Genomic DNA, 72,089 nt, shown 5'->3' with positions numbered 1-72,089 from the left:
CAAGTCTTTTCAGAACTCTACTATGATGCAACAGATGAGTTAGAAGAACACTCAGCTACCTCAGAGGATTTGGGGTCATAAAAAGAACATGTGAGAGCTAAGCTACTCTTGAAAGGAGGGGAGGAAAAGTTTTTTGACTTTTCTAACCAAAAATTGAGAAGAAAAAAATGGTATAGACAAAAAAGAGACACCAGAAATGTGAAAACAAGACCTATGCCATCAGCCTCCAGTAGAACATAGTTCCTAATGCAGATAGATACACATGACTGTGTCAAGCACAAAATCACTGGCAAGATATCTTTCATACTAAAATCCAGAAATGTCAAAAACATTGAGAAAAACAAGGAAGGATACTCAAGCAAAGCCCAAACAAACAAGACAAGGAGCCAACCATGACACGAGTTGAGCAGAAAAAGAAATATCAAGAGTTGAAAAAAGCTCTAAAGTAGATATAGATAACCAAAATGGAAACCACAGAAGAGGATGGTAAAGATGTAATGAGTGTTCCATTCCATTACAAAAAAATATACTCTCCAAGACCAAAAAATCATAGTAGAACAACCTATTAGAGAACGACAAAAACAAGACGAGTCCTACGAAGGGCATGAAAACGCAAAAAAGATAGATTTGGCTAAACCAGGAGAAGAACCTAGGCCTGCCTACATTGCAAATGACCTAACAGAAGAAAAAGAAGAGCTTTTACTAAGATTTCTAAAAGAATATCGAGATATCTTCGTTGGGTCTTACAAGGATCTCAAGGGTGTTGATCCAGAAATCTGTCAACATACCATACCCATGAGAGATGATGCAAAACCAAGTAGACAAAGGCCATACACATACAATGAAACATTTGACAGGAAGATCAAAGAAGAGATTGAAAAACTAAAGGAAGCCAAATTCATTTATGAGTTTGAACACACAGATTGGGTGTCTCCAATTGTGGTAGTACCCAAGAAGAATGGAAAATTACGAGTGTGTGTCAATCTTAAAAAAGTGAATGAAGCTACCATTAGAGACAACTTTCCTCTTCCAATCAGTGAGCATGTGTTAGAACGAGTTGCGGAAAAAGAAGCTTACAACTTCTTAGATGGATTTTTGGAATACAATCAACCTTTGGTTGACCTAAACGATCAACATAAGACTACTTTTGCAATGGAATGGGGTATTTTTGCCTATCGGGTTATGCCTTTTGGGTTAACTAATGCTCCTGCCACATTTCAAAGATTGATGAGTCATGCTTTTAAATAATATCTAAGGAAATTCTTGGAAGTATACATGGATGGATCTATGCATACATTCATCAATCCGGGCTGATTATTTTGAACACCTCAAAAAGGTATTCAAAAAATGTAGACTTTATAGGATTTGCTTAAATCTTGAAAAGTTCACATTCATGGGTAGACAAGGAAAAATTCTTGGACACATAGTGTCTAAAAATGGCATAGCTACTCATATGGATAATATTCGTATCATTGTTGATCTCCCTAGACCAACAACAGTCAAGGGGATTCAAGACTTCATGGGACATTGTGGATATTATAGACGGTTCATTTACATGTACGCTATAATTGCAAAACCCATGTATAGCTTGATTACACACTTTGAGTGGACTAAAGCTTGTGAAAAATCCTTCATGAAGCTTAAGCAAGCTCTCACTTCAGCTCCAATATTGAAAGCACCAGATTGGAATAAGATATTCCACATACATGTAGATGCTTCCAATTTTGCCATAGGATGTATACTAGCTCAACCAGGAGACGAGAAAATTGATTTTCCTATTTCTTCTACTAGCCGACAGTTGAACATGGCGAAAAAGAATTATACCACCACTGAAAGAGAAGGATTAGGGATTATCTATGCTGTAAAAAAGTATAGACATTACCTATTAGCAAACAAATTTGTGTTCTTCCTGGACCACCAATCCTTATTGTACTTGGTCAACAAGCCATACAACACAGGAAGAATAGTGAGATGGTTCATCATTTTTCTGGAATTTGATTTCACTGTGGTTGTAAAAAAGGGCACTACTCATCAAAGAGCACATCATTTGTCAAGGATTGTTTCAGGATAACCTCCTAAAGGAGTAGAGGATGATCTACCAGATACATATCTGTTCTCCGTGGAAAGGATACCTCGATGGTTGAAAAATATTGTATCATTGATGACCATAGCTCAAGTGGATTTGCAAATACCACTTCCTATTACAATCACATTAATTGAGCAATCGACTATGTATCAACTACTAGCTTGTAGGCTATACAAAAGAAACCGAGATGGAATATTGCTCTCATGCATTAATCTTGAAGAGAAAAACCAATACCTAAGTCAAGCACATGTTACCATAGTGGGACTTCACTTTACAAAAGACCAAACTATGCAAAGGATCTTGAAACTTGGAGTATTTTGGCCAACTATGAGGAGTGATGTTCGCTCTTTTGTAAATGATTGTCCTCAATGTCAAAAACAAACACCCATATCTCACGTAACATTTTTTCAAATGTCACATGTTCCTAAGTGGAGTAACTATCTAGTTACTTACTTATCTAGCCAAACATTTCCTGAGGATATGAGTAAACGCCGTCAAAGAGCAATTGAAACTCAAGCAAGAGGCTATGATCTTATTGGAAACCAATTGTATTGGAGAGGTAAGGATCAACATTTGTGTCATTGTGCAAATGAAGACGAATATATTCCAAATATAGAACAAGCACATGCTGGATTAGCTGGACGTCACTTTTCTAGTGAGACCACCGCAAGAGAAATCTTGATGGCAGGCATATGGTGGCCAACACTTTTTGCAAATGCCAAAGAATATGTTCGAAGATGTGATGCTTGTCAACATGAGCAAAAATGCCAACAAGAGTAGATAGCATGCCCATGATGGGGGCTAGAGCTTTTACAAAATGGGGTATAGGCTTTGTTGGGCCAATACATCCACCTGCTTATAGAACCCAAGCTCAATATATTATTGTAGCTACGGACTATTTGACTAAATGGGTCGAAGCTAAAGCAACTCAAAAGAATGATTCCAGAACCACTGCGGCATTCTTATATGAGTATATGTTCACAAGATGTGGATTTCCAATAGAAATTTTCAGTAATATGGGAATTCATTTCCTCAATGAGGTAATCGAGAATCTGCTTAATGAATTTATGGTCATCCATAACAAGTCAACTCCCTATCACCCACAAGCAAATGGAAAAGTTGAGCATACAAATAAGGTTCTTAGCTCGGTGTTAACTAAAGTGGTTAGTTCAGGAAGGACAGACTGGGAAATGAATCTCCATGATGCTCTATGGGCTTATTGAGTTTCATTCAAAATAGCTTTAAATGCTACACCCTTTAACCTTGTTTATGGTCTTGATGCCATACTGCCAATAGAATTTCTATTGCCGACACTAAGGGTAGCAAAGAATCTTGAGTGGACTGGACATGAATTGTCAGAAAGACTTGAAGATTTAGAGAAGCTAGATGAGCAAAGGCTAATTGCTGTAGCTCACATCTATGTACAAAAATGGAAACAAAAATAGTTTTTTGATTCCCATATCATTACAAAAATCTTCAAGAGAGGGGACTCAGTTTTAGTATATTCCCTTAAGCAACACATTCTCAAGTTTAAGAAAAAGAGAAACAGGCCATTTATCATTGAATATGTATCTCCAAGTGAAGCAGTTAAGTTGTCCACCCTATATGGTGAACCAATGGCTAATTGGATTAGCGGGTGTCGTTTAAAGGAGTACAATTTGTCTCTAACCAATGAATTGCTAGAAAGAATGAATGCAGCCAAGCAAAGGAAGATAAAACGGTAGTAGGTAATTGATGAATCCCAGGAAGAAGCTCGACTTTAGGTGCTCAAAAGGAAAGCTGCTCTCAAGAATCAACAAATACCTATTCCCATCAACACACTGGAAATAGATGACCGACAATGGGAATTGCTGAAAATGGACCTTCGCAGCAAAGTACAGCTTAACAACCATAGCACGATTGCGTTGGTCGATCAGGAGCTTGAGTAAATACAATTAGTTATTCCACGTACAAGGAAGCAACAAGTCAGTCTTTAACAGCAGGAATAGCGAAATAAAAGGATGCAACAAGAACCCAACACCAACACTGGGAGTAGTCAACTTGAATGTGATAGTACATGGATGTTCATGCCCTCATAAGTTTGTATGCTTACCAGATGAACACACGAATGAGACGATGATTCTTGGAATCCTTGGATGCGAACATACAAAGCAGTACCAGATTGGGATACAAATCAGCTCAAGCTATCACCTAAAGGCGGGCAACTCATTGTTCCAATTGCACCAAGCAAGGAGAAATGGAAAAACAATTATCAGCAAAGCAAACCACGAAGTAATCAATCTTCTCCATCCTCTTGACAAGAAAATGCTACGAGTAGCATGCAAGGAGTCACGAAAATTTGGGTACAGAAAGCACTGCTTAAGTACAAACCAATTCAAATCTGGGTGCCCAAAACATCATCAACAAAACCAAAGACGGTTCCAAGAGCCAAAACACAGAGACGCACTTCTCCGAGAAGGGAACCTAATACGAAATGGATTTGGAAGAAAAAGGAGCACTTACCCTCCCCGCAAACTGCAAAACCAATCAAGCAATGGAGAGTTAAGTCTTAGAAACCTCAACCACACCATTCTGACCAAGGCAAACCAAGATATCAATGGCGAGTAAAAGCTCAGCACTAGTCATTATTGCTACCAAAAGCTAAGGAAATCAGTGTGCTACAGAATCCTGACGGTACAATCAAGCAAAGAGCACACAGGCTACAAGATTTTCTCTTTGGAAGACAGCATCAGAAAGCCTCGACATCAGAAACCCTTGAGTTAATTACTCAAGACCCAACTCTTGCACAGCGTAATGGTTTGAATTGCATTGATCTTCAAAGCATGGTAGAGACAACCAAGCCTATGCATAGACATGTCAACCCATGCACACAGTCGTCCCGGAGTACGCCATCTAGGAGGGGTGGAAGAGTACTAAGTAATTAAAGGCAATGTTTGAAGAGGGAGGAAAAATTTTGATGTTAACGTGTGATTTTTTGCAAAATTACCTAATAATGCCCTTATAAATTATCAACATGAAAATTTAACTGATAATATCTCCCTGATGAGTGTAAATAGTGTATATACTATCAAAAAATCATCAAAAAATAGTCCTTTTTTATTATTTTTCTTGATATTGAGACTTAAAAATGGAGAATTCCAACAAAAAACAATAAAGCTGTGTTTTTCAATGGATTTTCTTAATTATTGGACATGGTGGTGATTAGAAAGACAAAATAGACAAGCATAAAAAATTTCAATCAAATCGGAAGATAGAAGCGGGAAGCTTAGATTAGGCGGCCAGACCTACTTTTGCAGAATTCTTACAAAATGAGCTACAGGAATCCAATTGGGGAAAATTTTGAGTCTAACATAGATTTCATGACCTAGCAGGACTAACAGGGGAATCTGGAAAAAATTTGGTTCGAAAAGTCCGTTTTCAGCGCCGTCTTACACGAGACATAAGGGGTAAGTTCTTTACTCATCAATGATCCATTTTGTATGGCCGGTAGCTAGTCTAAACCCCTAGAAAAAACCCTAGAATCCGAGCAATCCACGAAGACTTGCGACCAAAAATCGACCATAGCAGATGGTTAGCTCAACCAAATTGGATGAGATTTGAATTCTAGCATGCCCCAACATATTAGAACACTTCTATAGCTACATTTGACCATTTGGCAAAGGTCAAGGGGGTCCCAAGTAGAAAAGCTAGGTTTTTTGTAGATGCCAGAATTGGGTTCTAACTCCACAGACAGCTTACATACGAGGTCTATACACAATGTATATGATTGGTTTCGTGAAATTAATCAAGCAGACCCTCGAAAAGCAGAAAAAGGCTCGAAGGCTACAAAGCGTCAAATTCGACATACGGGGTCAAACTGACTCCAAATGGGCCAAAATTGGATGAGTTGCTTCATGACTATGTTGCGGACAAGTCCATAGCCTTAAAGGTGACTAACCAACTCAACAGGCAGTGTAGTCACAAAAATCAAAGATTTCAGAGTGGACAAATCACAAAGTGATGCCGGCAAGACCAAACCTTACCAAATTCAAATTAGGGCTTGTTTTAGGTGTATAGAATGTGTTTAGGTCAAGAATTTAAAGTTTTGCAAGAAAAATGTGACTGTTGTAAATAATCCCGATTATTTACTTTTGTACTATTTTTGCTTGGAAGTTTCATCATCACATCACCTATCACTTGTACACACCTAACACATGCCAAAATTCAAGTATGAGCCAAAATGATCACATGTAACTTGGAAAATTGCCACAAAACACAAAGAAGTCTTTGCAAGCCAACAAATTCTGAGTTATGAGCCACATTTCTTGATCCAAATCACCTCATATCACAAACACAGGGTCTATACAATGCCTAGAACCAAATTGTACCCAAAAAAGTTTATTTTGGTAGAAAAGTTAATAATTGCGATTATTTACTTTTTGGCCAAAAATGGTAGGAATTTGTAATTTTGCCATCATACATTCAAAGTACATGATGTGCTAAGCCCACTAGCCAAGTTTGAATAAATTTGGAGCTCAAAATCTCAAAATCTCTTTACATCTACTGTTTCAAAGACTTAAAGCCTAAATCTGGCACCATTTTCATCCTATGCATTCAAATGAGCCCATATCTCACTCAGAGTATCTATTTGGTATATACTTCAAGTCTGTAATGACAAATTTGCAAAAAGTTGAAAAAATTACTCAGCTGTAAATAATCGTGATTATTTACTTTTGTTGCAATTTTTCGTTTGGACTTTATAATTTTATTCCTTACATGTTTTTATGCATCTATTCATGTTCAAATATTGATTTGAAGCAAATTGGACTCAACTTGTCAGCATTTTAGACTGAAGGACATTTCAGAGAAAGTCTCCCAAATTTACTAACTTTGACACTCTATTTACTCAACAGGAACCATTCAAGTAGTAGAGAAGGCCAAGAATAAGCTCAACCAAAAATAAAAGTTGCAAGAGCTACCATCATACCAACTAGACCCCGACTCAGTCAAAACTGCCAAAGCAACCTATCTTTCAAGAGAACAGCTTGAAGAGCATAACACCACAGTGTTCACAAAGATTAAAGAGAAAGGAAGGACATCAGGTAGAGCTGCAACTTCTATCAAAAGAAGTGTATGATGTCGCTGCAAAGCCCGAGACCAAAGAAGCCAACCGAAGGCTAGGACTCAAAGATTTCTATGAACAAGAGCCGTGTGGAGTGGACTTCCAAAAGGCTTATGAGCTTTTGTCCACAATCAAAGAAGATGTTACCACTCAGATCTCTGACCCACAAGGGAATAAGGTTGAAGTAGTGATTACCAAGGATATAGTGGAAGAAGCACTCAGACTGCCAAAACAGAAGGAATGACAATGAGGGCAAGAGATAGAAAGATGGCAGGTACTTTCACCAAGGAAACCGTCGCTGCGACATTTGCCGACCTCATCCACAAACAGGTGGAAGAGCTCGCAAGGTTGTACCATTAGCATTTCCACTTCCTTGCCAAAAGACCGCCAAGGTATACAACACCAAATCATGTGGTTTCCACAACCTTTACGCAAGTCCTCAAATCAACCACCATGCAACCAATTGACCATGCACAGTATGTTTTTTCCACATTGAAAGGGACAAAGAAAGAAGGGAAAATCACATATCTGGATGCACCAGAGGTTTTGACCAAGATTGTGTACCATGCTATCGGGCATGGCCGACAACTTTCCGCCTGTCCTCCCAGATCAAAACACTTAGATAGTGTTAGCACAATAGATCATATAAGTCGGATGAAGAGTCTGTTGAAAGCTCGCCAGAAAGACACAGTAGTGAAAGCTCAAATAACGAGGAAAGGAGAGCTCAAATTGAAGAAATGAAGAGAAACGCCGTGGTAGCACACCAGGGGGAACCTGTACAAAATCAAGCTATATTTGAAAGAGAGATGCAATCTTACAAACGCAGCCTCCAAGCACAAGGCAAGGACCTAGCAAAGTGGGTACCCATTGAGCTGAAAGAACCAAGAACCAAGAATCATACCAGGAAGCAGGCTGAAGATCCCATGTAATCCCTGGAAAATATGTATCAAGAAGCACAAGCCTTGAAGCCGAAGGAAGCCCAACAAGCGGCGAGAGAAAGAGGCGACAGAACAACAAAAGCAAGCAGAGGAAACAACTAAACAAGGAGCAGCACAACATGATCAGGGTGAGGTGTCTCCCCATCCTTCTTCACCCATTTTTGAACAGCATGATCACCCCATGCTGAGTCCACCACCTTCACCAGCAGATGAAGCCAAAGAACCTGAGCCCACCAAGGAGACAGAGCCTGAACAAAGAGAGACGTCTGAATCTACACAAGAGCAGCAAAAAGAGCACGAGAAGCCAGAAAGGGCAGCAAGTCCTTCTCCAGCAGAAGACAACACAAAGTTTGAGCAACACAAAGAACAGGAGGCAAAGGAAACACCCTCTACCTCAACACAGCAAGAGAAGGTCGAGGCATCCACGAAGCCTTAGGATGACAAAATGGTAGGAGATCGTCCACAGCCACAAAGGCAACAGCAACCAGCCGCCATGACTCCGCCAAAGGACACATAAGAATCTACAGAAACATCAAGTCAGCTGGCATGAACGAGGATTGGCAATTAAACAACGAAGTGATCCTGCAAGTTAATGAGTATGCTAAGCAAATGCATGACATGACTGAACGACTTCGCTCAGCAGCACTTAGCCGTAGCACAAGGGCCAAAAATTTAGAAATGGTGATTGACGCACTCCAAGGGGAGTTAGATGATTGACTAAACATCATTACCGATCTACAAAGGCAAGTGCAGGAGTTGAAAGCGGAAGCTGAACAACATCAGCTCGCAAGAGATAAACAGCAGAAAGAAATGGAGGATCTTGGTGATTTGCTTACAAAATTGCTAGATGCATGCAAAGCAAAAGATGAATAGGTGACAAAAGTCACAAACAAACTTCTAACTACAACCTTGTCAGTTCAGAAGATTGAGGTTCAATTAGATGTAGCAAATGCCCTACAGTACTCAGAGCAAAGAATAAATGATCATGCAATTTTTCTGCGGAAAATCAGAGAAAATCCCGCAGTGGCCTCGATCAAAGGCACAGACGAGGTCTACAAGGCATTAGAGAAGAAGAATAAAGACCTCAAGCTGGAGCTTAAATTGGAGCACTTTCAGCGTAGAGAACTGGCTTAAATGCGGGTTCAAAGAGAAGACAAGCTGCTGAAAGAAATAATAGAACTTAAAAGAGTCAACCAGCTATTGAGAGAGGGACGGCCAAAAATGAGAGATGGAGATCCCCTCAGTTACTTTCACTGAGATGGAGACACAGCCAGTTAAAGAGCCAAGTGGTAAGGAGGAGTTTCAAGTACACATACTGAAACAGACACAGTTCCAATGGTCCAGCTCTCAAAGGCTAAGGAAGATGCACTGAAGGAAAAAATTACACAAGAGGTAGATGAGAAATGGAAGGCAGCAATCGGGGATTGGGAGCTGAGAGTTCTTGACTCCGTGAACGTTACACAACTCACTTCCAATCAAATCAATGTGCAATGGCACCAACAATCCCTACCCTATCCTTTGATTAAAGTGGAGCTGCTACAAGTTAAAGAAAGGCTTTACACCGACATGCAAGTCAAGGACGCAGATCAAGTCCACCCGAAGTGGAGGCTAAGCTGGTTAAACAAGAATCCGAAGTACTTGATTCTGTTTACAAGAGCATCTGCGTCCTTGAAGAAGGATCCTACTCTCTGTCCTCTACCAAGATTAAGGACTTGGCAAGCACACAAGGCACTAGTAAAGAAGAGGCTAACTTGGTTGAATTACCCCAGATTGCCTGCTCCAACAAATGGACCGCCGACGAAAGAGTACATGGTGAAAACCCTAACGGGCGCCATGTCCTTCTTCAGCAGTCTACCAAATTTATCATGTGCAATGTTATACAAAATCTGTCGAATGCTGCTCACTTGAGTCGAAGTATTTCATGAGTCAGAGCAAGCAGGAACCTCGTGGATGTCATTCCTTGAAAGTAACAAAGGGTTGTACTATGATCTCAGTGGGCAACCTTCCGAAGAAGTTCTCTATGGCTTCTACGCCAGATGAATGTTTTTACCTTCTCATAATATGTTGGCGTTTGAGGAAGCGTTCTACACAGGGTTCTTCACTTGGCGAGCGAAAATATTTGGGCCAGTGATCAGCAACCTGACATCACGCTTTGTAGGCTACTCAGCAGTGGAGCTGAAAAACAAAGTCACCATGCAGTTCTTGCAAGTGCCAGATAAAGAGAGGAAGATCAGATACCAAAAGGCACTAAATGCATTTAAAGACCACCTTGCCAGTCGTCAACCCAAAGACTACTTCAGCCCATACAGTTGTGTCAAGGGACGACACAGGCGAGGAGAGGGGGAATGTTAGCAACAAGCTAACACAAATACCATGAATACCATTTTTTGGAGATCTCATTGTAAAACACTTATTATTTTTTATAAATCAAGAATATTGTAACTCCTATTTTTTGGATAAACCTTGTAATTGATGAGGCGGGGCTACAAGCTTCCAGATTGTATCAACTTGTTATTACCTATCTTTAGTTAGAGCTCCCAAATTTTTAGTTTTGACCACCAAAAGCCTTGGCTTAGGTATAAAAGCCAATTTTTGTAAGTTATTTGTAAGTTTTGGATAATGAAATACATAGCGTGAGCTAACGGCGCTCACTTCTCTCCTTCTTGCGCTTCCTACTCCCTCCCCGGTTGTCACATTGCAGCCGTGTTTTTTGCATTGCAACCGCAGGTAAGATCTCTACGCATTGACATAAACACATGACAGTATTTCGTAGCTTATGGCGTCATCGAGCAGCCTAATTTCATCATAAGTAGGAATTTACACTTCAAAACCAAAAACTAAGCATAGGCAGGGTATTGGGCATCATTGCTAATAAGCATTTAGGTGCATTCTGGGTCGAAAACAACTAGGTCAAAATTCCACCGCTATTAATGATTGCGATTTTAGCACTTGAGCTACAGTGGGGTTTGAGAATAATCATGTGTGTTTAGGTCATATAAACATGTCCTAGAAGTTCCGTTACATTTGGATGTCATTTGATGCTGTAACGGATGTGATTTGTTTGTCGAAGAGCGATTGGCTTTTGGTGATTTCAATCACTTGAGTGTAGCTTGAGTTAGATGCGAGTTGTTATAGTTGTTTTTCGAGAGATTGACATATGCACTAGTCAAGTCAAGTTTGTCTCATAGATTGACAATTTAATCGTGGTTCTCGCTAAAACTGCAATAAGATAGGATAGTGAGGTTAGACACGCGTCCCACAGCAACCATGATAATATGTCATTATGTACATACCTGAAGTATCGACAAAAGCTATTTCAAACAAGCCGACTCCAGAAAGAGCACAGTTGAAAGCAGATGAAGGAGCAAAGTTTCCAAGTTCAATGTCAAATGTTCAACAAACGCAAGATCAAGACAAGAATAGAGATAAGGAAGAAGATCGACTATCTCCTATGACAATCAAATTCAGCATATGTGGAGAAACAGGACTCAAAATGCGGAGAAACGGGACTCAAAATCACATGTCAAGCAGTAATAGATCCAAAATCATCAAAGAATCTAATGTTTTATGGAACATGGATAATGATGGGAAAGCCACCAATCAACGAGCTAGAGGACATGGTGTACACAAGTTCTAAAACAGCAATTCCTAGCTTTGGCATGGCAGAAGCCGTACTCAAGTTGAGTACTGAGGAGTACAAGGATACTTTCCACATAATTGAATCCCATCAAATCAAAGAGAGTCTGATCCTAACAGAAAGTTGGAGGAACATCTTCTTTTGACAACAATCAAAAGCTTCAACAAAGATAACGGTAAGATTCCATGAAGCTTCTTAAATCCATGCAAAGAAGAAATCGTCAACCATCACAGAAAAGGGTAAAGAAAAGGTAAACACTGAACTATATCAACCTTGCAAGACAACTTTACCTTCAACGAGCCTCCATCAAACTTCCCATGAAGCCTCTACATCAAGAGCCAAACAATTGACAATGCATTGGAAACCAAAACAAAAAGTCTATCAACCAAAGTTTCCATCACAAAAAAGAATCAAGAGGAAGACAAAGACAATCAGCCAAGTGTTAGTATCCAAAGAGCACATCCATGTCAAAGACCCAGTTTGGATACATCAAACACCAGTTCAACCTCAACAACATAAAGTGATGGGGTGGGTAGCATCAAACGAGTCAATCAATGCTCAGGGCTACTTCCAAGGAAACGCTAATTTTTGGGCCAAAAAGCCTAAAGTAACAGCCTGGATCTACTCACCTCAAGAAAGGAGTTCTAGAAGGATAAAATAGAGCAATCAACAAAAGACCATTACCTCACACAAGAGAAGGAACAACAACAAATTGCAGAAAAGAGGATCTTCCAAACAAGCAACACGACAAATATGGGTGCCAAAGTCAGACTTCAACAAAGCTACATTACACAAATAGGTGCAACATTGAATGATTCCAGTCAAGATACTCAAAGCTCAAGGATTTTATGAAGGTAACACTCAAATATGGTTATCAAAAATTGTAGCTCAATCTGGAACAACCAAGAGAAATCATGCAGCACAAGCTTTTACCCAAAGTAAAGCAATGATAACCAACAGCCAACAGAAGCCAAATGCAACCAAGGCTGCTACAATCTACAGATGGATACCTCATCATCAACTACAGAATCAGGGCTTCTACAATGGAAATCATCAAATCTAGCTACCGAAGCCTAGTGTCCATCAAGTCATCAAGCAAAAGGAGCAAATGCAAAAGACGGTCACACAAGGACCAAAGACAAGGTGGGTTCCAAAATTGCTGGTTGAAACTCATTCACAAGGAACCCACACCTATCAACAACCACTTCTCATGGGAGATAAAGCAAAGGCTCCATCAGTCTCTACAGCAGTTGAAGAACTTGTTTCACAAAGTAGTGACAACATACAACAAGCAAGTCAAAAGGAGCCAAAATATGTCAACCTACTCGACAAAATGGTGGCATCCAAAGACCAACATAATGGAAGAGGCCTAAATTTCTAGAACTATGGAACTGGGTTTCTGGCCTTGAACAGGTAAGTCCAAGTTGCCATTAAAAATGCATGGCATAAAATTCAAAGTCGGGCAGCTAAGCCACTAAATGAGCAAGGCGCTAGTCCCAAACCTTCATGTAATATTATAGGTGGTCTAAGCGTCTTAGTTATTTTAGGTACTGCTCAAGCTGGAAGAGTTGAGCATAATTATGTTGTGTCACTCATGCTAATATAGGTGAGCATAAGAGTCAAAGTCCAAAAGACACTCACACACTCATCATAGTGAGGTATGAGTGGAGAAGCTTCTACATCCTGGAAACATGGAAGCTATTGCGATATCCTTTGCTGTCACATGTGCTACATTTGTTCCTTGAAGCACCAACCAACTCCATCTTCCGTACTGCATGCTTTTGTTTGACAAGTTTCGCATAAGCATATAGAATGTCCCATAATTGGCACTTGCATTATGCACTCTTCCTTTGTTTCTCCCAAGCACTCACCTTGAATGACATGTACTTCAAGTGAAACTACTCAACTCCAATACGAGCGTATACCAAAGGAATTTTTCCCCACCCGGTTTTTTTCCTTTGGTCATCTAGGTTTTAGACCCTAATCTAGAAACACAACATCTTCTTGTATATATTCCTTCTACATCAGCAATAAAGAAATTGCTACTTAAATCAATTGACAGCAACAACTTGGAGCTACATCCGTAGATCAAAACACACATCAAGATCACCTTTTATCTCCAAGGTTGATGGCAAAGCTCCATCAAAAAATGGCACATTAACAACTAGTCTACAACAACAAGCAATGAAAACTTCAGCAAGCAAGCTATCCACAACAACCATACGTAGCTCACATAGTGCTTCAACATTGGATACCTATTGCAGAGAACTCAAATTGTAGTGGACCTTAAAAGCAAATACATCATAAAGTCCACACCACAAAGAGGATCAGTTCTACAAGCTTAAACACATCAACAGCCATCTTTACGGCGGCTAAGATTGGCAACAAAGAGGAGAATAAAGGAACAAGAAGAAAAGTTGCTTTGAAAATCAAGAATCAAATCACATATGAACAACATGGCAGATATGAATCACTCAAGGAAGGCAAGAGCTTCATCAACGCCAAAGCACTTCCCAAGCTGAAGACCAACCTTAAGGACAAAGCTGAAGGCAACCCAATGGCAAGAATCCACAAGGTCGTGTCAAGGGACGACACGAGCTAGGAAGGGGAATGTTTGAGGATTAACCAAACGGGCGCCCACCTGGCCAAACACGTAGCCAGACACCACATTTGTAGTCTATTATTTTGTCGAGCTAGTGTAGTGATACTCTGTGTAAATCCTGATTCTAGAGTAGCAGGTCGATTCCCAGAGTTGTATGTCATGATAATTGTAAAGGTTCGTGTGAGCCGGCCACTAGCCATTTAGAATGCCCTAGGTATAAATGTTAATAACCTTAATGTGAAACAAGGCTTATCTTTAGAGAAGAAAGAGCTCTAGTGTACGTAAGATCAAGAGACTACAATACTCCAACTTGTAATCATCGCAGGTAATGATTGGGTAATCCATTTTTAGTTTTGGAACTTGCATTGTGTTCCTCTCTCTTTGCTCTTTCATTTAAGTGTAAGCATTGTCAGTTTTATTGTGGTTTGCGACTACGCATATGTGAGTCTTAATTGCATATTTGAGTGCTTAAATCATTGTTTTTAGTCGTTTTGACCATAGGAGAGTGTTCCTAGACCATAGGGTGACCTTTCTGGATAGTTCAGCTGCAATTTTCAAGGAATTTTTATGGATCGTGATTTTGGTACCTTGTTGGATTACGACCAGACTTGGTAGGATAGTTCCCTAAGTATCCTAAACCTCCTCCTACAGTTTTGTTGCATTTTGAGTGCGTTCGAGTGTCGAAATGGCGTGATGACCTAGAGCTATGAGAAAGGACATAGGCAAATTTCCCTGATCATTGAGTGTTGGTTTGCTTATAGAGTGTTGTGTTTGCTTGTTAAGGTTCACTTCTTGAGATTGACGATCTCAAAGAGTCTCCATGTCCCATCCGAGTCACTTCCTTGAGTATTGACATTATGTTAGTGTCAGATCACTATGCTACAGACATCCATCGCGGTGACCCACTAACAGTGTGCTTTGATAGAAGATATAATAAATGTGGATCACTAAAGGCCTTGGACACCCAAAAAATGCACATTTTTAATCTTAGGTATATAGGGCAGTGTGTACATGGAATTAGGGTTCTCAGTCTCATTTGTTGAGAGCACCTCTAGTGAGAGGTCATGTGGTGTGTGTCTATGGAGTCCTTAAGCTTCTTCATGCTCATGTGACTTGCTTAATAATAATCAATGCTCTTAATTCTCATTTGCTCTACCTCTTTCAATCTATATTGATTATCTCTGATGCCTTGGTTAATTGCTCTCTAACCTTGTGTGATTTCCCTCTATTCTTTGTATGTGCATGTAGATTTGATTGGATCATGGATGCTTGAAAGATCTATGTGTATGCGCTTGTGATTAGTGTGAGCATGATGGGATTAGTGATGTTGTACATCAATAGAATCATTAGTGTGTGTGATTGAGTTGATCTAGGTGAGGAGAAGTAAAATTGAAGATTTCAAATCTTGTGGCTTAGCTCCTCCATAGGCCAAGCTCACCTCATAGAGTTAATCATCTGTGGTGTCTTGATTAGCTCACTAATCATGTGTGATTGTTTCTATGCCCTAACCGGGTATCTCATCACTCAGGATTGACATTTATATGTTGGTCATTGGAGCTATGCTACAATGGGAACCCCCAATACAGTAGTGTTGTAGCATAGCTCCACTGACCAACATATAAATATCAATCCAAAGTGATGAGCTACCTGGATAGGGCATGGAAATACTCACACATGATTGGTGAGCTAATCAAGGTAGCACAAATGGTTAAGACTATGAAGCAAGCTTGGCCTATGGAGGAGCTAAGCCACAAGATTGGAAATACTTCTCCTCACCTAAATCAACTCAATCACACTCTGACGATTCCAATGATGCACAACATCACTAATCCCCAAGTGCACATACATAGATCTAGCAAGAATCCATGATCCAACCAAATCTACATGCACACACAAAGAATAGAGGGCAATCACACAAGATTAGAGATCATTTAACCACTAATTTGTTAAGATCTAGTTAATCAAGGCATCAAAGATAATCAATAGAGAGTAAAAGAGACATAGTGAATGAGAATTAAGTATTAATCAACTCACATGAGCATGAAGAAGCTCAAGGACTCCATAGTCACACACCACATGAGCTCTCACTAGAGGTGCTCTCAACAAATGAGGTTGAGAAACCTTATTCCATCTACACTCTACTTTATATACTTGAGGTTAAGAATCTACATTGTCTGAGCACTTAAGACCTTTAAAGCTCCACATTTATTATATCTTCTACTTAGGCACACTATCTAACATCCCCATAAAATATCACAATTATTACGATACGTTTGAAATAAATCAAGAAAGTACATTACACGACCATATTGGCAAAGTGTGAAACTCCAATCTTTATTGCTTCATTGTAGCTGCCCTTAATGTATAGTTGTTAGGCTTGGGCCTTTAGCAAAACTCTATTAACTAATGTCAGCTCAATTAAAAATCACTCCCAATCTCTTTCATGTTGCTTCTTGATTTCCCTCACATGCTCTCTAATATGAGGGACTACAACACTTTCAATCATCTCTGCCTCGTTGTAAAGGCTCCATCTCCTGAACACATAACCACAAAGACAATTTGTGAAATATTTATGTTCAAATTGATCCATTTTATTCACAATGGACTGAAGAGCTTTGGTTGCTAACATCTCCCTTGTTTATGTAGCTTGTTGTTGTTGCATAAACATAGCAAAATCTTGAAACATGGATCCATAGCATGTAGGGTTTATATTGGAACCTTTGAAAAAGATTTTGAACCCTCACCCTAGCTTGCTTTGCATCGGGTTCACCAAGTTTGTCAAGAATATGTGGTGCAGCTAAGAAAGCGTTGGGCCTCTGACTGTGAGGGTTTGTAAGAAGATCGAGAAAAAATCAAATGATTTTAAGCGAAAGACACTTAAAATGAACAAAACTCTAGCCATGAAAGCTTCACTCTAGCAAAAAATCCAAATCAACTCAAAACTCTTGTGTGTGTGGTAATTTCATGTAGCATCAACCCCAATTACACAAATACATTGCTTGTTCTCCTTGTGGTAAACCCTTAGGCTTCCTCCTTCAATTCTTCATTGAGTCCATTTCAAGCTTGAGTATTTCCATACACAAGCCACACACCTTTTTGAAGAGTTAAACCCCTAAATGGAAGCCTCACATACTCAAATACAAGGTAGGAACAACATGGGACCACACCAGCACATAAGAGAAATTTTACATGTATCCCTTCTCAAAGAGGCTTGAAGTGCTAATATTCTTCTTCAAACAATATCCCCCATTTCTTAGAGTCAATATACCATGAGTGCCATAAATTGGGATTTTTTTTACTGTTTTATGGCCTTTATGGCCATTGTTTCCCAAAAATGATACATTTTTGCCATAAAAAGACCCGAACAAGTTGCAAAAAATCCCTAAATATGTAGAAAATTTCCCATAAGCTTAATTTACATGATGAAACTCATTTTTACACTTCGGATAACCTCCAATCACATCATTGATGGCCACGCATGTCAGTTGTTGTTGCTACTTTAGGATGTTCGTCCTACATCGACCTTTCTTGATGAAATGAAGGTGCAACCATGATGCACTTGCAATATGTAAACCTCTAAACAAAAGTAAGAGTGTTTTATTGTGATAAAACACACAACAGTGCCACATCCAAGGTCTTGCCTCCCCGATAAGATATGTACATGAATGCAATCGTGGAAACCATTTTCACACATATAATATTATATACATTGTAGTAGTTTGTCCCACATATCAAAAGGCATAAGAAGTGAGGTGAAATTTGTGATTTCACATTGTAAACATGCCACATTACAATAATACAACAATGCAATTTTCTCATTGTGACTTGCATAAAGACCATCCATAGTATCCCAAGCCTGTTTTGTTGATTTTGTTGAGTGAATGTGAGGAGTAATAATGTGCTTCACAGATAATTCAATCAATGCATGAGATTGTGTATCTCTACCACCCCAAGAATATTTCTCATCTATAGGAAAAACATTTCTAGCAGTAACAGATCTACTAGAACCTACAACATCCTCAATAGTGCATGTGTCCACATAAGACAAATATACATATCCACATAAGGAAAATGTACATCACTACTTTGCACAGCATTCGAGACGCCCTTTGACACAAGAACATGTATCATCATATAAGCCCACATTGGGTAGCCTTATTCCTATAAAAAAGGGCTTTGTTATGAACTTGTCTTAGAAATTTGAAAAAGTTGACTCTTTTTTATTGATAAAACTTAGCATGCTACTATCAAGCGATAAAGGGTTTACATAATTGGCTGACTCACTTGATGCTCTATGGGAATCTGTATATTGAGGGGGTAGAGTTGTATACAAGAGGACATGTATGCTAAGAGAGATCTACTTACTCGCTTTGGAAACTTGATCCTAGACTATTTATTGTGTCCTTTGATACCTTGAGAAAGAAAGAATAGAATTTTATAAGATACCTATTACAAAATTGATTAATCTATTGCAAAAAATTACATCTAGAACATTAGCTAGTCAAATATTAAGTACAAGATGGATCACAACAGCCACGTTCTTTGGCATTTGTATTACTTCAAGGCTAGTAGAATATGTTGTCTTATTTAAATGGATGTAGGTGAGAATTCTATTGTTGCTTATGGTAGCTACAATCTGCCTTTAACGATGAAGACCTTTTTCATCCCTAGTCTTTTGTATATCCTAATGTATATGCAGATGAGAATTCTATTGTTGCTATGGTCGCTACAATCTTCTTTCTTACAATGAAGACATATCTCATCCTTAGTCTTTTGTATATCCTAATGTATAGGATCTCTGGAATGAATATGCATTCTAACAGTATTGCATGGAAACAATCTTGTGCAAATATTTTCATAAATGCTTGAGCCACTACTTTTGATCACGGTAATATTGGTTTCTAACCTTCTAAAAGCATTTTCAAACTTAAATCGGCCACTTAAGCCTTTGGGGGGGGGGGGGGGGGGGGGGGGGGGGGGGGAAGAACAAGTGAAATTCATTAAGTGGTAATGGACCAATCCGTCAAGGCTTGGGACCAAAATGGGAAAAGTCTATAAAATAGCAAGGGTAATTGTTAACTAGTTATCTCAGTCATAGGTACAGGTCAAGGATAAATGTATCTCAAGCAGCTTTGATCAAAGGTACGAGACAAAGAACTGACCGAGAGCAATTATAGGAGTCTAAAAATAGAAAGTGATTGTACTAATCTCAAGTTATTAGAATGACTCTTTAGACTCCAACTATGAAGTTTGAGAAGCCTTAGGGTGAAATTCTAACTTGCCACAAATTGTCTAAATTTAGCAGGTTTGGGAGCAGCTTGGCGGCACCTCCAAAGCACTATGTTAAGGTTTTTCACAGGAGGTGAAAGTGTTAAATCCCAAAGGGTGATTTTTTACCAAATTTTATCCTAATTTAGATGGTCCTAAATTAGCAGGTAGGTTGTAGCCCCAGGTCATCTTCATAAGCCTCCAAGGCTTGTGCAAAGATCTTACACCCGAGCTAATCAATAAAAAGGTAAGTTTATGGTTTTTATTAAATAAAACAAAAAATCTAAAGAATAAGGTTAGATCAGCCCTTCTTCATTTAGTAAGTTGACTCTAGTCTTCGTTTACTAAGATTGACTAGGCCACATATCCAAAGTAGCACACACTTGCATTAAGTGAACTTAATAAGTGTGTGTGGTGTCTCCAATTTCCAAGAAGAGTCCAAATCTACAAGGGGGAAATTTCTTCATTCATAGCAAGCTAGGACAAGTGTGTGTCATGGTGGAGTTGCATTATGAGGTGTTCCCACCTCATTAGTCAAGTGTAAAGCATTCTAATTCAAGACTAGTTGCACAAGCATATAAGGAGGGGCTTGTGGGGTTTTTTTGCTCTTTTTAATCCTCTCACACACTCTCTCTCAAGTGCACAAGTTCGCAAATCAAGCTCTCACTCTCTCCCCCTCTCTCATGGTAGCTCTAGAGACGGACTCTATGCTCAAGCTCTTGGCTATGGATGCAAATCCAAGCCAAAGAAAGTTTCTTCTTCTTCATGTCTACTATTCTATTATGCTCAAGCTCTTGGCTCATGGATGAAAATCCAAGACAACGGAAGTTTCTTCTTATCCATCTCTACTATTCTATTGTGCTAATCCATGCTAAGAGTTTGACCATGAGCAAGCGTATACAAAGAATCCATTCTCTTGCTTGAAAATTACTTGTTTTCTCCCCATTGAGCTGTCTAGGGTTTGGAAAGAAGGGTTATACCATGGAATCTCAAAGAACACCATCTTCTTAATTCAAACAAGGCTCCATAAAAGTACAAACATGTATTGTAACAAAGCTCTATTTTTTAGAGGATTATAATACAAGTCTTTTTGGAGGGGAGACCAACAAAGAGAAAATCCGGTCCTCATCAAGTCATCAACTTAATTGGGTATTCTCTTTGAATTATTTTCATGATTATAGTATTTTTAATGTGTGATTGTGCAAATAAATCAGCATGACACAACCTATATTCTCCTTGCTATCTTTCTCTTAAGGAAAACCCTCTCCTTTCATGGTTAAATTTTGTTGAATCTAAAAGTAAGTATTAGATTCTATGACATCGGTATCAGAGCTGAGGTTTCTCTTTCTTGCCTAAGAAGAGAGGTCCTTGAGTAATCTATGAAAGGTTGGAGTTGTTCATTGCAATAGGGTAAGTGGGAGTGGGATTTATCGACTTGGTTTGTATGCCTGTTTACAGGGTACAGGGGACACCATCGCGGTCTATGGTCTTAATAATGGAGTCTTGCGGGACTTGTCCATGGCTTATTATTGAGCTACTAGTCATCCCCCAATAGAAACTAGTGCCAACATTGCACTTTTAAACCCACTCCACTACTCTTTACAACTAACAATATTCTAAACCATGGGTGTAGTACAGTGCTAATTTTCAAGGGATAAGAAGAGTAGTAGCCAAAGTTTTGGAATTTCCAAAGAAAGAGTTAGCATACACATATAAGGAAATTTAAACATAGCCCAACATAATCAAGAGAATATAATTAATATTGACAACTTAGATTTGGCTCATGGTAACATTTGATGATGGTTGCAAAGTTGTCGACTACCTTGTTGACAGGTTGCAAGAAGCAATGGGAAACCCTATTTTGCAAGATGAGGTTCAAAGCCAAATTCAAGCCCTTCAAGCTCAAATTCCCTCGTGCCCAAGAAGAGAAAATTCCAATGAGGCCTCCTAGTGGGACCCCCAAAAGAGAAATCTTTTTGGGTAATGAAGAGGAGATATTGGAAGGACCTCCAAGGAAAACTATTAGAGAAGAAGAAGTGCACCCAAGACTTTCAAGGGAGAGGTATGAAAGTGACACTCCACCTACCTCTGAAAGTGATGCTACCCCAAGAAGACGGCAAGCACGGCAGTCACCTACTCCTCCCAAAAAGAAGAGGAAGTCATCAAGTACGTCCTCCCATGCTAATTCAAAGAAGGGAGAAAGAAATCCAAACAAGAGTAAATGAACAAAGTAGTCAACATCTTTGCCTTCTTCCTCCTCTTCCTCTTCATCATCATCATCGCCATTTTTTGACATAGAGGACAACGACTTGCCACCCAAGAGAGAGAAGAGAAGGGGTAAACAAAGGAGCTATGCAGCATGGAAGAGGTCACTTAAGTTGAAGAAATTGAAAATTTAAGTGAAGAAATTGAAAGAGGGAGGAAAGAACATCGGCTTTCTTACCTATGATGGAACTTTCGGAGCAAATGACAAAGTATTGGCCATTATCCAACAATTTGATGTAGATTTAGAAGATTAAGATTTCTCGGAATCTTCAAAGCTCAATAATGTTTTATGCATTTTCAAAAGTGAGCCCGTCAATGATGGGCAAGTCTACATAGTCAAGGTGAAAGCAATTTATTGCAAGTGATGCCAAAGACAAAGTCCTCATGGAATGGTGAATCTTGAAGATGGCCCCATATGAGTCTATCCAAAAGTATGTGGATTAGTTTTGGATGGTACATCTCAATGCCACTATCTAAAAAAAAGATAGACATTGTGGAAAAAGAGCAAAAATTTTGTGTTGGCTCTCTGAGGAGACAAGTGAGTATGTCAACTCACAAAGACATAAAACTATTACAAAGTTCATACATCATACTATCCTTGCTTCGAGGATTCATTTTCAACAAGGGACAAAGAAGGGCTCAATGCCAACAGAAGCCAAGGATTCAACAGAGTCAACGAGAAGAAGAATGTGACACGAAATTCTCCCAAGGCGAACAACAACAAAGGAAAGCCAAGGATTCAACTGAGTCAAAGGGGAAGAAGAATGTGACAAGGAATTATCCCAAGGCAAACAACAACAACAACAACAAAGGAAAGGCAAAATAAAAGGGCTAAAAATGTAAAAATAAACTTTCCCTTGAAGAGTTTTAACAGTATCGTAAAGATTACAAGTGTTTCAAGTGTGGAGATCAAGGTCATGTCTTCCCGTGCATATCCCAAGAGAAATGAGCGTAATGACCCTCCTAGAGCCACCATGGTGGAAGCTCTAAAAGAGGAAGGCCATTGCAAAGGAGCACTACTTATGCTTGGAGAAAAGTAAGAGAGCATGATGCTTTCATATTTTTTGACCCTGGCTCTACTCACAAAGTCATTTTTGTTGATCTAGCTTCCAAGCTAGGAATTCATCACTTTGAGATGGGAGATGTGGTACAAGCAAATGGAGCTTTCAAAGGGCAAGAGGTATCAACCACTTCATGATTGGGAAGTTAAGGCTCCATGTGCAAAGTTATGTGAAAGAAAAATTCTTCATCTCTCCACTCAAGCATGAAGATGTTATCGTAGGGGCGACATGGTTTGATCGCATGGCTACCACCATGAAGTATCTTGAGAGGAAAATCCTCTTTTCCTATTGAGCAAGGAGGTTGTGCTTGATGTCAATGGTGCAAGCATCACTATACCTCTTATACAAACTCAAACTTTAGACAAAGTAATGAAAATATCTCTTCTTGTTCCATGATTTTTGTCAAGGAGTCTAAGAAAGATACATGTGTTCCTAATGAAATTAAAGATGAAACTAAAGAGGAGTTAGAACTTTCTAGATTTCTAAATGAGTTTCAAGATGTGTTTATGGATGAGATTCCCAAGGAGCTACCTCCCAAAAGGGGACAAGATGATCATTCCATAGAACTTCTTTGAGCTTGTGGAAAATGGTTGGGCCTAGTCCATCTCCATTTTGTTCACCCCTTCTACTAGTACAAAATAAATATAGTTCTTATAGAATGTGAGTGGACTGTCTAGCACTTAATTAATAACCATAAAGACTAGATTTCATGTTCCCATGATAGAACATCGAAGCCTTGTTTGAATCAAGAAGAGGTAATTCTTCAAGATTCCATGGTATAAACCTCCTTCTCAAACCCTAAACACCCCAGCAAAAAGAAAGGAAATGAGGGGAAAGAGGAAGATGAAGGTGAAAATAAGTATTTTTCAAGCAAGAGAATGGACTCTTTGCATACGCTTGCTCATGGGAAAACTCTTAGGACTTAGCATAATAGAATAGTAGAGATGGAGAAGGAGAAACTTTTATTGGCTTGGATTTGCATCCATATCCAAGAGCTTGAGCATAGAGTCTGTCTCTAGAGCTCCCATGAGAGAGAGAGAGAGAGAGGGAGAGAGGGAGCTTTCTTTTCTAACTTGGGCACTTGAGAGAGTGTGTGAGAGGAGCAAGAAGACCCAAAAATCCCCACAAGCCCCTCCTTATATGATTGTGTAACGATGTAACTAGTCTTGAATTAGAATGCTTCACACTTGACCAATGAGGTGGGAACACCTCATACTGCAACTCAAGCATGCTATGCATAAAGAACTCACCCCTTTGTAGATTTGGACTCTTCTTGGCAAGTGAAGACACCACACACGCTCACACAACTTGTTAAGTTCACTTGATGCACGTGTGTGCTAGGTTGGACATATGGCCTAGTCAAGCTTAGTAAACAAAGACTAGAATCAACTTACTAGATGAGGAAGGATTGATTTAACCTTAGTCTTTAGCATTTCCCTTTCATTTAATAAAAATCATAAACTTATCTCTTTATTGAATTGCAGGCTTATGAAGCTGAGACCCGAGGCTATTATCTACCTGCTAATTTAGAACCTATTAAATTAGAATAAACTTTGATAAAAATAAAACTCATCCTTTGGACTTTAACACTTTCACCTCCTGTGAAAAACCTTAGCATAGTGCTTTGGAGGTGCCACCAAGCTACTCTCAAAACCTGCTAAATTTAGACAATTTGTGGCAAGTTAGAATTTCACCCTAAGGCTTTCCAAACATCATACTTGGGCTATAAAGAGTTATTCTAATGACTTGAGCTTAGCACAATCACTTTCTATTTTTAGACTCCTATAATTGCTCTCGGTCATCTCCTTTGTTTTGTACCTTTGATCAAGGCTGCCAGAGATACATTTATCCTTCCTTGTGACGTATACCTATGAGTGAGACAACTAGTTAGCAATTACCCTTTCTCTTTTATGGAAACTTTCCCTTTTGGTCCCAAGCCTTGACCGGTTGGTCCATTAGCACTTAATCAATTTCTTTCCCCCCCAAGACTTAAGTGACCAATTTAAGTTGGAAAATATTTTTAGAATGTTAGAAATTTATGACATTACCTCTTCCTTGAAATCATAGTTGTCCTTGACTATGGGGTAGGGAAAAGAATGTTGTATCTAGTCCCGTTGCTTTACAATAGAGGATCCCTTTTTACCCATCGACATTCTTCCATAGTGGTGAGATTGATTCACTTGGTGCTTGGAAGGCTTCGTTGTTGTAAGCATGTATTTACTTAGCCCGAATCATCTTTCATAGTAGATTGGCAAGGTCTACCAGATGCTTAAGAGACTAAGCATCTGCAAGCTTGATTTATGGTATACATACAAAACTTATGAACATTTGAAAAATCTTAGAGTCAAAACAAAGCAAAATTCTTTATAAAATATACTTTGTTCATACCCTAATTCTTACCTTTGACAAGACTCATTGTAAGTATTGACAAGGTTTATATTATCCTTTAGCTGGATGTCTTGCATCCACCTTGCATCTTCAAAAAAATATTCTTAAATTTGACAAGATATTGTTGGATAGTCTTACCACTTCTTAAAACCTTGTCTTCATGTCGTAGAATGCTCTTTGATTGCAAAGTCTCTTCCTAACTGAGGAACTTAGGTGGCTCCTCGATCACTGGTTCTTTAGGTGGCTCATCCTTATAAGGTTTCAAGAGGTTCACATGAAAGGCATTATGAATGAGCCAGGTACTTGATAACCTTAACTTGTAAGATGTTTCATTGATAGGCTTAAGAATTTGAAATGGGTTATAATATATTTTTGCTAACTTAGCATAATATTTATGGTGGCCCGTTGGGCGTCCCTGTGTTCCCTTGCCTGTAGTGTGACTTTACCCAATCATTTTCTTTGAAGGTCAAGACTCGTGTATGCTTATCAGCAGCAACCTTTTTCTTTTGTTGCAGGATGGATATAACTTCTTTGATATTTTGAATCAATTCTTTAAGATCCCTATTGTACTCATTAGCAAAAAATATGTTCTCAAGTGTCTTAGACTATCAATGGGATCTTGGGTCCTCCTTCAATTACTTTGAAGGGTGTCTTTTCCTGAAGAAGTATGTAAAGTGTTATTGTACGCATACTCTTCTAAGGATAAATACTTTTTCCATTGATCTCTTTGATGCACTTCCATTACAAAGTCTTTAAGTAGGCCAAAGAGAAATTCAACTTAGTACCCTAATTCTCAAAAATACCCTTCCAGGTGTGTGTTAATAGTCTTTTTGACCGGTATGAAATGCGCTTGCTTGCTTAACCGGTCTACTATTGTCCATATTTCCATATTCCCGTGTATGAACTTGGGTAATCCAAAGATGAAATCCATGGATATACTTTCCCATGGGGAATCAGGTATAGGCAGTGATTGAAGCAAGCCACGCTGCTCCTCTCTATTATATTGTCTTTTGACATATAATGCATTTGGCAACCTACACCGCTATGTCTGTCTTAATTGTCGGCCATTCAAAGTACATCTCTACTCCCTTGAGAGTAGCTTGAATACCTCTATGCCCTGCATAAGGTGGAACATGAGATTCGTACGTAATCTTTTCACGTAAATTATGTGTAACGCAAAGTCTATTGCCATAGAGAAGATAACCACCTTGCACGCTGTATGGTTCCTCTTTCTTCCCTAGCGGCAATAGCTGGCATAACATCTTTGAAGTTTGGATCTATAGTGTACTCATCTACCATAGATGAAAGATCATTGTAACTAGCTATTGATACAAAATTCACTTTTGGCCTTCGTAAAAGTGCATCAACCACTTGGTTGTGCTTACCATCTATATGAGCAATATGAAAATTAAAGTGTGAGGGAGTTTACCCACCTCATTTGCTTATCACCACTTTAGTTTGCGTCAAAAAGTATTTAGACTTTGATGACCTATGCACAAAATAAATGGAGTGCTTAGGAGATAATGTTTCCAAGCATCTTAGGCATGTAAGATTGCTAAAATCTCTTTTTCATATATGCCTAGCTTCTTTTCTTGTTCATCTAGCCTCCTACTTTTTTATGCTATGGCATGCCCTTTTTGAAGCAAAACAGCTTCAAGACATTCTCCACAAGCATCACACTAGACCTCACGAGGCTTTGAAAGGTCTGGTAATATTAGAATGGGTTGAGAGGTAAGATTTGCCTTTAAATTTTCAAAAGCTTCATTCCCTTTCACAGACTATACGAGTTTATGCCTAGATTCTTTTCTTGGTCATCCAACCTCCTACTTTTGTATGTTATGGCATGCCCTTCTTGAAGAAAAACAACTTCAAGGCATTGTCCACAAGCATCACAGTGGACCTCAACAAGCTTTGAAAGGTCTAGTAATATTAGAACAAGTTGAGAGATAAGCTTTGCCTTTAAATTTTCAAAAGCTTCATTCTCTTTTGCAAACTATACAAATTCAACATTTGTTTTGGTCAAACCATACAATGGGCCTGATATGAATGAGAATTTTTCTATGAAATGTCTATAGTATGCACACATTTCCATAAAGCTTCTCAATTCATGTAGATTCGTTGGTATAGGCCATTCATTGGTGTAGGCCATTCTTTTTAGTCAAACCATACAATGAGCCTGCTATAATTGAAAAAAAATCTATAAAGAGTCTATAATATGTACACATTCCTTAAAGATTCTCAATTTGTGTAGATTCGTTCTTTTATTACCTCCAACTTTGTAGGGTCCATTTGGATCCCAACTTGAGAGATAATATGACTTAAATGTTGAATCTCTTTCAAGAAAAACTCACTTTTCTTTTTATTAATATAAATCTCATTTGTCTCTCAAAACTTAAAATATTACCTGAAGATATTGCTTATGCTCCTCAATAGTCTTTTAAGTAGATGATAATTTCATCGAAGAACACTTCCATGAAGCTTTGATGAGGTCTAAAGAGCCTTTCCATCATTCAATTAATGGTAGCCGGCACATTGGTAAGTCCAAAAGGGAGTACAAAGAATTCACATAGGCCAAAAGTTATTCGAAAGGTCTTCTTATGAATTTCTACAGGCACTATCCTTATCTGGTGACAAACACTTTTGAGATCTATTCTACTAAAGTAGATATACCCTTGCAGCTTATCAAATAGTAAGAGCACAAACATGTATTGTAACATATCTCTCTTTTGAGAGGATTATAATACAAGTCCTTTTGAAGGGGGAACCGGCTCCAAACAAATTTCTGGTCCTCATCGAGTTGTCAATCTTAATTGGGTATTCTCTTTGAATTATATACATGATTAGAATGTTTTTAATGTGTGGTTGTGTAAAGAAATCAGCCATGCACAACCTATATTCTCCTTGCTATTTTTCTCTTAAGGTAAACTCTCTCCCTTCATCATTAAAATCCGTTGAACCTAAAAGTAAGTATTAGATTCTCCAACAATATTAAAACAACACACGGACACACATTTTTGTTTTAATTAGTTGATTTGTTTTTACCATTGACTTACTTTAATTTTACTTAATATATGTTTCTATAATATTTATGGATAGTCCACAAATATGGGATACTAACCCTTAAGTAAAGGTTGGTTGTAAACTATGGGATACTAACCCTTGAGTACAGGTTGGTTGTAAACAACCAATCATACTTTTTCTTAAGTCATACTTTTAGTAATATGGGATACTAACCTTTGAGTATACCTTGGTTGTAAACATCCATTCATACTTTTACTTCTTTTACTGCCCAAATGCTAACTCATGGGACCTCCCGTGGAAATTACTTGCTTTTAATGTTATATGAGTTCCCCAAATTGGTGAATTCGTAAAATCCATTGTACTTCAATACTCAAGGTGTACCTTAACAAATCCTCTATATCATGCACAATTGGAGCTTTAAACCCCTTTACACAATTTGAGGATTGAAATAAAACTACTGGTCTTTCTTTATAAATTTGTAATGTTTTCTCAAAATTGAATCAAAATTCCCCTCTTATAAGTGTTAACCTCTAATACATATGTACTATAATATACCCCCCCCCCCCCCCCCGGGCTTGGATACCTACACCCATTTAATAATGTGCTTTGTATGGGATAGGTACCATGCCTCCTCTCAAATTGGTCTTTTACGCATGGTGGTGCAAGGTGTGCATTCATAAATCTACCTCTATGTGCATTTACCCTTTCCTTTTTCTTGTGTGATACTCTTACATGATTGCACATGCAATGGGATTGAACAATACTTTTTCTAAAAATGATTAAGAAAGTTTAAGTGATCAACATGTAAAGAAGTAGCTTCCATATCCACAATTTTCATGATTGCTTTGTGGGATAAAAGCAATAGCCAACCATTGAACTATAGATCACAACCTCTTACTCTCACCCTCTCTCAAACGTTCAAAGACACACACCAACCCCTTTCCTTCCTTCTCAAGTAATACAAAAAAAACTATCTCGACGCTGTGAGGGAAAATCCCTTATCTTCAAAAAAGAAATGGGAGGAATAGAGGTTCCTCTAGCTAAGAGGGTACAATGTCCACAATGGCACAAATAGATGTGGGCGTTGGGAATTGGGGTTTGGGGGAGGGGGCTAAGAGACGAGGAGGGGGATATCAGCGGGCTTTTTGTGTTCAAAAATGAGAATGAATGAGAGAGAGAGAGAGAGAGAGAGAGAGAGCGCACAAAGGTACTTGGAGGACTATGCAAGGTAACCAATATTTGGGCTAATATTTCTGCAAGCTTTGATCTATTTTACCAAACTCAATGTCTAGAAAAACTAAGTTTTGAGGGATTTTCATCATGCTAGAAATTGCTTTGCGGTATGAAAAATTTTATAAGTTGAAACCTTTTGTGGTATGAAAAGTTGCAACCATCTTTACGCTTTCATTAAAAAGCTAGCTCACCATCGTGATGGGTTTTCTAGAAATGATGCGGGCCACCTTAGGGAATTTTAGAGGCTTTCAAACGTTCTATAACTACCAAATGTAAATAAATTATACATGTAAATAGAGTACATAAGCACTGTGCAAGTGTCACTATGCAAGTGACGGCTATGTGGGATATATAGTTCTACTGTTTGTCTTCATATAGATGTGAGCACTCGAAAAAAAAAATCAGAGTAACTTAAAAACATGAAGAAAATTAAAGTTTTTCAACCAAGCGGGTAGTGATAGACATCTAGCTTGCTTGATGAGATTTACATAAAAATACGCAATTTTAGGAGAATATACAAGATTTTGGGTCAAAACTTGTGACTTGCATTCATGGATTCTATCTTGATTAAAAGAAGTGTTGAATTATGTGCTTTTGAAGATGATATGAAGCCCATTGGTGTACATATCTTGATATGTCACCACATATGTTTTGTTTGGTGGGTTGCTCTTCTTCCAAGCTGCCATGTTGCTCTTCTTCCAAGCTGCCGTGATGAACAAGGAACCCTTTATGAGGAGGTTATGCATAAAAATTAAGAGCCTATTGAAAAATCTTCGCATGAGATTTTAACAGGCTTTATGTTCTTGATTTTGAAATGATGGCAAAGCTAGATAGACTATGTTTAACCATCTCATGGGATGAAATACGATGTTACTATGTGATCAACATGTGCATATCAAAAAGAGAATAATGTGTGTTGGGGTAAGCCTACTTGTGACCTATAATTGGTGCCTAACTATGAGGGTTCCCTATATCGGTTAGTTTGGAGGACCCTAACACCATAAGGTTTTGGAGTCTAGAAATGCTTCGGACATTTGAAAGGTTTGGTGAACCATAATTGAACTCATGCCCAATTCTCTTTAATGTTTGCAACTAGTTATATGCTTAAGTTAACAAAATTTAGCACGCTTAATCCAAATAGCTCAAAGTATCTGATTTTTTAACTACCCACCCACCCTCAAAAGGAATCTTTCAATAAGATTGGGTACATGATTATATGTTATGAGATACCATATCCTATAGAACTCTTCATTATTTACCACAAACCATTCAATCTTGGAAGTTCACAAATCAAGTTATCAGTAGGCTCGAATTTGTCAAAATAAACATGATGCTCTAACCTCACTCTCAAAGGTATCCAATTACATGACTCCAATAGCCCTGGGGGCGAGAGACAGAGAGAGGAAGGCGCGCGGGGGGGGGGGGGGGGGGGGGGGGGGGGGGGGGGGGGGGGGGGGGGGGTAGATAATTGAGATTATGAGACTCAAACAAGGAACATTTGGAGTCTACAAAAACTCTCTTCTTCACCACATAACAATAAATTAACAATAGAGCTCTCAGAGAGCTTCAAGACACAGCCTTGAAGAGGAAATTTTGGCCGACGCAAAAGAAGCAAAAGTTAAATTTTCAATTTATGGGGGGGAGAGTCCACATTGCAACGGATCCACTTATTGCACTAATCTATGTTCCAAAATCATTGGTAGATTGTTTGGTGCTTGAGGTATTTAATCTACTCTTATAAAATTAAGCTTCCACAAGTGTCTAATAAACCATGTAGACCTTTCCAATGGATATTAGCATGCTAGACTATTCAATGCTTCGAAAATATGAACTTGCCATTGAGGGGGGGGGGGGGGGGGGGGCAAGAAAAGAGCGAGAACAAGAGAATTTCAAGTCATAGGTACAATTCCAAGAAGCATCAAAGATCTTTCTAACAACCCTCGAACTCGTCGTCGGTACAGTCCCAAGAGGCATCAAAGATCTCTCCAACAAGCCTCGAACTCCAGACCTATCCTTACGAGAGAGAGAGAGAGAGAGAGAGAGAGAGAGATTCGACATATCAAACTTTTACCCTCAGTTAGTTCTTGCCCCATGGTAGCCACCACAGCTGCACCAAGTGTCAAGACGACTACCCACGCACCCTTCAACTAGATATATGACCTAACTACAGAGGACATAGCCAGTATCGGGGCAGCCACTAGACATTACCTGGGCCGGACACTCATTGGACGCATGGTCGACCTCTCCCCTTCATGCGACACAGTTCGAGAGTGGCTTCAGTCTGCCATCGATGGCTCCAAAGGCAACATCTTAGAGCTCATCATGTTGGGTCGTGGCATCTTTCAAGTGCAGCTTTTAGACGACCATTGCGCCAAGTCTCTCTACAGCCGCTCTGCTATTGTTGAAGGGACTAGGTTGTTGGTTTTAGAGCAATGGACACCAAACTTCGACGTTCAAGAGTTTGGCCGTGAACAACAAATCCCTCGTTTTTCGGTTCTCTCTCTCCTTTCCATCACTCTCTATCCATCTTTCAAGTTGTGTTACTCGTATAGCCGTTAGGAGGGGCCTGGTTATACCAAGTTCACTTGCTACAAAGATTGGCACGCCTGGTATAACTAGTGAACCTGGTTCACTAGCTACAAAGATCGGCACTTGGAGACACACATTTCCCAAACACAGTATGACTTCGTGATCCCACCACAAAGCAAGTACATATACAGAGGTTGGTGGTTACCGATCGCCTAGACCACTGTCTCAAGTGCCATCAGATTGGGCACATGGTGAGAGAATCCTTGAGCCATACGTCCCTCACCTCAAGGCGTAGCAAAGGGTTGGCAGAAGACCCGTCATCGCCATACCTTTTGGTTGGCACAACCTCCAACAACACCCAACCCACCACTTTGATAGCCGATAGTCTCCCTGATTTTCAATTACTCAATCGATTCAGCCACTACATATCATACCCTCTACATTGCGGCATCCGCCCAAGGCTACCTCACATTTGGCTATGGAGAGTGACATCCCACCTCTGCCATCTACACCAACCCCTTCCACCCCCACCCACTGACACTGCAGCACCATCACCCACCCTCACCCATGGCACTCCATCCTCTCCACCTCTACTGTGAGCCCCACCACCCCTCATGTTCCTCAATCCTTCATAGCCTCTCCATCGCCAGCTAAACATGGGCAAAGGTTTCACTGATGGATTTTGTTGTTCACCACATTTTGTAGGCTATCCAGAATTGGCCACAGGCTGCATTTCATCATGCATCACTACAGACAAACTAGCACAGAGCATAGGAGCTATCTAGTGGCTACATACAAAGGACTACTACTATTTACCATTGGTTTTGCATGTGGACCATACTACCTTGATCCCTCACACATGCAAGTATGGTCAAAGTAAGCAGTAGTCTCCTCACTCCGATACTCTTCTAGCTACTTTGGTTATTGGTTTACAAATGCTCGCTCCTTTGACCCAAGACAGCTCCTACAACCACTGTCACATGATGAGGATGCACTTCCATTAGCTCTTGTTCCACGAATTCGACCAGGGATCAAGAGAGCTTGACGTTGATCGTCAATCTTGTAGCCATGACATGGTTGATGTATGCCTTTGAGGTTTTAAATTCATCATTGGTTGACACATGGATTTACATATTGTCACTTGGAATGTCAATGGCTTGCATCAAACTGGCATCAATAGTCCCAAACAAAATTTGTTTCGTAGAGATTTGCGCCTTCATGTAGATCAAGATGTGGATATACTTCTTGTGGAGGAGTACAAGTTATGTACAGATAGTTATCGTAGATGTAGCAAGTTGTTACCTTGGCATTCTCATATATTTGGGGAAACTACTATTGGCGAGTAGTATTCTAGCAGAGGTATATGCATTTCTGTGGGACCCCATTGGCACCATTGTGTACATGACCATGATACTTCGATACATGAGAGAGCGATGTGGATTACGCTAGAGCGTGATGATACTTTGGTTGGTGTGATGTGCATCTATGTCCCCACTTCCACTCAAGAGAGTTTTCGTAGCAGATTGTAAATGCACTACCTACTTTGAATTTGTCGGTTGTTGGCGATGATTTTAACAATGTAGAGACCTCTAAGGACTGGCGAGCCATTCAACCCACATCTTTCCCATATGTAGCTTGGAACACATTCCTTTCTGTAGTTTGTTGTACAAATGCCTGGCATATTTCATCTATGGCTCTCACTCCAGAACCTCTACATTTTTCGTGGGGTTTCAGAAGAAAGACAGATCGTCTACTAGAACGACTAGATAAATTTTATATGGGCACCTAGGCCACATCTCATGGTGGGAAAATTACAATTTGGTTGCCATATGTTCTCTGATCATGCCCCAATTTCTTTGAATTTGAGACTTCCTCTATGCCTAGACAAGGATCGCAGATACCTAACTTGTTGTTAGAGAATGCTTCATTGTCTTAGTTGATTCAGGATGTTTGAACACACACTAGTTATGCAGATCCCTTGTCCAATCTGTTTACATGCATCACTACGTCATCCAAGGCTTGCAGATAGACATCTTTCAAGCGGTGATGAGGCCTGATCCACAGGGAGCGTGAGTTGCACAACCATTCAAGTTGCACCAGCCAGTAGCTCGAGGTGTTATTAGGAGATGAGTTCCTGGGTGAGCGAGGTTGACACACTTAGTAACATTCAGACTGACCAATCCGAATTCGCCTATCACGCTTCAGTCTCGACATGGATATCCAAAACGGATAGGATGAATAAGGATTTCTTTGCACAATTCTGGGAGCATCTCATGGTACCTCTTGTCTTGGAGAGGATGGGTTAACTAGACAGTTCTTTTTGCAATTTTGGGATGCACTCAGCCACGTTATGCTTTCAATTTACAACACATATTTGACATAGGAGAGATGTCTGCCTCTTAAGTGCTTGGGACTTATTTCTCTTATAATGAAAGGTGGAGATATATCATCCCTCCAATAGTGGAGGCCAATCACTCCCATGTATTTCGTGTATAAGATCTTTGCTCACACGATCAGAATGCGCTTCAAACCCTTTATGCATGATCTCATCCATACTTTATAAACAAGGTTTGTGCACGCCAAAGTATTTTGGATAAGATCTTCACTTTCTATAAGGCAATCAAGTGGACTCATAAATCAGCCTATAGCGTTCATGCTTCTTGATTTTGAGAAGGCCAGTGTCGAGGAGGTACTCAGGCAGCCACTTGTATGGAATGCATATGTGACAAATTTAGAAGGCCATCAGCTAGGTGAGAGGACTCATATTGATTGGGCTAGATGAAATGATGGGCCAACAGGTGTAAAAGCAGGCTCTTTACACCGTTGGTCAAATGCTTCCCTAGTTGGGGCACACATTATTGGAGCTACCTACGGGATCCGCATCAAGGATGGTGGGTGTACATCGATCCTCACTCACCGATTGTTGCTCAGTAGGGGACACTAGTTTTAAGCATTGCTGAGACAGGCCATCATGGACGTCACATCAGATTGGAGTTTCAAACCTCACCCTGATCACCAGTTGGCTGCCCTTGGTAGCCTATTAGAGTGGTAGGCTTTTTCCAAAAGAAATCATGTGTTGACCCTATTTTCACAATTGAGGAGAGGGACAAACCCCTTGTTTAGTTGGATTGGGATCATGTGAGTGGCAATAGCCGTCATTGAGCAATGATAGAGCACCTTATCCTTTTTTGAGTACATTGTCTCCCTTGGAAGAAGGCTACTTTTGCATACCCGATACCCACCTCACCGTCCATGCCAATCAAAGGTATGGCAGGACCAACGCAACCTCCCACCTTTCCAACGACAGTTTTGGTCATGCAAATGGAACCTCCAAATCAGCCACAGGATATATTTTTTCATGTGGATGATAGCACATGAAAGATTGCATGTTGGCACTTCGTGGGGAGTAGCTAGTCATGATCTGACTCGTCAAAGATGTACTTCAAAGCCTGAGCGTTGAGACATTGTGTCTGGGTTTGTCTAAGCCAGTGTGGATGGCAGTTTGTTAGTTGTTGACTAGAATAGGCATCCATGACTGGTTTGCGACGTCGTGGTTAGTTGGATGGCTTTTGCAATTTACAGGGTCACCCCTCTTTTTTCAAGGATTGCCGACATATCTGCTCTTCCTGCTTATTCTCGTAGGATATAGACCGGGCACTCTACAAATGATCCCAGATACAGGTCACCAGTTGGTAGAAATACCAACGAGACAATGTTTTCACCACGATATGCAGGTCCACGTCTTGGACCATGTGGAAGACTCCATGTGCCCACATTCTAAGCTCACAATCCTCCCTTACATCCACCATTTTGGCAGCCATTTGGACAGAGCAGCTGCATACTCCAAGGCAGGAGAGCAGCGTCGATGCGTCTTTCTTTACACATGGGCGAGGTCATCAGTTCCTTTCCATCTGGATCATGCCCACATCACGTGGCATTATGCACTCCCACATTGGTTCATTTTATTCATCATATAGACCACCTTGATGTATACATAGCTTATACATCGTTACCTCAATTTTGTACTTCCTCTGGGTGATGGACCATTGAGCATCTCCTTATGTACACAAAATACAGCCCCTGTTCTCGCGTGCACAGAGAGAGAGAGAGAGAGAGAGAGAGAGAGAGAGAGAGAGAGAGAGAGAGAGAGAGCATGTGTGTGAGGTCAGCACAATCATTGCAACAGTTATTACTAAAAGGAGCACAAATGAGAGCAGCTAAAAGAAGCACAATGAGAGGGAAAAAAGTACGAAAGGGCGGCCAACTTGAGACGAGCTATCTCAGCACCAAGTTGCCACAGACAAGCCCCGCAGAGAAGACAGGATAGGAGTACACACACACTAGCCAAGAGAGGTGTCCATCTGTAGCTAAATTTTGGTACTACATTGCCTTACATGACTTCATCGTCTCGTAAGAAGCACACACTTTCCATATCAAGTCCTTTAATGTACAGCTAGATGAATCCAGGAAATGGCCAAATTCACATGTAAACGGAAGTGCAAGCTATAGACTCATGGTAGTTGTCAACAAGACAATATAACAATCAGCTGTGTTGCAACTCAGCCAGCTCTCAATCACAGGTTCAAACTTCACAACAGAAAGGGGAGCTAGGCCTTACCCACCCTGCCTTCCTCTCAATCGTATTCAGGCTAACCAGAACTCAAGCAGTGCGATCACAAAAGAAAATCAGTCCTTGCAAGGGAACAACTCTGCTCAAGCGATGTCTCCATCGCAAGTTAATTACACGGCCGAGCTTTTTTTTCATGACAGATGCTAGGCTAATCCAAAAAATCAGTCTTGTTGACAAGACCATACTGAGATCCCAAGAAGTGACCATAGATCATGAGCTCTCCCTGACCTTCTTGACAACATATGAATGACAGTCAATGGGACCCACTCCAGCTCCGCGAGGCCATAACCTATCACTCGAGATTATGTGTTAGGCAGTGTTTAGACTTCCAGGAACAAGGGCTCCCCGCAAGAGGTTTCTGCCTAGGTGGCATAAAGCCATTTGCTTAAGAGAGAAGCTACAGTATCCGGACCTGCCACCCAGGACTGTCTTAGTCGCTCTCTATCAGCCACAAAGCATGCATTAAATCCTTTCAAGTAAAATTGTGAGACACAACAGTGCCAGCAGCCAGCATGCCTTGAATCCTTTCAAGTAAAATTAATAGAAACAAGCTGCTCACTGTTGTGTGTGGGGGGTAGGGGGTGGCGAGGATGAAGTGGATGGAGTCTCCTTTGGGATATCCTGTTGGAGAGGATTGAATCAATTCCCTGTAGGAACCCAATGCTGTGATGTGAGTGAACAAACATCACAACATCGGATTCTTCACTCACATTCAAGGGGAGCAAAGAAAATAACCTCCCAACCAAATCTGCAGAATCTTCCATGTCTACCTCTTGCGCCAACGTGTGCGAGGCAGAGATAAAATCTTCACTGGAAATTACATCCTCCATTTGAGCCCCAAGGTTTGGAATTTCATGATCCTCCCCTTCATTCTGCAGCTCTGTCAAACAGTCACTTTCATACCCATACACCTCCACAAAGTCAGGAAGGTGAGAGCGCAAATATTCTGCAGTAGCTTCTTTTGATTGAAGAAAAGATGCCTTTCCGTTGAGAAAGAAGATGAGTTTCATGTACGAAACAGAGATGAGATTCCCAACTTCAAAAGCACCTGCAATGGAGGGCAAGGCCATTTCTCCAACTTCTTCACACTTAGAAAAAAGATAACGTACCCTTTGAGTTAGCCTATCCGCTAAGAGCTTAATAGAATCAGCAAAGGCCATTTGCACGTTGGTTGACAAATAAAGATAACTCTCAAGCTGTTGCAGAAGTTCCGTGCGATTTGGACGGACTCCTTGACTAACCTTGGGAATGCATAACAGCTTCAAGCCCGAGGCGTAGGCGGAACTACCCCGGGAGTTGCAAACATTAGATAAACTTCCTTTGAAGGATCGTTTCTCAAACGCTCCCTAATCTCCTGGTGAGGCAATTTCGAAGGTGACTCCTCAAGTCAAAGCCAGAGACTTGTTCAGCGATATGTGCCATGCTGAAAGAGTATCAGGAGAGGCAACCGTGGGATGCAAACGGCAAGACTTACAGAAAGACAACAAGAAGCTCACAGCAGGGCAAAAGAAAGGCGAGCGTATTTTAACCTAAAAGTTAACTTGTGCTCCAAGCGAATAAGAGTGCGTTTACATAGACAAGTGCTTTTCAAACTTAAAAGACTCTCTCTCTCTCTCTCTCTCTCTCTCTCTCTCTCTCTCTGTGTGTGATATAATTGACATAAGAAAATAAGAAGGAAGTACTACATTAAAATAATAGAGGGGTACTTGTAAAACAAATACAGTCAAAACAATTCTTTGTCTCTGTCTCTCTCTGTTGTCACAGAATTGTTTTGACTGTATTTGTTTTACAAGTACCCCTCTATTATTTTAATGTAGTACTTCCTTCTTATTTTCTTATGTCAATTATATCCGAGAGAGAGAGAGAGAGAGAGAGAGAGAGAGAGAGTCTTTTGAGTTTGAAAAGCACTTGCCTTTGTAAACGCATTCTTATTCGCTTGGAGCACAAGTTAACTTTTAGGTTAAAATACGCTCGCCTTTCTTTTGCCCTGCTGTGAGCTTCTTGTTGTCTTTCTATAAGTCTTGTCGTTTGCATCCCACGGTTACCTCTCCTGATACTCTTTCAGCATGGCACATATCGCTGAACAAGTCTCTAGCTTTGACTTTGAGGAGTCACCTTCGAAATTGCCTCACCAGGAGATTAGGGAGCGTCTGAGAAACAATCCTTCAAATGAAGTTTATCTAATGTTTGCAACTCCCGGGGCAGTTCAGCCTACGCCTCGGGCTTGAAGCTGTTATGCATTCCCAAGGTTGGTCAAGGAGTCCGTCCAAATCGCACGGAACTTCTGCAACAGCTTGAGAGTTATCTTTATTTGTCAACCAACGTGCAAATGGCCTCTGCTGATTCTATTAAGCTCTTAGCGGATAGGCTAACTCAAAGGGTACGTTATCTTTTTTCTAAGTGTGAAGAAATTGGAGAAATGGCCTTGCCCTCCATTCCAGGTGCTTTTGAAGTTGGGAATCTTGTCTCTATTTCGTGCAAGAAACTCATCTTCTTTCTCAACAGAAAGGCATCTTTTCTTCAATCAAAAGAAGCTACTGCAGAATATTTGCGCTCTCACCTTCCCGACTTTGTGAAGGAGGTGTATGGGTATGAAAGTGACTGTTTGACAGAGCTGCAGAATGAAGGGGAGGATCATGAAATTCCAAACCTTGGGGCTCAAATGGAGGATGTAATTTTCCAGTGAAGATTTTATCTCTGCCTCGCACACGTTGGCGCAAGAGGTAGACATGGAAGATTTTGCAGATTTGGTTGGGAGGTTATTTTCTTTGCTCCCCTTGAATGGGAGTGAAGAATCCGATGTTGTGATGTTTGTGAAGTTGTGACCCGCGGGTGCTCGCTCTCAGACTCTGTGTCCAGATGCTCTGAGAAGTGAGCCCCCTTAGGTCACTTATAAAGGTTTTACAAGGGTTGTTAAAAGCAAAGCCCCAAAAGCATTAAACTTCAAAAGCAATGTCTCCCAAAAGCTAGCGCTGCCAAAAGCAGCCAGCGGAAATCGCGGAATTTCGTACAGTTTTGCCATGTCAGCATGCTCTTCGCTTCTTATTAATGGCACCTAGGCCCCTCGGCAAAGGTCCATAAGTTGGACATGCCACGTCAACAGTTTGTGACAGTGGGGGAGTGTGTTAGTGTGTGTGGGGTTTTGGAGGGGGGGGGGGGGGGGGGGGGGGGGGGGGGGGGGGGAGATGAAGTGGATGGAGTCTCCTTTGGGACATCCTGTTGAAGAGGAATGAATCGCGCGAGCACCCCCGGGCCGGTTGTACTTTGCTCAAAGATTAATATAAAAAGAAATACTAAAAGGGGCGCCAGTCTTTGGGGCCAATATCTCTTGGCACGGAACTACGCTGGGCCGTGTCGACTCTCTTTTGATTGTGAAGTGTTTTGAAGTGAATCTATGGTGTGTCGCAGTAGAATCTTGATTTGGGGTGTCCAAGTTTGTTACAATGGTATCAGAGCACGGTCGATTTCTCTTCTACCGGGAGATCCGATCCCTTATTTCGCGACACTTCTGGATTCCGAAAAGAATCAATCGACTTCTTCTGCATCTGCTAATGCGGGAGGAGACCATGCAGAAGATTCAAACGAATTAAAAGAGAAAGAGTACGGGCCGCCTCGGCCTACTCAGTATGAACTTCAAGAGATGCAATGTCGACAACAGGTTGACGAGTACACGAAGCAAATGATTAAATTTGCAAAGGATCCTCAGAAACCTCCTTCTTTGAGAATGTTTACAGAGCATGAACTTCAAGAGGTGGTTCAGAGTCAGATCAGTCAGCTTTTGGACGCGAAAAATCAATCCAATAAGCAAGTGAAAAAGCGCAAGAAGGGGACTGACTACCCTAGTTATTTGGGCCGTCAATCTTCTTTTGCATCTGCAAGAAAGCAGAAGAAGCATGTACGCTTTGAAGGACTACCCAGTTGTTCTTCTTCTTCTTTTTCTTCTGACAATTCTTCTAGCTCTTCTGACTCGAGCGAGGAGGACAGAAAGGGCAAAAAGCGAAGCAAAAAGCAAAGCTTTAGGAATGGCAAGAAAAAGGCAAAGAAACCAAGATTCCGCCCAATTTCTAATAGCTCTACAAAGGAGTCATCCTCTCACAGTTCGAACTCCAATGACCATATGTTTTATGCAAAGAAGAAGCACTTTTACAAAGCCAAGCAATATGACTTCCTCGAAGACGAGAGCAAGAAAGCAAAAGAATTTAAAGGTGGATAGTCGATAAAATTTGAATCCTTTTCTGGGTTCCGAGATGCTCCGAGGGCTTTGGCCTTCATCCAGCCGTTTGACATAGCCTTCTTTGGAGGGCACTACTCAGAGGACTCCAAGATTACGAGGGCTGCATCTTTTATCAAAGGAAATGCTCGAACATGGTGGTTCACTCTTCTTCTGAGAAAAGAAGCTCCAGTCAAGCGGTTGATATTCAAAAGGCTCTTTATTTCTTCTTGGCCGACCCGTGAGTACGAACGGGATATAAGAACCGCTTGGAACCATCTTCGGATGACCAAGGGAGATTCTTTGGACGCTTATAGCGAGAGATTTTGGGACTCTTTTCTACTAACCTCTTCATTTAAGAAGGTCACCTTCAAGGAAAAAAATGAGTGGTTTTGCTGCGGAATCCCTACAAAGATCCGAGACTATTGCCTGGAACAAAAGTCAAATTCTATCCAAGAATTAATGGGTCATGCGAAACGGGGTTTCTTGATACATTCGGGAACTTTGCCCCACTGATGAGATTCTGACTCAGAGAACCAGACAGACCTCCAACAATGAAAGTAGAAAGAAAAAGAGTTCCCAAGAAAAGAAGGATAAGAATGCAAGATCCCGACTGACTCTTCGAGAAAGAGCAAACTATATCAGAGAGGGGAAGTGTTTTGGTTGCGGGGAACAAGGGCAAAAAAGGCACCGCAAGGACCGACTGAAGACAAGTCAGAGAGTTCTAGAGCAGTAGAGGAACGTGGCAGAAAAGGCAAGACGAAAGCACGACCGGCAAAGTGAAAGATCAAGAAGCCCTGATTTTCTTCGATGGAGGAGCCAAGGCCAACTTCATTTCACTTGAATTGGCGGCACTGCTCGAGATTACACCCAACAGTAGAGGAACGTGGCAGAAAAGGCAAGACGAAAGCACGACCGGCAAAGTGAAAGATCAAGAAGCCCTGATTTTCTTCGATGGAGGAGCCAAGGCCAACTTCATTTCACTTGAATTGGCGGCACTGCTCGAGATTACACCCAACAGGATGAGAATCGCTCCGGGAGATGTCTACAAGACAGCCTTTCGGACTAGTTTGGTTTATATGAATTTTTGGTGATGCCTATTGGCCTTACAAATGCGCCAGCGACTTTCAACCGAATGATGGATAGGATTTCCGAGAGTATGGATCATTTGTTGGCACTTACTTTAATGACATTATAGTCTTCTCCAAGGGTGAAGCAGAAGATAGACACCATCTACTACAGGTCTTTCAAGCATTGCGGGATCACAAGTTAGTTATCAATGACAAAAAGAGTAAATTTTTCTTGCCGGAGATACACTTTTTGGGACACATCATCTCAACAGCAGGAGTATAGATGGACCCAGCCAAGATTGAGACTACACGTGATTGGCCAGATTTGAAGAATGTTCATGAAGTTAGAAGCTTCTTGGGCTTGTGTTCTTACTACCGGCGGTTCATTAGAAAGTTTGCAGAGATAGCTTCCTCTTTGCACATATTGACACAGAAAGGAGTCCCTTTCTCGTGGGGACCAACAGAGGTGACTGCCTTTCAGACACTTGAAGAAAAACTGACTATTGAACCAATGTTGACTTTGCCAGACTTGCAAAGTCATTTGAAGTATATTGTGATACTTGTGGTCGTAGTCTGGGACGGGTCTTAATGCAAGAAGGCCGTGTGATTGCCTATGAAAGCCAATTGTTTCCAAGGCCAGAATTGACAGCACAGATTTATGAGAAAGAGCTTTTGGCAGTGATCCATGCTCTTACTCAGTGGCGACATTACCTACTCGGAGCCGATTTCACGTTCTTCACTAATCATCAAACTTTATGCTACTTGTCATAGAAGCAGCTTCCGAAAAAGCAGATACGGTGGGCTAACATCTTGTCACAGTTTCACTTCCAGATTGTCCATGTTCAGGGACAAAAAAACTTGGTGGAGGATGCTTTGTCTCGAAAGCCCCTAGCCTTGGCTATTTCCGGGATTTATCATAGAAGCTTCGGGACATTGTTGAGGTAGTAGCGGGATATTCCATACAGGATGGCTACTTGATGAAGAAAACAATGTTGTGCATCACACAGCCGTTGAGGGAAAACGTTTTGACTAAGTGCCATTGTCCGCCTTTTACGGGTCATTGTGGCATTGACACCACCTTGAAAGGTGTGGAGCGTTACTCCTTTTGGCCGAGACTCAAGAAAGATGTGGACAACTTTGTACGCACTTGTTTAGTATGCCAGAAGGTCAAGTTTGACAGGCATAAGGCACAGGGATTGTTACAGCCTTTACCTCCCACCCGCCCCTGGGAAAGTATTGCAATGGATTTCATTTTTGATCTCCCAAAGACAAACTGACATTTGGACTGTCATCGACAGATTTAGCAAGCAAACTCACTTCATTCCAATGAAGAAAACAATCAAGCCGGATTATTTAGTGCGACTATTCATTGCACAAATTTTTTCGACTACATGGCATGTCTGAGACAATAGTCTCAGACAGAGATCCCCAATTCACAAGTTTGTTTTGGAGGGCTATTTGGGAGAACATTGGCACACGGTTGCAGTTCTCATCATCATTCCACCCACAGACAGATGGGCAATCTGAGAATGCAAATTCAGTTGTTCTGGATTTATTGAAGTCTTACATTTTTTATCAGAAGACTCAATGGGAAAAAAAATTTCCCTTGGTTGAATTTGCCTACAATAACACGATCCACTCTTCGACAAGGAAGGCGCCATTTGAGATCATTGAAGGTGCTCCGAAGGTTCCACCCTTCCTAAGCACTAAAGATAAGAATTTTGAAGCCGACCACTACACGAGGGACTTGGACACTGCTTTTGCCAAGGTCTGGGAGGCTTTACAGAAATCTCAAGAACAACATAAGAAGGCAGCAGATCGACATCGACGACATTTGAAATTAAAGGAAGACGATTGGGTGCTCTTACGTTTTGAGAAGGCACGCCTGAGAAAGAGAAAGTGAAAGGAGCGGCTTTTTTCAAAGCTTAGCATAAGGTATTATGGCCCTTTCCAGATAAAAGAAAAGATAAATGATGTCTCCTTTAGACTCAGCTGCCCGATACTTGGAAGATTCACAATGCATTTCATGTGTGTCTATTGAAGCCTTTTAAAGGCGATGTGCCCAATGATGGGGAGCCTGATGAGCAGCCTGAAGTGGAGGAAAGCGAGGAGATACTCTTTCAGAACAGATTTTGGCACACAAGGGGATAGAAAGATAAAAGGTAAGACGAGCTTGTTGCTGTTGTCCGTACCCCCCCCCCCCCCCCTCTCTCTCTCTCTCGCCATCGCTGCCCCCTGCCCTCGCATAGCCTTCCCACCCTCACCTCCTCCTGCGCGCAGTCCTAAGCCTGCCCCCTGCGTGTTGCACCTGCCCGCTACCCCACCCGCTGCTCCACCCATTGCCACTGCTGCACCTGCCAGCTGCTCCACCCGCTGCCCCTGCAGTTGCCCTTGTTGCTGCCCGCTGCCCAATCCCACCCGGCTGCCCACCCGTCCCCCGCCGCTGCCCAGTCCGCCTGCCTGCCCACTGCCCCGTCCGCCTGCATTCGCCTGTAGTCCATCGCCCTTTCTCTCCTACTTGTCGGGTCTCGCCGACACCCTCGACGTGCTCGGTCCAGCAGGATTTCCCTCGTTCCTCGACGCTCCTCCGCTACTTCTTCATAGCAGCAGACAGATGGAGGCTCAAGCTCCGCCACAGATGGACTCCAATGAAGCCCCCTCGCCCGACCCGGCTCAGCCCACCATTCAACTTGCTCTCTCACTGATAGTGCAAGCGAGCCTAGCCGCAGAGGTGGACCCCCTGCAGACGACTTCCGTCATCTGCAAGATTCTCAGCACCAGACCCAACAGAGGAGAGCTGCGTGATCTTCCCCAGGCCCGCCTTCTCGCAAAGGTGGGTAAGATCTTGGACGTTCACTTTCTCGGTCGCGGTTACTATCAGATAGAGTTTGAGACCTCCGAGATGGCGTCCAAGGTCATCACGATGAGCCCCTTGACCACCCGAGCAGTTCGAGCCCACTTTCGACAGTGGAGACATGGTTTTGACCCAGCTTTAGATGTTCTGGTAAAGGAGGCAGACCTTCCCATCTTCGTCTGCTTCCCTGGTTTGAGGAGGGAGTACCTACCACTTTTGTCTAGGATAGACTCAGCGATTCGGACTATCTTGGAGACACCTCGCACGGCAGCCTCAGTAGCTGCCAAGGCGGCCGGCATTCCCTCGGTACGTGATCTGATCAAGGAGACCCACACTCTCCCGAAGGTCATCCTACTTCCTAGGGTGAGTGGGGGTTGGTTCCGATAGAGCGTGGAGTATTCGGGCCTCCCGAATCAGTGTTTCATATGTCGACAGATGGGCCATCTTGCGAAGGCCTATCCACGGAGGAGACCCCGACCTACACCACAGGCCCAGGCCTAGCCCTCAAGGGATGGCCAACAGGAGCAGGCAGAGCTACCCTCCGAGCCTAGGGCTCAAGCAAAGGAGGGCTTGCAGCAAGTTCGTGGTCGACGTCGGCAAGGACCACCGCGGCAACCTGGCACTCTAAGTGGTCCTCAAGCTCCTGCCCAGCAGCAGTGGGTTCCCACAGGGAACCGATTTGACCCTCTTCAGCATGACTATGTCCCTGCTCCAACCTCCACCTCAGCCTCACCTTCGACAACCCCCCCTCCTTCCCCCGAGTTCTCCCCCTCTTCCGCCCCTCCTCCTCCTCTTTTTCCCTCTTCCCCTCCATCTCGCCCCTCTACCTTTGTCGATCCCCCCCTCGCCCCCTTCTTCCCCCCCCCCCCCCGCTCCCTTGCCTCCTCCCTCTCCAACCCCGAAGCGGTCTCAGGGGGCAGGGCCTTCCTCAGCTGCTAGAAGATCTCTTGGCAGCGCCTTTGCCACGAGTCGATTAGCAAGAGAGGGACAACCTTTCTTGCGACCCCCTCTTCTGGTGCAGACATCTCCCTTTGCAGCAGTTCCTCGTGGTCTGACGAGCTTCGACATTTGTCACTGTTGGGATTTCTTTGCCTACGACTTTACATGTTTTCTCGTCGACACCTCACCAGACCTTGAGGCAGCCTGCTTCAGAGTTCATGTGCTATTCCTTGCAGCTAGGGGGATAGAGGCCTTGGACTCAACGGTTGGCTTCTCTTTTTCCCTATGCGGCAGGGACCAGGCTGAGTGGACCTTAGACTCAGTGTTGGAGTGGCTGCAGACACGGGCCCTAGAGTTCTCTCATCACATGGAAGACCAAGGGGTTACAGACTTGCTGCAGACTCTTGGCCCTTGGCCAAGTTTGTTGTGACACCTCCAGACGCAACAGGATGCTATGTACACATACATGAGGACTCCTGGACAGAGGAGGTTGCTTTACGCACGGCTCGGTCTACTTGGGCTTGGGCTAGGCATTCTTTACAGTCACGCCTATCTTGAGGAGGCTCACATGCAGATTACTCCCCATCCAAGCCAGCCTCGAAGATAGCACGGTTAGCTGCTGCGGCAACATCAGTTCTCTCTCGCTCCCCATGAGGATCGTCTCATGGTACGTACAGGGATTAGGTGGGCCCCAGTTTCAACGTCAGAGGGCCGACTGCGTCAGGAGCTTCAGCGATGCCTTGCGGGAGGAGAGATTGACCTTCTTATGCTACAGGAGCATCATCTGTGTGAGAGCCGCATTAGACGTTGTGGTCAGCTTTTGCGTGGACGATATGAGACTTTTTGATCAGCTGCATTTGGACCTTGAGGCATCCAAGGCGAGGTATGTATGACTATTGCGGATTCTTTACAGCAGGCCATTGTGGACAGAGGGATTATTGTGCCAGGCAGGGCTCAGTGACTGTGCGCCCATCTAGTGCATAGGCCCTCAAGGAAGCCCGAATCAACTCTTTCACAGGCCTTCTCAAAGTCGAGAGGGGCACCACAAGATCCTCTCCTCGGAGACGATCGAGAGCAGTCGCCTCCCGGAAGGTGAGAATGTTGTCAAGGATGCGACTCTCCTTGACAAAACTCGTCTGTGTCTCGTGTATGATGCTCTCAAGTAGCGGCTGAATTCAAACTCAAAGCCTGTGCTAGAATTTTGTAGGCTGAGTCGGGAATAATAATGGCTCGTCAGTGCCGAATCTCATCCAAAGAGCCCCCCCTCCTTGGGGATAAGATAAATCAAGTCCTCACTCATGCTATCAAGTCCTCACATTCTACCCAGTGTGCTCAGATTGTTGAGTCTCTGCCTACAATGGTGCATAGGGAGTGCAAGGTGGTACCAAACGTACTGTACGTGGCGTATATGTACGTATTGTACGTTGTTCCGTACAGTAAAAAAATTTATGTACGTAAAAATACGTACTCTTGTAAAAAAAACCGCAAAGCACTAAATTTTTTAGAACATTTCCAATAAAAAAACAAGAGGGAAGTCAACAACTTATAGAGACATTCAAAGACACGTTTTACAAGACAACCACATACTGTGTAACTATTGCAAGAGACTTAGATTTTTATTTTTAATCAGCACCGTACGGGCTTCTCACACCATCCCCCCCCCAAAAAAAAAAGGCGTACGGATCGTTCCGTACGGTACAGATCCAAACAGAATGTCCGTACGATACGGAACCGATCCATACGTACGTTTTGATCCAACCTTGAGGGGGTGACTTCAACATGTTGGAGGAACCCTCTGACAAGATTCGTGGTAGCCATACTATTGTGCATGGAGTTGATACTATTGTGCATGGAGTTGAGCTGGCAGCTTGGGAGAGGTTTTGTATGACTACGGGTTTCAGATGTGTGGCAGCATTCCAGCTTTGTGAGGCCCCAAGACAGCCTGGCCTTTTCTCACTGCAGAGTGGAAGGCGTGAATCTATCTCGGATAGATCGCTTCTACACTAGTGACCACTTCTGTGACTTAGGTGGGACAGTTGGCATTCTGGCAGGGACTTCCTTTTCGGACCATGCTCCAGTGCTCCTTACAGTGACTGATAGGCAGAGCAAGGGGAGCACGATGCTTCGCATCCCAAAGAGGGTCTTGCTGGACTCGATGCTTAGAGAGCGAGTGGAGGCTCTTTGGACAGAGAGCTTAGACATGCAGGATTCTCCTGCTTAACAGAGTGGCCTCAGGACTTGCTCAGCTTAGTCAACTCTTTCTTCAGGAGTCTTCGGCTCACCTAGCTGCAGCGAGAGAGGAGGAGCAACGTCTTCGCCGGGGCGTTGCTTCCTTGCAAAGGATGCAAGAGCAACATCTAGACAGTCCTTGGTTGGAGGAGCAGTTACAACAGGCTCGCCAAGAGCTCGTCAGCACAGAGGAGAGGCACCATGAGTTTGCTTTCCATCGACAGGCATCTCAGTGGACCAGGTGGGTGATAGAGTGACAGGCGCTTTCTTTGAGGCAGTGGGACCTCGACATACGCATGCCAAAGTCAGTCAGTTGAGGTGAAACCGGCCCGTAGGGCGGTAGGCGTTGGCTTTCACCCGAAATTCTTTACTTTATACACACACACAGAGCACTTTGCAAAGAGAACCTGCGAAGGGAGTTAACACTTGAATACACCCACGGCTCGGAAGCTAGAATGCTCCGAGCAGACGCCGACAACCTGTAGGCCCCAAAATTGGCGCCCCTTTCGGTATTTCTTTATTCTTTAAGAGGGTAAATTACAAGGTAAGGTCCTGGGAATCCTTCACGTGTATCCACCTAGATACCATTTGATTTGGCCAAATTTCGGCAGCATAACAGCCCCAAAACTTGCGCGAAACCAATTCCCCTGCTGGAACTTGCTTGCACTGGCGTATACCCTCTGATTCCTGTCCAAAAACAGTAAATTCAGCACACTGTTTTTACTGGTTTTTGCCCTGTTTTCAGCCCCAAACAGTCCCCTAACTGTCCTTTGCCAGTGGGGCACGATTCCCAATAGTCCTAGCGTCCGTACGGCTGAAAAACAGTGAATTTACAGCGCATACACAGCGCTGATTTTGCACCTGTTCGGTGAGGTTATGACCCTCACCAGTGCCTGCTTTGGAGCAGCAACTAGCTACCCCTGTTCCTGCTCAAGGAGGCTCTTGCCTCAGCACAAAAGCATGAACCCACACAACTGTACATCAGTCAAATGAGTAGCCCTCTTGTGGGGCATCACATAACTGCACGTAGGGGAGAGAGAGAGCAGTGTGTAGTGTGCAGGGCATCACTCCTAGCACCACACTGTACATGAGAGGGAAAGAAAGCACTCCATAGCTCTTAACCTGTGACAAGTTGCAAATGAGGCCTCTCCCAGCATAAAAATCAGCGCCCATTTTTCTGCAAGAGGAAAGTTCACCAAAATGTGACACTTGGCGCATTTTCAAGCATTTTCCCGTTTCGGGTTCGCCGCTTAAAAATATCCCAACCGACGCGTCAGTTGACTTCGCGGCAGAGTTATAAAGTGTTCCCCTAGTCATACCGGAGGTAATGACGCGAACACATTTCACGGCCCAAAATAGCAGTTCCCTAAATTTTAGGAGATGCTTCCGTTGGGCTCCCACTGGTCTTCTGACCATCTATCCTCATTGGGACCGCATCCAAAAATGCAATGTGGCCCAACTGTCGGATACTTTTTGTTGGTAGTCCCACCTTGACTTTACGCCTTAATTGAGTTCACTTCCTAGTATCCACCAACTTGCTAAGTGCAACGGGGGGACCTATATGATCTTGCTCTGAGCCTAGACATCCTCTTACCATACGAATTCCAGTGCCGACCACTTCCCGTCTGCGGGTGAATCTACCGTTCACATTGGCCATACAATGTCCGACCGTTTGCTACTTCAACAAGAGGGTCTTAAACAAATAAAATAAACCCCATTGGAAAGAAACCAACAACCAAGGTTAGCAGTTGCCACATCTCTGTGACATGGTTAATAACTGCCACGTCCTCGTGACATGAGGAGGCTCAACGGGTCAGTTGCTTCAGAGCCAGAGGACATGCGTGTAGTTGCTACTGACTTTTACCATGATTTACTGTCTGTAGAGCCCCAGTCAGAGCGTCAGGATGCATGCAGAGAGCAGGTGTGGACACAGATGCCTTGTCTTGTGACTGAGGAGATGCGTCAAAGGCTTGAGCTGCCTCTTCAGCTAGACGAGCTACACATGGCTCTTAGCGCACTCCCCCATGGTAGTTGTCCAGGTGAGGATGGCTTGACTCCCAGCTTTTTTCTTGGAGTATTGGGACTTGCTTGGCTCAGATCTCTGTAGTGCTTCACAGGAGAGATGCCTGACAGCATGAGTAAGGGCCTGATTTACCTCATTCTCAAGGAGGGTGGCTCCTTGAATGAGACTCGACAGTGACGCCCCATCACCATCCTCAACTCAGCCTACAAAATTCTTGCCAAGGCTCTGAGTTTGAGGATTCAACCACTTCTAGAGAGCATTATACATGGGACTCAGACAAGTTTTGTCAAGGAGCGTAATATCCTTGACAACATCTTTACTTTTTGGGAGGCTTCTGCCCTCACACGGCTCCGTGGTGAGGATTTGGTGATTCTTCTTCTTGATTTTGATAAGGCCTACGATAGGGAGGGCACTCTACGCAGAACGGGCTTCTCAGATGCTTGGATCAGAGGGGTGTCATCTTTGTACAGACGGGCACACAGTCAGGTGCTGTTGGCAGGAGGTAGAGGTAATCGTTTCATGCTCACACGTTCGGTCAGACAGGGCTGTCCTCTTGCCCCCTTCCTCTTTCTGTTCTATGCTGAGGCAATGAGCAGGTTTTTGGTTTCACAGCAGGTTCGTTTACGTGGCTTAGCACTCCATATTCGGGGAGATGAGCTACTAGACGCTGAGTTTGCAGACGACTCAGCCTTGTACTTGGATGGCCAGGAGGCCAACCTACATAGGTGTGAACAGGCTCTTGAGACTTTCTATTGTGCATCTGGCACACTGATCAACTGGAGAAAGACAGTGGCTTTCTCGGTTGGTAGTGCTCCTACGCCCGATTGGATGTCAGGTGAGGGTTTCAGGTGGATTCCCCCACGGACCGCAATTCGGTACTTGGGCTGTCAAGTTGGTTTGGACTTCTCCCGAGCAATAGATTGCTCCCCTCCTCCCGTCTTTCAGGAGGAAGTTGTTACATTGGAGCTGCGCACGACTCTCTCTGGCAGGCAGAGTTGTAGTGGCCAACTAGGTGTTGTTGGCTACTATGTGGTACATCACTTCTTGTTGGATCTTCTCGATTCTTGTATCAACCAGGTAGAGAGGCTGATAAGGAACTTCCTTTGGTCAAGGCGTGACACTCAGATAGCCCGGGCCAAAGTGGCATGGCAGGTCATCGCTCTTCCTTGTTCTCAGGGAGGGTTGGGGATCATAGACCCTGCACAGCAGAGCAGAGCCCTTCTTGGGAAGTTCATCGTCAGAGGACTTCTTCCATGTGGGGAGCCCTGGAAGGAGTTCTTGCTTCAGCGGCTTAGGCTAGGGTGCCTCAGGCTGGAGGCCCCTGGCGACCCTCGACTCGATGGATTTTCACAGAGATCGCAGAGTTGGCTTGAGCAGGAGACTGGAGGACCGCTTCGATGTGAGTCTGCTCCGGTCTTGGGAGAATTGCGGCGAGGCCTACAACGTCAACCTACTTGCACGGAGGAACGCCTGAGACAGCCCCTTGTTTGGAACCCCATGGTTAGCACTCAGAGAGGCCACTTGATTGATAGTCGGCCTCATGTTTCCTAAGGTCCCATGGTAGAGGGTCCAGCACGCTCTTTAGGTGACTGGTTACAGTTTTCAGGCTTGTCAGAGGAGCTTCACGGCATTCAGCTACAGGGCATGAGAGGGGTCCAGAGCATGTGTCAGGACATCTCAGAGGCAGTACCAGCTGAGTGGCTCACACCTCTCGAGTCAGCGGCGCCCAGATGGATGGGAGCATTCACACGACTGGAGGTTCTCATCTCAGTTTGGGCTTGCTCAGAGACTATACCCTCCCTGTTTTTCAAGCTACAGGGTGAGGGACGTTTACACAAGAGTTGCAGTAAAGGCTCCACAGGTGGCAGAGTGCTGCTTGCTTTTTACTTTTTACTTTTTTGGGCTAGAGCCGGCAAGCCAGCAAGGAACTGCCTTTGCTTCGCGTGCACGCAAACGAGTCAAAGACAAATTACCTTGCGGACTTGCCGACAAAGGGAAAAGCGCTTCCATGCCGTATCGTGGCATGTCAACGGGGAATGGAAGCAAGTTTCCCCCTCGGGGGAGTAAAAAGTCTTTTCATGCCATGTTAGTCAGTCCATGTTCCCTTGTTAGTCACGCCACCCGAGGGTAACGTCGGGAAATCACCAAACGAATTCAGTGATGCATTTAAGGACCAAGGCTGAGAGAGAGGGACAAACCCTTGTAACTCACAGACCGTACTGAATCTTGCCCAGGTACTCCAGGATTTTCGCCTGGTAGAAAAAGGCCCCCGTCCAGCGGATGTCCGGTAGGACTGCCATACCCAAGGTGGGCGTCGGCTCAAAGGAGGCATCCCGATCCGGCCAACCATGGTCACCAAGGCCCGCTCGGAAAGCCCCAGGACCATGTTAGGCGAGACCGCACCGTACGCAATAACTACAAGCCCTACGAGCTTTCAACACCCTCACGGGCCAGAGCATTGTAGTATCGCGATACGGCCCCGCAGAGGAATGCTGCAACGTTATCCGCATAGGCACTCCTCAGCTGCGGTCCACGACGACCATTATGGGCCCCACGGGGGACAACCCAACCTGGCAATCGCTTTCCGCTAATCTCCCCTCCCAGGAGTAACACTTCGGTATCTTCACCGCTCGGATTGTTTAACAGCCGTCTAGCATGTTCCAAACAGGGTCGTATTGAGCTTCTGAGATTGTCCAGTTCAGGGCACTGTACCAACAAGTGCGTAAGTGACCTTGAACCTTCTTCCATTCCGCATAACGGGCAAGTCCTCGACTGTGCCCGTTCAATCTTATCCTTAAGCCTTAAGCCATCCACTCTTGCTAGTAACAAGACTTTCTCCTCCATCCCACCGGTCTTCCCAATGCTCTGCCTATAGAGGTATCCACGCGTGTCCTCATACTTCCTCTCGATATAAGGATCAAGGGAGACACATTGATGTGAGTGTTCCCAGAGCTTCCAGCTCTCCTGTCTTGCGGTTTCAACAGAAGCGCCGTTGATATACCTCTGCCCCCAAAACTTTGTCCTTTTACACCAGGTCCACTTCTTGAATTGGTTCCATTCTGGTATATTGTTAACCAAATCTGCAATCCAAGTCTTTAGACCTGCGTACTTGGTAAAATCTCGTACCCTCTGTCCTACACAGTAAGCTAGTACGGGGGGGAGCCCTAACTCCCGGTGAAGAGTTGCTGCTGCCACAGAACTCGACTTCGCGGCCTTACCGACTACCCACCTCATTCCAGTTGCTATAAGCGTCTCTAATGGGTTCAACTTCCTCATGTCATGTGAGCCCATAATCTCCGCTCCATAAGTCGCCACTGGGAAGACGCACGCCTTGAGAAAGGCCAACCTTGACCACATCGGAATTTTCTTAGAGCATAGAAGATGTTTATGGGCATATAAAGACTTACGTGCACTTTCAATCCTATCCTTAAGGATAGTATCGATCGAGACTTCGCTGTCTATTAAGATGCCCAAGTACCTATACTCCGAAGCTACCTGAATCTCCTCAGGTCTGATGTGGGGTTTGAAGGCAATAAGTTCCTCAAGGTCCCCGTTGAACACGGTCGCCTGGCATTTCTTTATGCCGAACTTCATCCCCCACTTCTCCGCCCAACTATGCAATCTATCTAAACTAGCCTGCAACTCCTCCTTAGACTCCGCAAATAAAACTAAATCATCTGCAAAAAGCAGGCCCTGGATCTTCAGGAGTAGGCCTGGAATAGCCACCCCAAGGTTAGTCGCACTCTCATCCAAGATGGCATTAATGAATATATTAAAGAGAGTAGGCGACGCGGGACACCCTTGACGCACGCCACGGGCGATTTGGACCTCCTCACTCAACTTTGCTCCCACCCGCACTCTGACCTTGGAAGATTGGTACAAGGCTCGAAAGAAATTCAAGCAACGACCTCCAATCCCTATGGCTTCCATCTTTAAAAAGAGCGCCTCGTGTGGCACTGTATCGTACGCCTTTTCAAAGTCAATATATGCCGCAAACGTCGGTTTCTTAACAACCTTTCGTCTGAGCACAATCTCTTTCAAGGCAATCACTTGTGCCACACATTCCTCCTGAGTCCGAAATCCGGCTTGACCACGCAAGAAGAAGTTTCTTTCCTCAAGTTTCACTAAGATCCTATTGATCACGAGTGAGGTCAAGAGCTTCAGAGAGATTGGAATAAGAGAAATCCCTCTGTAGTTGTCCGGGTTAGAAAGATCACCCTTCTTCGGGATATACACCACTACCGAGGTAGATGATGCCTCCGGCAACTTCCCTGAATCAAACCAAGTACATAGCAGTTTGAAGACTGCTCTTCCCATGTCTGTATTTGGTTTAAATCGATCTGATCTAGTTCCCTTGTCTTGCATAAGGATCTTGAAAAATTCAGGGGGAATGCCATCTATCCCAGCTGCTTTATGCCGCTTGATCTTGCGGCATACCTCTCGAACTTCAGTCCATCTAATAGAGTCATTGATGTCCTCTATTCTAGGCCAAAGTCGCACAGCATGGATCCGAGTGGTGGGCATTTGTGGGAGGACTTGTGTCATAGATCCCGACCAAGCAGCTCTTGAGACTGGCCACTGGAGACTGTGGGTTTGGGAGAGCTATCCACTGGCAAAGGATCCGAGTGCTGCTTGCAAAGGATCCGAGTGGTGGGCATTTGTGGGAGGACTTGTGTCATAGATCCCGACCAAGCAGCTCTTGAGACTGGCCACTGGAGACTGTGGGTTTGGGAGAGCTATCCACTGGCACGAGTACAATGGGATCCTTGAGAGTGGCTTTGGAGGGACCCTTTCTCCTCAGCAGACCATCCAGGTGTCCCTTTCTTTCAATACACTGTTCGACTGGGACATCGCATACTGACAGCGCAGAGAGAAGCTCGTCCTGCTGCATCACCTCATTGGCAGGAGAAGGGTCTCACAGCTGAGTTCTTGGCAGCTTTTTGGGAGAGGTTGTGGGACTCCAGACAGCCGAGGCGAGTCACTTTGTTCCAGTGGCTGGTTGCACACCGAGCTACAACAGTTGGGAGTTGGCTTGTACATAGTGGTCTCTCGGCCGCATGTGCAGCTTGTGACCATCCTGTGGAGAGTCAGCGTCACTGTCTTTGGAACTGTCCTTTGGCACGGCAGGTGTGGCTTCGTGTTCTTTGACTGATACCAACTCTTTCCACAACTCGACAGTACACATGGGGAGCAGCTGCTTGGTCTACTCTCACGGGCCCGGCACTTCAGTTTGAGTTATCCTCCACCAGCAGGAAAATAGTGATGTAGGGGGGTCGACCTACTCTCCAGCCCGCTACAGAGCTTACTCCACATGAGTGGTGCAGTGAGAGAGAGGAGTGATGGGAGCTCATTAGCGGCCTGACACTCTGGTTCATCTGGCGGGCCCGCTGCTTCCGCATCTTCGAGGCTCGCCTTGTACCACCAGCAGAGACTGTTCGGGATCTTTGGCTAGAGCTGGCCCATACTCTCAGAGGACACTTCAAGAGACTCCAGGGCAGCTCTGACCGCATGCAGGAGCGCAGAGAGGCGTTCCTTCGACTCTGGCGTCCTCGGCCTTTCTTCACCATGGTCCAGGGTGTGCTCAGATGGCACTACCGTCCACCTGTGTGGCTCTTCCCTCCTCCCATCTCTTGATTTAGCCTCATTGTACATATGCTGTTTTTTCATTGGGAGAGTCTCCCCATCATGATTGTTGTAGCCCTCTCTTGCAGAGGTGGTTGTAGCCCCATGGGCAGTTTTCATTAACTAATAGAAGGATCTTTTTCTCCGAAAAAAAAGAAGATAAAAGGTAAAGCTATTAGGCGGTTCTTGGTTAGATTCAAGAACTATCTTGCATTGGATGCGAAGTGGATGGAGGAGGAGGACTGTCACAAAGTGATGACGTGGCGGACAGCAGAAACCCTAATTTCTGCCAGAAACCCTAAAATTCCTGCAAACCCTAATTTTTGCCAAAAACCCTAATTTCCGGAAATCGCGGAGGCTGAAATTTATTATTAAAAAAAAAAAAATTTGGAAAATGATGAGCGACGCAAATTTCGCTTTTTCTCTACTTAAATGAGAAAGAGAGAGAGAATGCTTTTGCTTTCATGTTTTGACTCTCTGTGAGAGAGAGAGAGAGCAATTGTTTTTTATTTGAAGCTTTTGGGGCTCTGCTTTTGGGCATCCCTTGTAACCTTTAAATTAGTGGTGAGGGCCTCACTTCTCAGAGCATCTGGACGCAGAGTCTGAGAGTGAAACCCTATCCGCTCTCTTGTACTTTGATGATTGATTAATACAAAAAGAAATACCGAAAGGGGCGCCAGTCTTTGGGGCCAATATCTCTAGGCACGGAACTCCGCCGGGCCAGTGCAAATCTATTGTGATCTGTGAATTGTTTTGAAGTGGTTATTTGGTGTTGTCGCGGTTGATTCTTGACTTGGAGTGTCCAAGTTTGTTACAGTGGTATCAGAGCACGGCCAATTTCTCTTCTACGGGAAATCCGATCCCCCGAATTTCTTTTTTCCGCGGCACCTATGGCTTCAGGCAATGATCAGTCGACTCCCTCTGCATCTGGAGATGCGGGCTGGGATCACAACGAAGATTCAGACAGAGAGTATGGCCCGCCTCGGCCTACTCAGGCGGAGCAAAGAGAGATGGAGCGTCGTCAATTGATTGGCGATGCAACAAAGATGATGCTCAATTTTGCCAAGGACCCGAAGATGGCAAAATATATGAACCAGACCTCTTTGGAAGAGGTACAGAGGGAGTGGCACAGAACCACAACACCACTCCCGAAACCAGCTCTCAAGAAACCTTCTGCCTCCAAGAAATATACGGAGAAGGAACTGGAGAACGTGGTTGATGCACGGATTGCTCAGCTTTTCGACGTGCAAAAGAAAGGCAAAAAGCACGACAAAAAGCAGAACAAAGGTACTGACTTCCCGGGATATTTGGGTCGTCAGTCGACATTCGACAAAGCAAAGAAACTGAAGAAGCGCGTCAAGTTTGAAGGCCTACCCAGTTCTTCTTCTTCTTCTGACAATTCTTCTAGCTCTTCAGACTCGAGCGAAGAAGACAGGAAAAGCAAAAAGCGAAGCAAGAAACAACGCTTCGGAAAGGGCAAGAAAAAGGCAAGGAAATCTAGGTCTCGCCTTGTGAGTGACACTTCTACAGAGGACTCGTCTACGGACAGTTCAGACTCTGACAACGGAAACTTTTATGCAAACAAGAGGAATTTTTACAAAGCCAACCAGTATGACTTTCTCGAAGATAAAAGCAAGAAAGTCCGAGAGTTTAAGGAAGGTGGCCAAGCACTTAAGTTTGATACTTTTTCGGGATACTCCGATGCTTCAAAGGCTTTGTCTTTTATACAGCAGTTTGACATCGCTTTCGCGGGAGGACGCTATTCAGAGCACTCCAAGATTCGGAGAGCTGCCTCTTATTTTAAGGGGAATGCTTGCACTTGGTGGTCCACGCTTCTATTAAGCAAGACTGTGCCAATTACATGGCTGAAATTCAAGAGGCTTTTTATTTCTTCTTGGTTGACTCAAGAGTTTGAGCGAGATATACGAGCTGCTTGGAACCATCTCCGGATGACCAAGAGCGATACAGTGAATTCTTACTGTGAAAGATTTTGGAACTCTTTTCTACCTACCTCTTCATTCAAGAAGATCTCGTTCAGAGAACAGATTGAGCGGTTTACATTGGGTCTACCTACAGAGATCCGAGACCACTGCTTGGAACAGAAGTCAGCTTCTATTCAGGAGTTGATGAGTCATGCGAAGCGGGGCTTTGCAATTCACTCTGGCAGTCTGACCTACCCCACAGATGAGGTCACGACACAACAAACCGGACAGACTTCTGGGAATGAAAGTAGAAAAAGAAAGAGCAACCCAGAGAAAAAGGATGCACGACCCAGACTTACTCCTCAGGAGCGGACTCGCTACATCAGGGAGGGGAAGTGCTTTGGATGCGGGGAAACTGGACATATCTCCACGAAGTGCCCTAAAAAGGCACAGAAAGAACAGAATGACAAGGACGACGAAAGGCCTGAGAGTTCGAGAGCAGTTGAGGACCGTGTACGAAAAGGCAAGATGAAAACAGGACTGGTTCCAGATTGTGTGGGTACTGATCCCGACACCATGGATGAGAGTACAGAACTTTGCCGAGCTTGGGGCAAAGTGAAAGATCAAGAGGCCCTGATTTTCTTTGATGGAGGAGCCAAGGCCAACTTCATTTCACCGGAATTGGCGGCGCGGCTCGAGATTACTCCCGATCGGATGGGACCACTTGCAGAGGCAGTTCTAGCGGCACCCGGCAGGGACGTAGCCATTACACCTGTCATTGGCAAACTTCGGTTGCATTGTCAGGGGTATTTGGGGCATGAGGACTTCTTCATAATGCCTTTGGAGGGTTGTGATGTTCTCTTAGGGATTCCCTGGTACCACAAGAACAACGCCGTGGTCGATTATCGGGCGAGAAAAGCGACTTTGACTACAGAAAAGGGCAGAACAATTGTACTTGATATTAAACTGAAGGGCGAGTCTGTCCCTATTATATCGGCTTCGGCCATTTCAAAATTAATGAAATCCAGTCTGTTTGTTTACTCGATTTTTATGAAAGAGTTGAGTGATGATGATAGGACAAATATGTCTAAACTTGATAAAGAACGCCAAGATTTTCTACACTCACGCCGATTGCTTCTCAGAAGGCCTGACAAGAGAGTTACCACCTGCTCGTCCTGAAGATCATACCATTGATCTGATACCTGGTAGTACACCACCGAACCGGCCACCCTACCGTGTGAGCCGAGCACAAAATGAAGAGATTATGAACCAAGTGAAAGACCTCTTGGAAAAGGGTCTTGTCCAACCTAGTACTTCACCGTATTGCTCTCCAGTATTGTTGGTTTTGAAGAAAGACGGATCTTGGAGAATGTGCATCGATTATAGAGCTCTCAACAAAATCACCATCAAGAACAGATTTCCGATTCCTAGGATCGATGATATACTTGACAGGTTACAGGGATCCTCATGCTTTAGCAGGATTGACTTGAAGAGTGGATATCATCAGATCAGAATAGCGCCGAGAGACGTCTACAAGACAGCTTTTCGGACGACTTTTGGGTTATTTGAGTTTTTGGTGATGCCTTTTGGCTTAACCAATGCTCCTACGACATTTAACCGGATGATGGATAGGATTTTTCGAGAGTACAGGCTATTTGTTGGCACTTTCTTTGACGACATCATTGTTTTCTCCAAGAATGAGGCAAAACACAGAGATCATCTGCTTCAGGTCTTTCAGGCATTACGAGATCACAAGTTAGTGATTAATGCAAAGAAAAGTGAATTTTTTCTACCAGAGATACACTTTTTGGGACACATTGTGTCAGCTGCAGGAGTGCAAATGGATCCAGCCAAGATAGAGACTATCCGTAATTGGCCCGACTTGAAGAATGTCCATGAAGTTAAAAGCTTCTTGGGACTGTGTTCGTACTACAGGCGGTTCATACGAAAGTTTGCAGATGTTGCTTCCCCTTTGCATATCTTGACACAGAAAGGAGTACCTTTTTCGTGGGGACCCCCAGAAGTGACTACCTTTCAGACGTTGAAAGAGAAATTGACTACGGGACCTATTTTGACTTTGCCGGACTTGCAGAAGTCATTTGAAGTATTTTGTGATGCTTGTGGTCGTAGTCTGGGTGCGGTCTTGATGCAAGAAGGCCATGTCATAGCTTACGAGAGCCGTTTGTTCTCTAGGCCGGAGATGACAGCACAGATCTATGAGAAAGAGCTTTTGGCGGTTATCCATGCTCTTACTCAGTGGCGGCATTACCTACTCGGAGCGGATTTTACTGTCTTTACAGACCATCAGAGTTTGCGCTACTTCTTGTCACAGAAGCAGCTTTCGGAAAAACAGATGCGGTGGGCGAACATCTTGTCACAGTTCCACTTCCAGATTGTCCATGTGCAGGGACAGAAGAATGTGGTGGCAGATGCTTTGTCTCGGAAACCGTTGGTTCTGGCTATTTCCGCGATACATCATAGGAGCTTCGAGGCTATGGTCGATCAGTATGCCACAGATACAGATTTTGCAGATATTTTCACACGGATACGGGATGGGGAGATAGTAGCTGGATACTCCCTTCGGGAAGGCTACTTGATGAAAAAGACTATGTTGTGCGTTACACAGCCGTTGAGGGAAAAGGTTATGACTGAATGCCATTGTCCACCTTTTACAGGTCACCGCGGCATTGCTACCACCATGAAAGGGGTAGAGAGATATTTCTTTTGGCCGAGACTCAAGAAAGATGTGGAAGAGTTTGTGCGTAGTTGCTTGGTATGCCAGAAGGTCAAGTTTAACAGGCATAAAGCACAGGGATTGTTACAGCCTTTACCCATACCCACCCGCCCCTCGGAAAGTGTAGCGATGGATTTCATTTTTGATCTCCCGAGAACACAGAGTGGTCACGATGGTATCTGGACTGTTATTGACAGATTTAGCAAATAGGCTCATTTCATTCCAGTGAAGAAAACAGTCAAGCCGGATCACTTAGCGAGACTGTTTGTGGCCCAGATTTTCAGATTACATGGCATGCCTGAGACAATTGTCTCCGACAGAGACCCCAGATTTACGAGTTTGTTTTGGAAGGCAATTTGGGAGAACATTGGCACGCGGTTGCAGTTCTCGTCATCGTTCCACCCGCAGACTGATGGGCAATCCGAGATTGCCAATTCAGTGGTTCTAGATTTATTGAAGTCTTATATCTCAGATCAGAAGACTCAATGGGAAAGATATTTACCTTTGGTGGAATTTGCCTACAATAACACGATACACTCGTCGACGGGGAAGGCGCCATTTGAGATTGTTGAAGGTGCTGCAAAGGTTCCACCCTTCTTGAGCACGAAAGATAAGATCTTTGAAGCGGATGAATATACGCGAGATCTCGATACGGCTTTTGCCAAGGTTCGCGAGACTTTGCAGAAGTCTCAAGGACGACAGAAAAAGGCAGCGGATCGCCATCGTCGCGACATGAAATTGAAGGAGGATGATTGGGTGCTCTTACGTTTTGAGAAGGCTCGCCTACGAAAGAACAAGGGAAAGGAGAGGCTTTTTCCAAAGCTTAGTATGCGATACTACGGCCCTTTCCAGATTACTGAAAAGATAAATGAAGTCTCCTTCCGACTGAAACTGCTAGATACTTGGAGGATTCACAATGCATTGCATGTGAGTCTCTTGAAACCTGTTAAGGGTGATGTGCCTGATGATGGGGAGCATGATGAGCAACCCAAAGTGGAAAAAAACGAGGAGATCCTTGTTCCTGAACAGATTTTGGCACATAATGATACGAAGAAAGGTAAAGTCCGAAGGCGGTTCTTGGTTAAGTTCAAGAACTTTCCTGCATTTGATGCGAAGTGGGTGGAGGAGGAGGACCTAGCAGATACTCCTCGGATTGTGAAACTTTACCTCGATGTTTTGGTTTAGCATGGTCTACTCCAAACGAAACCCAGAATTCAGCTTGGCCGGAGATCTGGTGCAGTGGGATGCACAAGAGGGGAGTCACTCCACTCCTTTGTCAACAGATGCCTCGATTTTGATACTAAAGTCACTGATGTCTCTTTGAGCTTCAGGGATACTGAGAGCTGACAGTATTCTGCTGGATGACTTTATGAAATGGAATACCTGATTATGATACTGATTTGTTCTTGACTTCTTGTGAGTGCAGGAACTGATAGCCGAAATGACTGCAGCATTTTGGTCTGATTGATCTCGAATAGACATGGTTGCAATAGGGGTTAGTCAATCGGACATCCTTGAGGTCCCGATTGAACCTAGATGTGATTGCTAGCTACATTGCCGATAAATCATGGTCTAAGATCCGAATGAATGTTGAATGTCATGTGATGTCCTGTGATGTCTAGTGATGTCCTGTGATGTCGTGTGATGTGACTGTCGATTTTGTACATGTGCTAGATGTGTGTTCCTAGTACGTAGGTACTAACAGTCAGTGTCTGCTAAGACGGTTTATGGCTTTTGTCGGTTTTGCAGGCGTAATCGCGGTCGATTACAATGCTTTCAAGAGGGGGGTATGTCACAAAGTGATGACGTGGCGGACAACAGAAACCCTAATTTCTGCCAAAAACCCTAAAATTCCTGCAAACCCTAATTTCCGGAAATCGCGGAGGCTGAAATTTTTTATTTTTTTTATTTTTTTTTAAAAAAAATGGAAAATGATGAGCGACGCAAATTTCGCTTTTTCTCTACTTAAATGAGAAAGAGAGAGAGAATGCTTTTGCTTTCATGTTTTGACTCTGTGAGAGAGAAAGAGAGAGAGCAATTGTTTTTGATTTGAAGCTTTTGGGGCTCTGCTTTTGGGCATCCCTTGTAACCTTTAAATTAGTGGTGAGGGCCTCACTTCTCAGAGCATCTGGACGCAGAGTCTGAGAGTGAAACCCTATCCGCTCTCTTGTACTTTGATGATTGATTAATACAAAAAGAAATACCGAAAGGGGCGCCAGTCTTTGGGGCCAATATCTCTAGGCACGGAACTCCGCCGGGCCAGTGCAAATCTATTGTGATCTGTGAATTGTTTTGAAGTGGTTATTTGGTGCTGTCGCGGTTGATTCTTGACTTGGAGTGTCCAAGTTTGTTACAAGGACCTAGCAAATACTCCTCAGATTTTGGAACTTTACCTTGAAGCATTCGTCTAGCATAGTGTACTCCGATAGAACCCTGAATTCAGTGAGCGAGAATCTAGTGCAGCAGGTTTGCACAAGAGGGGAGACACTCTGCTCCTTTGTCAATGGGTTACCCCAATTTTGAATAGAGTCACTCATGTCCCTTTGGGTTTCAGGGATACTAATGGGTTGAGTAGTATTCTGTCGTATGACTTTATGACACGAATTCCCGAAAATGAATATGATTGATTTGTACTTGACTTGTTTGAGTGCAGAAACTAAAAGACGAAATGAATGCAGCATTTCGGTCTAATAAATCTCAATAGACATGATTTCAATAAGGATTAGTTAATCGGGCATCCATGAGGTCCGGAATGGATCTAGATCCGATTACTAAATACGTTGCCGATGGTCATGGTCTGAGATCTGGAATGAATTTGTCTATGATGTCAAGTGATGTCCTCTGATGTGACAGTCGTTTTGTACAAGTGCTAGATGTGTCGTGTCTAGTGCGTCGGTACTAACAATCAGTGTCTACTAAGACAGTTTCTGGCCTCTGTTTGTTTTGCACGCGTAATCGAGGGCGATTACAATTCTTTCAAGAGAGGGGTATGTCACAAATTGATGATGTGGCATGTCCAACTTATGGACCTTTGCTGAGGGGCCTAGGTGCAATTAATAATAAGCGAAGAGCATGCTGACGTGGCAAAACTGTATGGAATTCCGCAATTTCCGCTGGCTCTTTTGGCAACGCTAGCCTTTGGGAGACATTGCTTTTGAAGTTTAATGCTTTTGGGACTCTGCTTCTAGCAACCCTTCTAAAACCTTTATAAGTGACCCAAGGGGGCTCACTTCTCAGAGCATCTGGACGCAGAGTCTGAGAGCGAGCACCCGCGGGCCGGTTGTACTTTGCTCAAAGATTAATATAAAAAGAAATACCAAAAGGGGCACCAGTCTTTGGGGCCAATATCTCTTGGCATGAAACTACGTCGGGCCGTATCGACTCTCTTTTGATTGTGAAGTGTTTTGAAGTGAATCTCTGCTGTATCGCGGTAGAATCTTGACTTGGGGTGCTTAAGTTTGTTACACCCACCCCTCCCATCTCCCCCAATCAACCCGCACCCTCGTCTCCTACCCCATCTCATACTCCATCATCTGCTCAGGAGGCACGACAGTCCCCCGCAGCTCAGAGATCTCTTGGCAGTGCGTTTGTCACGAGCCGACTAGCTTGAGAGGCAGTCTGACTGGAGGATGTCATTCTTGGTGCAAGCTTTCCCTTTTTAGCCGGTCCCTCAAGGGCTAACCAGCTCTAGCATTCGCCAACAATGGGATTACTCGCGGTTACGACTTTACACGTTTCCTTGGTGACCCATCTCCTGACCTTGAAGCAAAGTGCTTCAGAGTACACGTTCTTTTTTTCGCAGCTAGAGGAACAGATGCCTTGCAACGGTTGATTTCTCATTCTCGTTGTGTGGCAGGGACCACACCGAGTGGACTATGCACACAGTGTTACACAGTGTTGGATGGGCTCCGGGTTTAGGCTCTTGAGTTCTCTCACGGTTCACCACACTGGAGACTTGAGAGTAACAAACTTGATACAGACCCTATGGCCATTGGCCAAGTTCTCGGTGTTGCCCCAATGTAGCAGGACGTAGACATATTGTGGTATACTTATTTGCAAACACCTAGAGTATGCCTCGCTATGTATATGTGCATCAGGATTCCTCGACAAAGGATGTAGCTCTATGGATTGCACACTCATCTTGGGCATGAGTTGGCCAAACATTTCTAACATGCCTATCTCGGGGTCGCTTGAAAGCGGATTACTCCCCATCCAAGCTGGCCTCGAGATTACCCGGCTAGATGTTGTGGCAGCATCTGTTTTCTCTCACCACTGACCCCATGAAGATAGTCTCATGGAATGTGTAGGGGCTTGGTGGACCTCAGTGGCTTGGTGGACCTCAGTTTATATGCCAAAGGGGAGTAGACTGAGACATGAGCTTCAGGGATGCCTTGTGGGTGGCGCAATAGATGTACTTATGCTTCAAGAGCATCACCTTTGCGAGCGTCGTATTCGGAATTGTGGAAAGATCTTACATGGGTCGCTATGAGACATTTCGGTCAGTTGCTTTTGAGCCTGGAGGCATTCAGGGAGGTGTATGTATGACTATTGCGGACTCATGGCAACAGGCCACCATGGGCAAAGGTATCATTGTGTAGGCAGGACCAAGAGGGTCACTATGCAGGTTCAAGGTAGCCTTGTAGGCTTCTTGAACATACCTAGATGAATCCAGGATAAGCCCAGATTCACCCTTGAAGGAAAGTGCAAGGTATAGACCCATGGTAGTCACCCACAAGACAATATAACCATCAGCTCCATCATGCATAGTATCGACTAAATACCACGACATCCGCACTAGGTTCAAGGTAACCTTGTAGGCTTCTTGAACATTTATGCACCAAACCATGCAAGTGCACGCGCTGAGTTTTGGTCACATATTTTAGAGTCGTTACCTCATGCAAAGCAGTGGTGCATTGGAGGTGGCTTCAACATGCTTGAGGACCCTATGGATAGATTAAAGGCGGCCGTGCTACTGTACACGAAGCTGAGTTTTCTGCTAGGGAGCACCTATGTATGACTTTGAGGATCTTGAATGTATGGTAGCATGCAGGTTTTTGTGTGGACTCCAGACAGCCTCTCTCTCTCTCTCGGTAAACCACGGAGTAGGAGAGGCAAATCCATCAAAGATAAATCGCTTTTACACTAGTGATCACATATGTGGCATGAGCGGTTCAATATGCATTTTGGCAAGGACTACTTTCTCAAACCATGTGACAGTGATTCTTACTTTGTCAAATAGACAACAAAGTGGCAGTCTCATGCTTCCCATCCCTAAGAGGATTCTATTGGATACAGAACTCAACAAGTACGTTGTGGCGCTTGGGACAACGAGTTTGGACACACCATGTGACCTTGCTGCGCAAGCGGCCACTCGCCTTGTGGAGCTTCTTCTCCAAGAGTCAGCACCCCGCTTGGTTGCGGCCCGAGAGGAGAAGCGGCTTCGACGAAGTATTGCTTCTTTACAGCAGATGCAAGAGCCTCACCCATGTAGCCCTCAGATGGAGGATCATATGTAGCAAGCTCCACACGAGTTGATTACCATTAAGGAGCAATGCTACGAGTTTGCCTTCCGCTGTTAGGGATCTCGATGGACCCAAGTGGGAGACAAAGTTACTCATGAGTTTTTTGAGATGACTACAGGTGTAAGCATAGTCAGGTGCTGCTAGCAGGGGGAAGAGGGGAACGCTTCATGCTCACACCATACACGGTCAATACGACAGGGATGCCCTCTTGCCCCCTTCTTGTTCCTATTCTATGTTGAGGCAATAAGTAGAGTTTTTACTTCACCGAAGGTTGGCTTCCGTGGATTACAGATACCTATTCAAGGAGATGAGCTTTTGGATGCGGAATTTGTTGATGACTCAAAGCATGCTTCTAGAAAGCCGGGAGGCCAATTTGCATATATATGAGAAGTTGTGTTCTATTGTGCATTGGGAGGATTGATTAACTGGTGGAAGACAGTGGCATTTTGGTTTGGTCGTGCTCCTGTTATGACCGCGCATAGAGCTAGAAGAGAGCAAGAGGAGGCGCTCACAATGTACAAGAACTTGGACTTGATGATAAGCTTAATATTGATTATAAGACTTAATACTTTATTAAGAGGGCTAGATACAAGACTTGAATTACATGACTTAAGAGTACAAGACAAGGCTTGATTGCAAGGACAAGACTTGAGCATAAGAACTAGAAGAGGGATTTCCTCATAGGAGCCTCACAACTGGTGTTGGCAAGACTGAGGGGCTTGTGGCCCAAGACCCCTATTTATACTAGTGCTTGAGGAGGTTACTTGAGGAGGTTAGGACTTTCTAGGTTCTTCTTGAGGAGGTTAGAATCTTCTAGAACCTTCTTGATCCTTCTAGTTCTTCTAGAACCTTTTGGATCCTTCTTCAACTTTCTAGAGCTTTCCAGAAACTTCTAGATTCTTCCGGGATCTTCTCCAAGCTTCTAGAAACTTCTTGATCCTTCTAGTTCTTCTAGAACCTTCTAGATCCTTCTTCAACTTTCTAGAGACTTCTAGATTCTTCCGGAATCTTCTCCATGCTTCTAGAAACTTCTAGAATCTCCTTGATACCTTTTTTTTTCCCGAGAAAAAGATCCTTCTATTAGTTACTGAAACTACCCATAGGGCTACAACCACCTCTTCAAGAGAGGGCTACAACAACCATGGTGGGAGACTCTCCCAATGAAAAAACCAGCATATGTACAATGGGGCTAAATCAAGAAATGGGGGGAGGGAAAAGCCACACAAGTGGTCGGTAGTGCCATCGGAGTACACCCTGGACCATGGTGTAGAAAGGCCCAGGACGCCAGAGTCGAAGGAAAGCCTCTCTAGGCTCCCACATGCGGTCGGAGCTGCTCTATAGTCCCTCGAGCTGTCCTCTGAGAGTGTGGATCAGCTCTAGCTAAAAATCACGTACAGTCTCTGCTGGTGGCACAGGGCGAGCCTCAAAGATGCAGAAACAACGGGCCCGCCAGATGAACCAGAGTGTCAGGCCACTTATGAGCTCCCAACACTCCTCTCTCTCACTGCACCACTCTTGTGGAGTAAGCTCTGTATCAGGCTAAAGTGTAGGTCGTCCCTCCTGCATCACTATCATCCTGCTGATGGAGGATAGCTCAAACTGAAGTGCCGTGCCCGTGAGGATGGACCAAGCCGCTGCTCCCCAAGTGTACTGCGGAGCCGTGGAGAGAGCAGGCATCAGCCGAAGAACTCGTAGCCACACCTGCTGGGCCGAGGGATAGTCCCAAAGACAATGACGCTAACTCTCCACAAGATGGTCACAAGCTGCACATGCGACCGAGAGACCACTATGCACTAGCCAACTCCCAACGGTGACTCGCCTCGGCTGTCTGGAGTCCCACAACCTCTCCCAAAATGCTATCAAAAACTCAGTTGTGAGACCCTCCTCCTGCCAATGAGGTGCTGCAACGAGGCGGGCCTCTCTCTGTGCTGCTAGTATATGACGTCCCAGAAGAGCTGTGTATTGAAAGAACGGGACTCTTGGATGGTCTGCAGAAGAGAAGGGATCCCTCCATAGCCACTCACCAGGATCCCACTGTACTCGTGCCAGTGTACAACACTCCCAAGCCCACAGCCTCCAGTGTCCAGTCTCAAGAGCTGCTGGGTCAGGATCTATGACACAAGTCCTCCCACAGATGCCCACTACTCGGATCCTCTGAAAACACCACTCTGCCACCTGCGGGGCCTCTACTGCAACTCATTGAAGGCGTCCCCCACCCTGAAACTCGAAGAAAAGGGATGGAACAGTCTCTGAGCAGGCCCTGACTGAGATAGAACCTCCAGTCGTGTGAAGGCTCCCATCCACCGGGGTGCTACTGGCTCGAGAGGCGTGAGCCACTCAGCTGGAATTGACTCTGAGATGTCCTGGCACATGCTCTGCACCCCTCTCATGCCCAGTAGCTGGAGACCCTATATCTCCTAGACAAATCTGTGAACTCTAGCCAATCACCTAAAGACCGCGCTGGACCCGCTGCCATGGGACCCCAAGAAACATGATGCCGACTACCAACCAAGTGGCCTCTCTGAGTGCTAACCATGGGGTTCCAGACGAGGGGCTGCCGTAGGCGCTCTTCCGTGCACGTAGGTTGTCTCTGCTCCAGGCCACGCCGCAAGAGCTCCCAAGATCGAAGCAAACTCACAGCGAAGCCGTCCTCCAATCTCCTGCACAAACCAACTCTGCGCATCTCTATAAAGATCCATCTGGTCGAAGGTTGCCAAGGGCCTCCTGCCTGAGGCACCCTAGCACGAAGCCGCTGTAGCAAGAACTCCTTCCAGGGCTCCTCACCTGGAAGAAGTCCTCTGATGATAAACTTCCCAAGAAGGGCTCTGCTCTGCTGTGCTGGATCAATGATCCCAAGCCCTCCCTGTGAACAAGGAAGAGTGATGACTTGCCAAGCCACTTTGGCTCGGGCTATCTAAGTGTCACGTCCTGACCAAAGGAAGTTCCTGATCAGCCTCTCTACCTGGCTGATACAAGAACTCCAGAAGATCCAGCAAGAAGTGATGTACCACATAGTCGCCAACAACACCTGGTTGGCAACTACTACTCTGCCAACCAAAGAAAGTCGTGCTGAGCTCCAATGTAACAACTTTCTTCCGATAGACAGAAGAAGGGGAGCAATCTGCTGCTCGAGAAACAAGTCCAAACCCACCTGACAGCCCAAGTACCGAACTGCAGTCCCTGGGGGAATCCACCTAAAACCCTCTCCTGGCATCCAATCGGGCACAGGAGCACTACCAACCGAGAAAGCCACTGTCTTTCTCAAGTTGATCAGTGCGCCCCATGCACAACAAAAGGTCTCCAGAGCCTGCTCACACCTGTGAAGGTTGGCCCCCAGGCCATCTAAGTACAAGGTTGAGTCGTCGACAAACTCAGCGTCCAGTAGCTCATCTCTCCGAATAGGGAGTGCTAAGCCCCGTAGACAAACCTGCTGCGACACCAAAAACCTGCTCATCGCCTCCGCATAGAACAGAAAGAGGAAGGGAGCAAGAGGACAGCCCTGTCTGACCGAGCGTGTAAGCATGAAGCGATCACCTCTACCTCCTGCCAAGAGTACCTGACTATGAGCCTGTCTGTACAGAGCTGACACCCCTCTGATCCAAGCATCTGAGAAGCCCATCCTGCATAGGTGCCCTCTAGAAAGTCCCAATCAACTCTGTCGTATGCCTTCTCAAAATCGAGAAGAAGAATCACGAGGTCCTCACCACGGAGCCGTGCCAGGGCAGAAGCCTCCCAAAAAGTAAAGATGTTGTCAAGGATACTGCGTTCCTTGACAAAACCTGTCTGAGTCCCATGTATAAGGCTCTCTAGAAGTGGCTGAATCCTCAAACTCAGAGCCTTGGCAAGAATTTTGTAGGCTGAGTTGAGGATGGTGATGGGGCGCCACTGTCGAATCTCATCCAAGGAGCCACCCTCCTTGGGAATAGGTAGATCAGGCCCTCACTCATGTTGTCAGACATCACTCCTGTGTGCAAAATGTACTGAAAAGCACTACAAAGATCTGGCCAAGCAGGTCCCAGTACTCCAAGAAAAAACTGGGAGTCAACCCATCCTCACTTGGACAGCTACCACGGGGGAGGGCCCTAAGAGTTGTGTGCAGCTCCTCAAGCTGAAGTGGTAGCTCAAGCCTCTGACACATCTCCTCAATCACAAGACAAGGCATCTGTGCCCAAACCTGCTCCCTGCATGCATCCTGACGCTCTGACTGGGACTCTGCAGACAGTAACTCACGGTAAAAGTCAGTAGCAACTGCACGCATATCCTCGGGCTCAGAAGCAACTGACCCGTCTAGCCTCCTCAACTGACTGACCTTGGCATGCGAGTGCCGAGGTCCCACTGCCTCAAAGAAAGCACCAGTCACTCTGTCGCCCACCTAGGTCCACTGAGATGCCTGTCGGTGAAAAGCAAACTCGTGTCGCCTCTCCTCTGTGCTAGCAAGCTCCTGTCGAGCCTGTTGTAACTGCTCCTCCAACCAAGGACTGTCTGGATGCTGCTCCTGCATCCTCTGTAACGAAGCAATGCCCCGTCTGAGACGCTGCTGCTCCTCTCTCGCTGCAGCCCTGCGAGCCAGAGACTCCTGGAGAAAAAAGCGACTAATCTGGGCTAGGCCTGAGGCCACTCTGTCAGCAGGAGAATCCTGCCTGTCCAAGCTCTCTGTCCAGAGAGCCTATACCCGCTCTCTGAGTGTTGAGTCCAACAAGACCCTCTCTGGGATGCGAAGCATCGTGCTCCCACTCCTCTGCCTGTCTGCCACTGTGAGGATCACTAGTGCATGGTCCGAGAAGGAGGTCCCTGCCAGAATGCCCACTGTCCCTCCCAAGTCACTGAAGTGGTCACTAGTGTAGAAGCGATCTATCTGCGATAGATTCACTCCTCCCACTCTGCGGTCCGGCCGAGAGAAGGCAAGGCTATCTGGGGGCCTCACAAAACTAAAGTACTGCCAAACATCCGAAACCCTCAGTCATACAAAACCTCTTCCAAGCTGCCAACTCAACTCCATGCACAGTAGCATGGCCACCACCAATCCTGTCAGAAGGGTCCTCCAACATGTTGAAGTCCCCTCCTATGCACCAGTGTTCAGCAGAGACTCAACTATCTGTGACCAAAACTCTGCACGAGCACTCGCCACATTGGACGCATAGATGTTCAGGAAACCCACTAGGCCACCCTGAACCTGCATAGTAATCCATTGAGCCCTGCCTGGCACAATAATCCCTCTGCCCACAATGGCCTGCTGCAAAGAGTCGACAATAGTCATACATACCCCACCCTGGATGCCTCCAGGTCCAAAAGCAGCTGACCAAAAAGTGTCATATCGTCCACGCAAGAGCTGACCACAACGTCTAATGCGGCTCTCACACAGATGGTGCTCCTGAAGCATAAGGAGATCAATCTCTCCTCCCACAAGGCAGCGCTGAAGCTCCTGACGCAATCGGCCCCACTGACACTGAAATTGGGGCCCACCTAGTCCCTGCACGTTCCATGAGACGACCCTCATGGGGAGCGAGAGAGAACAGATGCTGCCGCAGCAGCTAGACGGGCTATCTTCGAGGCTGGCTTGGATGGGGAGTAATCCCCATCCGAGCATCCTCTAGATAGGCGTGACTGCAAGGAGTGTCTGGCCCAAGCCCAAGTAGAGCGAGCCGTACGTAAAGCAACCTCCTCTGTCCAGGAGTCCTCATGAATGTATACATAGCATGGCAAGCACTGTGTATCGACAAAGAAGTAAACCACAATGTGTCTACATCCTGCTGAGTCTGGAGGTGTCACCGCAAACTTGGCCAATGGCCACAAAGTCTGGAGCATGTCTGTAACTCCTAGTTCTCCCATGTGGTGAGAGAACTCTAGGACCTGTGTGTGCAACCATCTCAACACTGAGTCGAGAGTCCACTCTGTCTGGTCCCTGCCGCAAAGGGGGAGGAAGAAGTCAACTGCTAAGTCCAAGGCCTCTGTCCCCCTAGCGGCAAGGAACAGAACATGGACCCTGAAGCAGGCTGCCTCATGGTCTGCTGAGGGGTCGCCGAGAAAACGAGTGAAGCCGTAGTCGAAGAAGTCCCATCGGCGCCGGATGTCAATGCTCGTCAGACCACGAGGGATAGCTGCAAGGGAAGATGTTTGTACCTGCAGAGGGGGTCGCAAGAAAGGTTGTCCCTCTCGCGCTAAGCGACTCATGGCAAAGGCGCTACCCAGAGATCTCCTAGCCGCC

The 72,089-nt window shown here is 44.1% G+C and overlaps 2 pseudogenes; one reads left to right on the top strand and one right to left on the bottom strand.

Annotated features, from left to right (window-relative positions):
* Positions 1-34,155: 34,155 nt before the first annotated feature.
* Positions 34,156-38,181, bottom strand: LOC147442304 (uncharacterized; annotated as a pseudogene).
* A 644-nt stretch (positions 38,182-38,825) lies between these two features.
* On the top strand, positions 38,826-39,354 carry LOC147442303 (uncharacterized; annotated as a pseudogene).
* Positions 39,355-72,089: the final 32,735 nt, after the last annotated feature.

The sequence above is a fragment of the Adiantum capillus-veneris genome, chromosome 14 (genome assembly GCF_014529385.1).
Source record: "Adiantum capillus-veneris isolate H3 chromosome 14, ASM1452938v2, whole genome shotgun sequence".
Classification (NCBI taxonomy): domain Eukaryota; kingdom Viridiplantae; phylum Streptophyta; class Polypodiopsida; order Polypodiales; family Pteridaceae; genus Adiantum; species Adiantum capillus-veneris.
This window is presented reverse-complemented; position numbering and strand designations above follow the sequence as displayed.